Consider the following 72,089-nt stretch of genomic DNA (forward strand, 5'->3'; position numbering starts at 1 on the left):
TATACATCCATCCCAGCAGCATGTTTCAGAAGGTCATCGTTCTGTTCCTTCCGCGTGGGAGAAGACAGCCTCCTCCCACCACAGTCAACCTCAAAGATGCCTCTACAGAAAATTTTGAAAAAAGTACTTACTTGAAAGTTGGCTACTCTATCCGCCACAGTTTCTCCTAAAGCTGTTGGATTTTTGAAGAAAATTAACCCCAAAACTGCATTTCATGTCATTCCTCATATTGAAGGCTATCCAAAATCTTTCAGGATGCAAATCCTTAACACATCGCTTTGTATTTTGATCCAGCCAAAGTTGATAGGTAACTTTAAACTACTTGTGTTATTGTCTAAGATTTTGTGGTAATTACTCCAACCATTCCTGTTTCATCTCTTTTTACGCCTAACAGGATATATGTTGAAATGTTAGGAACTATGTAAAAACTGGTTTAATGATGCGGTCTCGTATTGATTAAATCACTTTCTACCATGTTTATTAATATTTCAGAATATATTCCTTTTGGCTTAAAAATAGAAGTAGTTGGAGCAATACACCGGAAGTCATGTACAAGTTTAAAGTTACCTATCAATTTTGACGGATGAACATACAGTGCGATGTTGGCACTGTTAAGGAATGCATACTGAAAGATATCTGGATGACATTCTGTATGTTGAAGTCACTTGAGATGCAGTTTTTGAGTTCATCTTCAAATATGCAACAGCTTTTCGAGAAACTTTGGCGGATAGATGAGCTGACATTTCTCCGGCAACCTTATCCCCAGAGAGTCAGCCTCAACGACGCCACTGCAGAAAATAAAAAGCGCACTTATCATTAATGCTTGCTTACTCAAGGTTAGTCCGCAAACAAGCTTATGCATAAGCTAAAAATGCAAATAACTTTAGCTTTACCCTCAATTCGAAGCCCCTACGGTGATCAGTACACTCAGTGACATGTTTATATGTTTATTACAATGCACTTAAAGCATCTCTAACGAACTCTTCAAGCATACTCTTAACTAAAACTCTAAATTTAAGAGACGGCGTGGAAAATCAGAGTTCCAATGAGCTCTTCAAAAATTTAAAAGCTTCCTTTTTATTTACTTTTTTTTTAAAATCTTCTCTACAACTTTTCTCTCAAATAATAATAAAAGAGTAGGATTGGAGTTGTCACAATGTTCAATATATTTTTTTGGTGAGAGTTATATACTATATATATTTTTTTAAATGATTTAAAAGTTCTATGGAGCTCTCTGAAGGTCATTTTTTCTTGTTATACTACTAAACTTCTTTAATCCTTTGATCCTATTGGTTGTTTTGCGGAATCCAGGGCAAAAATTGAAACTCGTTGACTCTTATTTGGCAGTACATGTTTTGTAAATCAGCTATCAGGAACTCTACTACGGGTGAGCATACATTTGTCATTAAATTCTCGCCTAACTTTAAACGTCAAATGTTTAATTAAATTTAATTCAAGAGGATCCACGTTCTATCTCTATTTCAAAATAATTGTCCCTTTTTAAGAAAAAGGATTTGTTTCAAAATATGTCCACTTAGTTGTAAGTACTTCTATTTTGTATTTACAAGATTTAGAGGGGTGTATTGGATTCGGATTTTAAAGTATTTTTTTCATTCTTAAAATCCGACGGTATTCGGCTGAGATCGCTTGAAATTCATTAAAATCTAGAGGTATTCGGGATTTTAAACTATGATACAAATTCTGGTGGTATTCAATTAGGATTTTAAATTATGCTTTAAAATCCGATGGTATTCAATTCGAATTGTTTAAAATCTATTAAAATCCGATACTATTCAAATGTAATTGGATTTTTTTGGTGTTCATAAAATGATGAATTTTGTGGCATTCTTTAGTGTATTTTAACTTTTTTGTAATCTGATCAAAATCGATGAGATTTTGAAGTATTGTGTTTAAATCCTAAAGAATCCATATCAACTTTACGACATTTTATAAAGAATCCGTACAAAATGAAAATCACATACAATCCATTAAAATCCATATACTAAAAACAATCCATTAAAATCCCAATCAAATACAACTCCTTAGCTTAAACTGTTAGCCATTCTTTGTGAAACAAGTAATTAAATAAAATTGTGTTCGTGGTAATAACAAAACAAATTAGAGGAAACAGAAAACAAACGAAATGAACAAATCCGGATCCAATACAAAACTCTTTAAAGGGTATTCATCCCTCACTGTATATGTAGAATGAATGTTTACCGAGACAAAAACGGATTAAGATGTTGTTGTAGAATAAAGACACCATCAGCGACATAGGACCTGATCAAGATAATTATCACCAAAGAAGAGAGTTTAGAGAAAAGATGTGACGGTCAGGTCAAAGAAGAGAGAATAGAGAAAAGATGTGACGGTCAGGTATTTGCGAGATGACTAATCCTAACTACCTATATGAATATATATAGGTGGAGAGACATTTGTGCGCTTCTCTTTTTCATAATTAAATATCATTAATTATGAAATCGGTGTAAAATTTGCAAGCTACTCTATTCTATAAATAATCTGAAACATAATCAAATTAAAACTTGCAAGCTACTCTATTCCATATATAATCTGAAACGGAATTAGATTAACTTATATCAAGATATACACCATACCAATTAATCTGAAATAAAATTAAATTAATTTATACCATAATATTTGAGCCACACCACAGTCGAAAATAAACTAGTAGGGGATTATCTTTGAATCACACACATCTATTAGTCATAATGCTCAAAATATGACTTTCCAATATGAAACTTATACCCACATTTTTCAAGAATCCGGGTGAAATTGATGATCTTAGTAGCGCACACTAGACAAACACGATGTTTGACTTGATGATAATTTATTCGATTGGGTGTGGCATTTGATGGGTAGAGAATACTCGTTGAACCCTCGCTCGATGAAGTGTATCGACTTTAGTAGTAGACAGTAGACATGCTTGTCCTTGAACTGTTCGATCATCTGTGTAAACGATGACATACTTATCCTATATCACTTTTGACTCATTTTAGCTCTCATGATTATATTCATTTTGACCATCAGACGTTGTCCTGTGCCTCGCAATTATCCTTTGAAACGGCCCCGCTTCTCTCCAATATATGTGATCTTTATCTTAGAGAGTAACCCGCGTTTACTCAATCAAATTTCATGCATTCAAAATTTTGAACTTCACATATTCGTCAAAGATCATTAAAACCGTGAGCTTATCCTCGTGCCGTAACGAGTCTCACTGTTTTCACGTTATAGGAAAAAGCGTGGGGTTAACCCACAATGATTTGGTCATCATGATTTAGTTTGCCTATTTTAACCAAGATCTTGGGATCTGTAATTAGTAAGGTTAGATGTCCACCATGACGCCAAAGCTATAGGCTAAGGTTTATCCCTCTTGATGATTTATCAATCAGTTCTCTTGATAACCCTTTAGTTAGTGGATCCGCAATATTATTTTTTGACATTATATAGTCAACAATGATAATTGGTTGATATTAATTGTCTAATGGAACTATGTCATCGTCGTATATGACGAGATTGACCATTATACATCATGCTCTGTGCTGCTCTGCCAATAGCTGACTAACTATCACAGTGTATGCCTATTGGAATTAAATTAATTTATGACATAATATTTAAACCCAATTTCAGTGAAAAATAATATTTACACTATTAAGGGAGTCTGTTTGAATCATCTTATCGCATACATTCCATAATCATATAATACTCAAAATATGACTTACCACGTGTGGGACTTATATCTACATTTTCAAATATAAACTACAAATAATTATTTAGTCTTTGGTTTGTATTTCAATACTAAATCCACACCGCAAACAATTATTGGATCAACGTGTTTGATACAATATATATGAAAGCACATTCACATTTTTTTTTAAAAAGCGGACATGTATTATGAAACAAATCGTTTTTAGAATATTTTGACCATCCGCATTGGCGTGATTTCCATGGATATGTGAACAAATCTGTCTGCATAAGTTTTGATCAGTGAAGACATACCTCTAAAGAGATTTTACTCCAGATATCATTTATTGTTCACACGAAATTAAACCAATATGAAACTAACAAATCCGCTAGCTATCACGATTGAATAACAAAACTATATTCAATAGTAGAAAGATGTTTTTACAAACATACCAGGACTGAGACGTAGTCGGTAGCTGCACGAAAACTGTAAAACTTTGATGCAACAAATATATATTAGACAACACACTCCGTGTTGTGAGAAATATGGAGTGTCAACCGAGGGAACTTGGAAGATTTGAATAAATTCAAATTTTATTATGACAAAATTTGAGGAAAAAAATAGGCTTGCACGGCCAACTTAGTTCACTTGTTCGATATCTAGCGATTTTTCTTGTTGAGGCGATTACTCCTAAAATTTTGACGTAATACAAACAGAATAGTGTCATCTATAAAAAATTGACCCATTCTAAGATTTTCCTAGTTAGACGGTTTTTTGCCGGACGTGCACCCAGTAAAGATATATCACATGTACTCTAATTGGCTGTAAACTTTGCCGAATAGGTCTTCAATGATTCAAATAAATGAAAATGGCTGTAACAGCAATATATATAAATAACAAACAGAATCCGTACAATATAAATGGGAGGAAACTGCAATCTAATAACAGGAAGAATAGCCACTTCTTTTGCTAGGAAATGTGAGGCTAACTGAAATTGTTCGTTTCAGTCGTCCTCTCTTCACTATTTTCTGGATTTAGTGCCACATTATAGTAGAGGTTCATTTCTAGGCTTTTTGCTTGACACGACATCTGAAAAGGAATCGAGCAACTGTCCTGCCAAGCTACTTGGATCATCAATAAGAGTTTGAATAAAGGTATTGACCACTCTGCGTTCCTGCTCAGTGGATCTTAAACTGTACCATGTCAGAAGTTTTAATCTGAACTCCTGTTTAATATAACCCTCACATTCCAGCCAACGTATTATCTTGACACTGTCCTCAAAGTTCTCGCCCAGAGACCCAGAATTATCATGGATTCCAGATGGTGATCTATTAATCAGAGTGCTATCACAATCATGTGACTCATCATCTTTAGTAGCAGCCCTCTTCCGGTACATTTTTCCTTCTAAGTGCACAGCTGACAAGTCAGCACTGGATTTATGGTTCAAGTTCTGCGAGTCTCCACTACCATGTGACTTCTCTACAACATTCTTCTGGTTATCATGCGAGACCTCTTCATCGTCTGCCCCAACCTTCCCCGTGCATAGATTATTGTCATCCCTGGAGGAGTCAACTGGAGGAATTAACTCTTCATTTAAATCAGGAACTGATGCAACATTTAGATCGATCTCACGTGGAACAGGTTTCAGCTGACCTTGCACAATTTGAGGGCCACACTCTTCATTAACTCCGCTGCAATTTTCTGTTCTAGCACCAGAAATCTCATTGAGGCACCCCTCCTCTTCAGACGATGCAATCCGCAGGATCTTTCCAAGACAACGGACCTGGAAGCCAGAGTCAGATTCCACTTCAGCTGCAGTCTTGTACTCTGTGACAGCATATGTGTCTGCTACAACTTGAACATTCCCTTTTCTATTATTAACTGCCACTGGGCTAGAATTCTTTCGGATAATCTCCACACTCTTGGTGAAACACTTCGCCTCAGAATGTCCCATTTCACCAGCATCCGTGTAGGATACTATTCGAAAAGAATATTCTGTGCAAGGCAGCAGATTTGATATCAAAATCCTTCTCTCAGATCTTGGAAAGACAGAAACGGGTTCTTCTGAATGTGTCTCTTCTCTGGTCTTACAGTACCAAAGTTTGTAACCCTTGATGTCTTTTAAAGGCGAAGTAGCCGCCTCTATCAACAAAATAACAACCGAAGAAACTGATATATCTTCAAACAGGACTTTGCAAGCTGGCTGGTAGTGAACCCTCTGATGAAAGAAAGAAGGGAAAAAGTATATAAAGGGTGGGGTGAGGAGCTCTTGTAATCAGTCACGGGTTGTTAACACAAAAATAATATTTTTATGAATAAATTAAAGGAAAACCTGATGCGCCTACCTCTACAATTAGGATCTGCACTGGAAGTTGCAGCCAACCAATCATCTGCTTTCTCAATCGCAGTAGAGCAAAGGGTCTGCACATCACCAGCAACGGAGAGTCTGCTGACTATGCCTCTTGCCATCTTATTTGAAACGTCAGTTAGTGGACCTAATTCAGCATCGAGTTTCAGCTTAATGTCAGTTACAATGTCATGCAGTTCTTTAAACCTGGAAGTCCCATCTAGGAGCCTGTAGCTCATGTTTATCCTGGAATACAGGACATCAACTCGTCGAGCATCCTTAGCTATGAGAAGCTGCTTTCTCCAACAACTGCCAGAGTAAGAGTTGATTAAAAACTGACTCGCATAACTACTGTAATATTTAACTAAATAAACCAATTAAACCATACAGTCAAAGTTGTTACCATACAAAGAAGTTACACATGAAATATAAAATATTGCTTAGGAGTTCTTTTTTATCCCTTTCTAGACTGATCTTTAATACAGATTAAAAGATAAGCACAAACACACATATCTTTTTGTTTGGTTGTTGTTTGGGGGGGGGGGGGGGGGGGGGGGCGTCAGTATCTGGGAGAAGAACAGTCAATCAATTATTACAATTGCATGTCATATAAGGAAAATCTTTTCTTAGAAACAGCAGAAATGAAGAAGTTTACCTTATTATTCCTGTAACTTTACCACAGGAAGCACAGCAATAGCTACCATCTAGCTGCATCAATTGCCCGAGATCAACAACCCCCACCTTCCGACGTTGGAGGGCACACTCAATGTGGCAAGATAAGCCACACGAGTCTCCAACTCCAGATTCAGACATGCATTCCAGCCACAGGCTTGGATCTTTATTGTCATCAAATGAATGACAGATACAGCACGAGCATCTCTTGCAGAACACATCATCTATAGACAAAGTAGCTCTGCATGCAGAATTTTGACAAATCAACAAATTCAAACATTCTAAACCGGCACACTGCTCTGTAACAACTGGAAATCGAGAGGGATTTCCTGCTTTTCTGGATTGCTTTTTAGAAGGCAGACCATTGGGAGCAAGTAATGGTTTCTTAAGTTCTTGATTCTTTGAAGTTTTTTTAGTTGCCTTACAGACCTGTTCAGGCAATTTGCACACTGACATAGCCAATTGCTTTGTTTCTTTTCCCAAACAAGTTTGAATAAGGTCTTTCTCCGGACCTATATTTAAAGACTCTTTCAGCAATTCTGGTCCTTTTGAAGCTTCATCTAAGAGTCGCTTATCTGGAGTTTTCTGCACACCAGAATAAAGACTTTCAGGACTGGAAACTAGATAATGAAGTCAAAACATATGCAAATGTGCCAATTATATGCTGAAGATATCAAGATTCAACCAATTTGGAAATATTTTTAAGACGAAAATTCAACATGCTAGGATGAAGACAAAAAAGTAAAAACGTCTAGCGAAAATACATATAAAATATAAAATAAATATATTAATAAAATCTACCTAAATTTGTTACATTTTAATTAAACAAGGCAGAGTCTAAGTGTCTTCTTCATGTCTAGACTATCTCTACTGCCTATAAGTGCACTCTATTCATATTATAACAAGAATAGTAGCTCCATTTCCTATGTTAGTTTCTGGTCGGTTCCAAGGGCACATACAGAAAGCTCATATTTTAGCCTAAGAACTTTTCGTACCATAATTAAAAAACAATTGCCCTATTAAATCTATATTCACGAGCACATTTTCCTGCTTCAGCTTGCAGCCAACTTGACAACCCGGAAAGAGTTTTGCCATATCAAAATCTTCTTTAAAAAAAAAAGGAGCTCACTTTAACATCCTACTTTAAAGGACAACAAAAGTTTAAATTTTTGAAGGAAAAGTTCAAATAGCATGTGCATACATATAAACTTGGAAACAGTATACAAGTAATGGCAGTGAGTTAAAGAAGCAACAACACAACAACATAGTTAACAGTGCTAACTAACTCCAGACTTGACAAGGCACCATTCAAGCAATCACATGATCACAGCAAAAAAAAATGACATTATCAAGCTGATACGTAATTTCTAGCAGTCGAGTGGCTTATACTTCTGGTGTCAAATGGCTAAGATCCCAACCTGCTAACTGAATTTGGCTCATTTTATTCGAAACAATGTTTGATTACTTTGGAAACATTTCCATGAGAAACTGCAGATAGGTCATTCAGAAACTAAAATTTTGGCGTCAGGACTTGGCAAACAACATATAACTGTGAGATCATGAGCTCCCATCCATCCATTAACCTAAGTTTCGTCTTTCTACAATTTCCTCACTAACATCTACATTTTGTTTTTTTCCACAAAATCAAAAGTGATATAAATGAACCATTACATATGAAGACAGAACATAGGTAAACACATCCTCATCCATTGCTCTGGGTCAAAGGTAACAACTATTCTTTAGTTTCCAATATTTATCAGCATCGAATATTTTAAACCAAGGTAAATACATTACATTGATAAGCTAGTTGCACAAGGTGCCAAGGAAAGAAGAAATAACTATCAAAATAAAAAATGAAAAAGAAAAAGCAAAAGTGAAGATGCAGTAACATATATAAGGTAGGGTATTATATGTTTCCAAGCTTCTACCCGAGGGAGTGTCCGATGAAGTCCATATCTATGTTATAGATTATGGCACTTTAAAACAAGGAGGGCAATCAACACTAACATATATGATTCACAGATTAAACCTTGTCAAGGTTTTGCTAATATCCAAAATTGAAGAAAAGAGAGTTATTAAAAACCAAAAAAGCCAAATTACAATTATAAAAAAACATTTTAATATAGGACCAAAATGAAAGAGTACAAATTCTATCAGCAATCAACAAGATCAGATTATTGTTTCATAGAGAATAGACAAACATGAAAATTGAAACGCAGAAAGATCTGATTCTCAACCACTAAGATCTGATGAAGAAATACTAACAGTAATTAAAAAAAATCAAAAAAACACAGACACTAAAAGCAGATTTTCTTTTATCGTTGACAAGCCAAAGGGATCAATTCTCCCTGATGATTAATAAAAAATTAAAGGGAAGCATACCGATAAAACCATCGTTATAGAAGAAAGTACAGACGAGATTGGGATTGCAACAAGAGTAACCGCCGCCGAGTGGAGAAATTCCTATAGAACTTGACCTTTGTTGGCCAAATATATATGTAGTGCAAGTTGCGAACTACTAACACATATTTAGAAATTTAGACTAGAATCACATCACATAAATTCATGGATTGCGTAAACTATATCCAAATTTGGGCTAATACTCGCGACCGAAAATTCTAGAGTTAGGGCCTAGAGATAATGAACCCACGTGCAAAAGCCTTGTATTCGGACGCGCAAAATAATCGACACCTATGTAATATAATTACACGAGTGACCAATTGAAAATGGTTAATTTTCAAATGTAGAATAAAATATTAGAAAAATCCGAAACTGAAACCTCTATTTCCTTGCCCGTAAAAGGTACTACACAATTGTGTTTGTAGAACTATTATACTTTCACTGAAGTACATTAGTAACCATGAAACCACAGTTACCTACTGCAGAGTGGCCTTTATCAATGATGATCAAAACATAAATTAGTAGTAAGTTGCATCGTATGTGCAGAATGTTATATAACTCTTACGTAGATTTTTCCAGGTATCTGTAAAATCATATGCAGCATAAGTTCATCAATTCGCACTGGATGACTGTAACTTGTTATCAGTCCTAAAGATTCATGCTTCTCTCTAAACCCATTACATGTCCTATGTAATTATTCTGGAAGGAGAAGAATTTATACAATGCATACTTATGTAAAACATATATCCAAGAATTACAAAAGGAATGCTAAAAATTAAAGCAAAACTAGATAAACCTAATCTTCAGATGAGGTTCCCTACATTTGATTAAAGCATACCTAATTTAAGACCATTATAAGGGTGTAATCTCCACCACTAGAATATAGCATATACATTTCTACAAACCTGAACTTTGAACAAAATAAACCTACACAAGAAACTCTCTTTTTAGTTTCCATGCATACAGTGTATATACCTTTTTTTACAGATTGTTGTGCTTAATCACAATTAATGTACGATTCAAACAATATATCACTAGATTTGTTAACACCAACCTGTTTCTTTACATATACACAGTAAATTCGCTGAAGAAAGTAAAACTATGCATGACTGCACACAGAGAGGTTTAGAAATCTTGAATTCCCCACAACTTTATAATACATTAAGGCTAAAAGACAACAGATGGCTATGTGATAAAGTGGCTAACATCAACAAGTAAACAGAAAATGCATTTAAAGTTAATATAAGCTGGATATATTAGAAGCATTCCTTGTGGATGGGTAGTTCCGATAATAACACTTTTTATGTGATTTCTTAAGGAAAAATGAGGCCAATAAAAGAAGCAGATTTTATTCTGGAACTAGAAACTTCAGATAAAGACGGATGTTCATTAAACAAAATAATATTCAAATTTATGTATCTGAGTGTATAAGATATGGTTCAAAATAATTAATCAAGTTAACTAATAGCTTCAGAAAAACCTACTGATATATTAGTTTACATAAGCATTGACCAGACATATTTAAGAAGCAACCATACAACAAATCCCCAAATAAGATGCCAGAGTGTAACCATTAGCTACACATTATAACGACTCTTCAATGCTCCAACCTTAACAAAAATAAGAGTCAAAAATAAAGAAACAGTTTTGTCTCACGCAGAACAATTAAAGTGAATCAAGCACATGCATCCATAGCCTTCAAATGTGCTGAACAATCCATAGCATTGTTGCATGGTGGATATCCCTCTTCGCTTAGTGAAAATATGTCGAGGGTTTAAGCCTCTGGGAAGGCGTGAGTGTGTAAGTATTTAACTTTTCTTTAGTTGACCTTTACAAAAAAAGTGCTGAACATCACAAAGATGGCCCCAACATTGTCCCACTCACGAAAACTAGGGTAACAGCCTAAAAGGATATCTCACATTGTCTACAGCCCATTAAATAATATGTTCATTTAAAGAATTTCTGACAGTAAAAATGGTGGTAGGGTACTATAAAATTCTTTCGTTCTTAATTTCCTTTAACACCAAGCAAAGGAATTATTTGCCAGAAAATGTTGGAGCAACCAACAAGATACCAAACAAGACTAGAAACGGGCTAAACAGCTTGAATGCAACACAGTAGAATCTTAGTAGTAAATGCCTCTCAAGTCTGAGAATGTTATGCACTTATGCCTGATATAGAAGTATATTATATGACGTATGTTGATGGTTGAGTAAAAGTGGTAGTTAGCAACTCTTCTAATTTCAAAAAGCAACTATTTCACACAAGATGAAGCAGGTTAAGCTGCCTCTGCACATTTTCTCATTCAAGAAGAAGAAACATTAAATAGGGAGTTCATGAGTTGTCTAATTTAGAAATCTTTGTGACAAAGCCAAGTCCGTTAACTCATTGTAATGCTACTACTGTAGAACAAATTTCAGCAACTAGAAGGCATCACAGAGAGAGCTCTCATTTCGTGCCAAAAAAGTATATGTTTCACGGCAACACGAAGCTACATCAAACATACAGCGAAACTATAACAAAGTTAAGTGCAGCATGAACAAGCACATTGCACATATAACACTCATATAGAGTAACACATCATCATATTTTTACAACATTCCCAAAGAATATTGTGTCCGTGAAGTCAACTCAAAAGTCCGATACACATTAAGTGGCTATATGCAGTGGCGGATCCAGAAATCCACCAAGAGGGGGCTTCTTTTAAATAAATCTTTTTTTTTATAATTAGTAATTTTCGTGTAACGTCATTTTAAATTTAGCTGAATTGTAGTGTAAATAAAAAAAATCTATAAGCACCCCTTGTAGATCTGCAACTGGGTTTATAAATATACAGATTTGCTATTAGAATTTAACCGTCTATTGTTCTAGCCCCGACTATTTCAAAATCGATGGCACCAATTCTTGCCAACAGAAACACGCGTAATTAAACTAGTAAACAAAATGTATGTAACTAATAAGCTAATAAGGCAGAAACACAGCGCAACAGATTCGCAATCCAAAAGAATTCCACAAAAGGAAGTAACATTAATTACAAAATTGCTATAAACGTGATCAAAACGCGTGAGCTAATACATTGCAGCAAATACAAATTGAAAAGCAAAAGCATATGAAATGAGAGATGGAATAAGATAGTACCTGGTAGAATGAGTTGAATTAAGGCTAGGGTTTGTGAAAATAGTAAAATAGATTGAGTTAGGGGGTGGCGAATTTCCCACGCTAAGTGGAGGTGGGAAAGTCGATAATGCGGAGCGTCCACACGCTCTGATTTGAATGTCTTTCCTCAGACACCTTCGCTCACGGTGTCTCCGTTGACCGGAAGCTCTCGGATTCGATTATTAAAATATTCCTTCCGTTAGATTTTATTTTTCAAGAAATCATATTATCAAATATTACAAATTCTTTATTTATTATTTTTAAATTTTGAAAGTTGTATATGAAAATAGATATAAATTTTATATATCCTTTGTAATCATATAATATATGTAAATTTCAGTTAAAATATAATCGATTTGACCGGTCAAGAGTTAAAATTAACATGTAAAACAGCAAGGAGGGAATATATATTCTAGTTAGAACTAGTTGAGAAGTCGCGCAACGCGGCGGCCTATAGAAATTATATTAATGATACAATATTAATATTTGTAGAATAAAATAATTTTGTGGCTGTATATAAAAAATATATTAATATTTCAAAATTAATATTTGTAGGATAAAATAAATTTATATTATAAAAATCTTGATGTAATACCAATACTAACATATAAATTGCAAATTTGGACTATAATTCATGGTGAAAAATGAAAAAAAATTTATACACGTAATTAGTAATTCAAAGCATGACGAATCTTAATTTGATTTGTTTTTTTAAAAAGTAATCATGTTCTTACATTGTCACCCTCCTCCAATTTTTTTGGATTGATTGTGTACAAAAACATCTAACTTAAAATTTTGAGATAGCGGTCTATAATCGAGCAAGAGAATTATCGAGAGGTAGGGTTGCGGTATTGAGAGAGTGGAGGTTGTGTTTAGATGATAGTTTCAAATTCGGATTTGATTTTGATATTTTGAAAAAGGTAGTTTTGAAACTTTCTTCCAATATATCTGAAACTAAAAAAAGTAAATTTTAATTTTGATATTTTTTTTCATCCAGAAAATTAGAAAATCTCAAAAAACTTTTTGGTTTTTGATATACACCTTTTCCAAAAATATGATGATAGTTTCAAATTCTGATTTGATTTTGATATTTTGAAAAGGTAGTTCTGAAACTTTCTTCCAATATATTCGAAACTAAAAAAGGTAATTTTTAATTTTGATATTTTCTTCATCCAAAAATTCCAGAAAATTAGAAAAATAGAACAGAGCTCTCTGAGAGGCGCCATCGCCACCTAAACGCCCCATGCTTCTCCTTTATATAAGTATATTGAATATTGATTTTACTGTATAGAGGGTCTATAATGCATGAATAATATTTTCCTGCATACAAAGTAAATCATATAAAAATTAACAACAACAAATATGTTTGATGAAAACAAATATTATAATAGAATAACCAACAAACATACATCACTAATAGTTAATTTATTGATATCATCCATCAATATCATGTCAAGACTATATTCTATTCTCCCGTGTTTGGATTTGTCGACTCCCACAAAGTGGTTTATAACTACCTTTGCTTGCCACAACCTTTCTTCTTTTAATACCGTATAAACAGCCTTTCGTTACAGAAAAACGGCACCACTGAGTTAGAAATCGAGCAAGAGATCACTATCACCAGAGAGAGGTAGGGTTGTGGCATTGAGAGACGGGAGATTGTGTTTAGATGAACCAAAACCTTACAACCTATAGGGGTATTTATAGGTGTAGAGAGACTTGTGTGCTACTCTTTCCCATAATTAAATAATATGAAATAAAATCAGATTAAAACTTTCAAGATACTATATTCCATAAATAATCTAAAAAAATCAGATTCTAAAATTTACTTTTAATATATCCGAAACTAAAAAAGGTAGTTCTAATTTTTGATATTTTTTATCCAAAAATTCCAGAAAATTAGAAAAATAGAACGGGGTGATGTGAGAGGCGCCAACTAAACGTCCCTCGTTTCTCCTTTATATAAGTATATTGATTTTTTGGATTTTGGATGAATTTTGGATCATGTAAAATTAATTTGAAAATATAAGTTCACTAATTTTGAGTTATTTAAAACTATAGAAGTTATCTAATTTTTTTATTTATTATTCAAATTATATACTTATATATAATAAGCGTGAGGGAGATAATTTGGTCGCATGGTCCTATGGTCCAAAAGCTTATCATCCGTCGGATCGTATATTGAACAAATAAGCACCGTTAGATTAGAACAAAATTAGAATCTGTTCTATAAGGAAACTGACATCTACTTGTATGTTTATAATTCCTTTTCTAAATCCAAAACAAATTCTGTCTTTCATGTGTTTTTGGTTTTTTTTAATCCAAAATAAATATTTCTTACAAATTTTAATTGTAGAATCGTATAAATCGCACCGTCACAAAATTATTATTATCCATCGGATCGTATATTGAACAAATAAGCACCGTTAGATTTAAACAAAATTAACTTCCGTTCCATAAGACAACTGATATCTACTTGCATGTTTATAATTCCTTTTCTGAATCCAAAACAAATTCTGTATTTCACGTGTTTATGATTTTTTTAATTGAAAATAAATATTTTCTACCAATTTTATTTGTAGAATCATATAAATCGCGGCGTCACAAAATTATTTTTATCTAATATATTTTAAAATTAATAAGCCCGATTTATGTGAGGAACGAATACAAAAACTTTTTCTTAATCCAAAACAAATTCTACCATCTTATTGCATGTTTATGATTCATCTTCTTAATTCAAAACAAATTGTGTTTATCAATTTTAATCTCGAACCATAAAAATTTTTAGAAAAATATTTTAATCACATTATAATAATTCTAATGTAAAATACATTTATAAATATAATCTAATAGGAGTTGGCATCACATATTTTACTTAAAATAATTTAAAATTTGATAAAAAAAATTTAATACTTTGGCTTGATACATACAATTTTAATATATTATTTATAAATTAAATTTTTTCACACTATTTAAAATATATTTAAAAAATTTATAAATAATTAAAAAGCTCCCGTGCCTTGCACGGGCTATAAGCTAGTTAATAAAATATTATGTATAACATTAAAATAGTATTTATTTATATACTTATAGTTATTAAATAAATGATTATTAATTGGAGTTAGTCACGAGTATGATAGAGTATGATTCGTTTTATAACAGAAAGTTTAATTTCGGTTCAAAAACACTGACAGGTTTTTGAACCGAAAGAAACATATGTTTGAAACTTAGAACTTGTAATGTGATCATTAAGCAACTTTGTTTTCTCAGTTGAGTGTTATGATGTGGTAAAAAGTCACCACTACATGTACTGAATAGAATAAGAATAGCCTAAATATTAATACAATGGTTTCGGTTTTAATTCGATTCTTTGCTCAGTCCTAAAATCCTAATCTTTGGTAGATCGGATCGGGTTTGGGTTGAGTTATTCTTAGTAAAACGATAAATATTCCCCAGACACAAGATGCCACAAGGAGTTTTACCAGCAATCAAGACCTGCTGCTGTACCAGATAGAACCTACCAGATAAATATCTGCTCAGTGTAGAGAACATTTTCAAGGATACCAAGAAGTTGCATCAGATATCAAGTCCACTGCATGTTTCTATACAATATAAACTGACAGACAGAATTTGGGTAGTGCAATACTTTTCACTTATAAATTACTACAAGGGAAGAACGACATTGTATTGTTTTCGTCAGAAACTACAATCTTTTCAGCTTCAAGGTTGTTGTATGGTGATCGCGATCCCCTGTTCCCCCATGTACAAGAAGAAATGCTGGAGGCATTTGGAGTTCTTAAGAAAATATCTCAAATCCTTCATGCTGACGCTTGCCCCTGTCTGTGTTTCCATATAATCGGAGCTACAAGCATCCAAACTGTAAAATATGACACTCATATTATTATCTTCATAGAACCGAGACATTTTATATTCACTTTTATCCTTTTAGCAGTAAATTCAGCTATATAATCTGGATTCAGCAGAATAGAATTGAAGTTCTTCTTTTAGTTTAACTTACTGTAAACGCAGACCGCTAGCCATTCATTCACTATTCTAACCCAAGTGCTAGTCCAACCGACATCAATAGTCCACCTGCAAAGCCATTAAATTCTATTATGTGAATATTGTGAGATGTCCAATATAAAGTCACAAGTCGTGGAATTACCTGGCAGCGACATGATGAGTGTTCCAACTAATTAGTAGCATTGCAAAGTACATGGCACCCGTGGCAAACACGAGATGAAAGAAACCATAGCCATATGGAACCTCGTCTTCATCCTCCGTCTCTTCTTTCTTGAACTGCACATACAGTCATGGATTAAAATCCTAGACTCAAGTCTTTATATATTAAGTTGAAGAGTGTTGAGTAAGGGTACCTGAAAACATTTTGAATCGATGCCTGTTGAAAATGTTGCAATAACCATAGCAACTACTGCAACAACAAAGGTCTGCAAGAGATAAAATTATAGTCCCACTTGTCATTCTATTAATGCAGAAAACTTTTCTAGTATTACACATGAATATATGTACCAGGCTTTATTAAACAACTTTTCGGCCAAAGTCTTAGATCTGGACTTGCCATATTTTAATTAAAAGTGCCAATTTCTACAGTAATGTTTCAAGGAGAGGAGGGGGGAATGATTATTGAGTGTGAGTTTGTGCTTACAATGATGGATAGCCAGTCTCCGTTAGTTGCAGCTTCAGATTTCTTTATGCATTTCGTCTCTGGTGGTTCACTGAATATAAACAAGACTACAATTTAATTCAAGGTGGAAACAGATTACAAACAACACTATACATAAAAGAAGAGCGCGTCATTGGCTACAGAGAGTACGTGCCTTCTAACTGCAGACCAGCAGAGGAACACCAGATATAGCCCCATAAATCCAGGAGTCAAAAAACCAGCATTAACCTGTCGTCTCCAGAGAAACCATAACGCTTAATAAGAAAAATAAACATAAGAACTAAGCGGTGATCTTAAAAATAACAGACTAAGAGAATGCACGATGAAAGGATTAAAGCCTACTTTTGGGTGGAGAGATACACTCGTCATGAGTTGGAGGAGTACCAGCGTCCAGGTGATGAAGAAAATGTTAAGGAGACAAGACGGTTGTGGTGCATACCATATGAACATTAATATGACCCCGAGTATGCAAACAACATAAGCACTAGTAGCAAGTAACATCCCGTAAATGTGGCTGCATTCAAAACTTCCATTTGGTCAGAATGCCCCAATTAGGTAATCAACACAAGAACTTGAATTTTGCAAAAAAAGTCTCACCATCTGTTTTCATTTTGGTCCGAGTGCACACAATCATTTAGCCAAGTGATGAAACTGACAATGCTCACCAACTGTATTAGGAGAAACACCCTGAAAAGAAAAAAAAAAAACAAAATTCATCAACAAAACACTTGGGTACTTCTGCTAAAGCTTATATGTAAGGGAAATAGTTGTTACCCTGCACCAAAATGCGCTATATCTCCTGTCATCAATGTAATCCATTAGAGGCATATCAATACACTTAAACGGAGATCATGTGGCTAAAGATCAATTTAATTAGAAGAGTTCATAAGAGGCAAGTGAATTAAAGATTCCAACCATAAATCCGGACAGCAGCTGAAGGAACAAAAAATGGAAGCACCATAAAAGAAATCATCATTAAAATCTTAGCTGACCACCACCCAGAATGCCATGATTCCCTAGCTTCATGCAACTTTGAGGTGCCAGCAGTTGAAAGAAACATTGTGAAATAGAATATCTTAACGTACAAAGTTAAAGCTAACCTCTGACATCAGTTACATAGGTGTATATGTAATATTACAATAAAAAAGGACATTGAATTGAGCAAGCAGTTTTCTGTTCCAGCACAAATGTATTTATACCTAAAAACCAGAACTGTTTTCGTGCAAAGAAAGGATACGAAGCATCCCAAGGACACTCTAAGAACTCCCTCCGCGCCTAAACAGTCTTTGCCACCTTCGCATCCTTTTATTCCTACATGTTACCATTTAGAATTACCATGTGCCCATATCAAGTGTAACAACTTCACATCTTATAAATTAAATGTGTAGAACTCATAAAATTGTGCTAACTCTTCATTTCTGTCAAGGCGCTTCTTCCATAATCACGAACAGCCCAAGCAAGTAAATTAGAAGCAAGAAACATGAAGCTGTAGACATATCTAGCCATCCAAGGGTTGGAACCCTGTCGAAACTGAGACCACCAAGATCCCTCCATGAGCTTAGCATAGCTTTCATGTATGCTATGTCTTGTGTCTTCCATTTCAGGTTACCATTAAAAGAGAAAAAAGATTTAGAGGTTTCGTAATTCACTAGCTCCTGTTCACCTACAAGACAGACACAAGTTTTAACATTATTAAGTTGGTCCTGCTCTGAGTGCTCTCTTTCTGTTATATGATGGTTAATACATTTATACAGCACCACACCGCACATTTTGACACAATTTGCTATACGATCTAACGAGAAATTATTATATACTGACCATAATTTTCAACTAAACTAATCAAAATTTGTTCTAGTAATGCATCAACTAAAGATTTCCCAGAATATGGTCATACCATTCTAAGACAATTTTCCTTGTTATGTACTCAAAGAATCCGAAAAAGCCCACTTAGCCAGCCAGCACACACAAAGCATAACAGATATCCACATTTTAAACATACTTCTTAACATTTGGTATATGCAAGAATGCAACTGACCATGAACATTGATATCCTACAAATCAATGATTTACATAAGTCTATTGCATATAAAAGGCCTGGACATGATCATTTAGGATTCATCAAAACATACAAAAACAAGAATGCAGAACTGTAAATGAAGTAACTAGAACAGAGTTAAAGTACCTGAAAAATGTAGGAAGCTAGATGATGAGTAGAAGAAAAGTGGTAGTTTGAGTTGTTAAGATTACAAATGAAGGCAGCTGGGGTGGTGTGTCTTTGTGCTGATGACCAACATAGTCCTTGCTTTATGTATTCTTTTCTGACTGTCTTAAGACAAGTACTCAACTAAAGACAACACTTTCCTCTATTTTAGTTCTTTTCACCTTTTACTCCTTTCTCATTCACACCCACCTAATAATTTTTTCTTGCCAAGCTAGTTCACAAAAATAGAGTAATATATTGTTCGGTTTTTTTTATTATATTCATCATTATAATAAACAATGGTTTATTTGATATAAATCATAAAAACTAATAAGAACATTAATGCACATCAATGATGACTCATTTGTAAAAATTATATATAAATAGCAAAAGTGGAGACAATACTATAAATATTTCACCCAAATTTTCTTTACACAAATTTTTTCAAATGACAGCCTTGCATATCTATTTACAAAATAGTTTTGTACTTCAGTTTTTGAAAAAATTGGTATGCACGTATTTAAGGACTTGAAATAAAAAAAAATTCAAAATCAATGTACTCTTTTTTCTTTACTAAGATATTTTCTCCAATAAATTTTTTTTAAGAAAGGTTTTATATCGAGGTACGATTTTTGAAAAGTAGACATATGAGGGGAGTGCTAGAAATATATGGATGCTTTTAGATCTTCTTAATGCATGTTTTTTGATTTTTCAAGTTCTTTTAATTTAACAAAACTTTGACATTTCGGATCCTTTTAACCTTCATATATTGTTTGTATAAATAAGCATAAAAGTTGAATTTGTAGACTATTCTGATATAAATCTCTTTTTTCTCATCTCTAACATTTCTTTCTTCACTCATATGTAATATTTCTAAGTTATCATATATTTTATCTAATAATTGCAATGTTTTTTAATTTATTTAATCCATTACATGCTTGCATAAATGATATTCACTTATATGATAAGTTGATTTTTTTATTTTTAATCTTATAATTCAAGCATCATTTTTTAACATGACAAGTGAGTGTGACTGACAAAACAATATTTAATGAATTTTCGTAGAAATTATACCCTATCCGATGGACGTATGGAAGATTTATGTCATGTATTTGAAGTTTTTATTTAAATGATTCTTGCAAGTTGGATAGCTCTTTCAGTGATAAAAATATATTTTAAACGGGCATTGATTCTCAATATTACAATTTAAAATTATAATATCTCAAAATAAAATCCAAAAAATATGTCCCAAATTTCATTTTACTACCTAAAATGTTTATAATTTCTTTTTAAAACTCTACCTCATCATCATGTAGGGTTATCTTTATTTTAGCCAAAGCCCATCAGGAAGATACAGTAAAACCTTAAAAAATGTGATATATAAACGTTTCGAGCTCAAAATCATGTAAAGTTATTAGGTTACTTACGTGTTCTACAGTTCTAGCCTAGAAGTAACAATTTGTTTGGGACACAAATCATGGCGAAGAAAAGGTCTTCTCGAATCGTAAAAACGAATGAGCGAGTGGGGATAAATAAAATGCCTGAAGATATGATCGTCGAAATACTTTCACGATTATCTGTGAAAACTCTTGTTACTCTGAGATCTGTATGCGAGTTATGGAAATCCTACATCTCGCACCCTCACTTTGCAAACTTGCAGATAGCGCGTAACATGACCAACCCTGAATACTATGATTTTTTCATCGCTCACTGTTACGACCAAGGCCGCAGGTGGCCATATAAACCAAGCCAACACAAGCTTTATGTCATTAACAAGAATAACATTCACAAGCCTATGGCATTGGATCTCCCTTTACCTAGCTGTTCTGAACCTAACAGATTCAGTGTTGTTGGTTCATGCAACGGCTTGCTTTGCCTCGCGTACCTTGGCAGCCTAAAGAGAAAACGACAACACAGGATATACCTCTGGAACCCTGTTACAAGACAGCACAAGGATGTCTGCATGAGGAAACAGAATCTTCAACATCGGGTTTCATTAGGGTTCGGGTTTGATGATGCCAGTCGTGACTACAAGACTGTTAGCGTTTTAACGGACAGGTTTGATTTTGTGAGTCGAGTTTCGGTGTATTCACTAGGTCAGGATTGTTGGAATAGAATTGATCATGCAGAGATGAAGGCTCGAGTGCTCCAGCAGTGTGCAGTGATTGCAAAGGGATTGTTTTATTGGTTGATGGAAGAGAAATCTGATCCACGGCGATTTGGTTTGGTTTGGTTTAATGTGCAGACCGAGGAACTTGGCACTACTTCATTGCCTGATGGTATCAGTTGTCCTAGCGTGTTTGAGCTTAAGGGGTCTGTTGCCATTAGTACTGGATATATCATTAATCATGAAATCGGAATCTGGAAACAAGATGATGACCATGGTTGGATCAAGATTCATGCTATCAAGAATAGTGGCATTACAGGATTCTACGGTTGTCTTAATACAGGTGAATTTGTTGGAGGTACATACTATGCAATAGCATTATGTGACCCTGCAAACAAAGTGATCAAGTATAGTAATAACTTACCAAGGGGGATACTCAGAGCTTACAATTACAGCGCGAGTCTGGTGAAATTGAATTGACAGAGGCAGGACATGCCTAATGAAACAGGTACCGGGTAGTAGTTAGTTTTTTCTTCTTTAGCTTACTACTAAAAAGATTGATCTCATAATTATCATACTTCTAAAATCACGAACACTTGTTTTTGTCATGATTTCTAGTCATTGGGTATTCACAATTGTAGATTAGTGTTCTTTATTGATTAAATCTTACCGGAACATTTCATCTCATGCCAAAGGCAGAACAAAGTGTCAAAGGCATCGTTATCCTCTAAAGTGCTCACTTTGGTTGCTGAGACTGCTAAAAGGGTCTTTAACCATTCTTCATGCAATGTAGAAAACTCTGACCTACATTCGCTTGACTTGAAGCTTTCTCCAACCATTCTCTTCATAACTTGTCCAGCCTTTGACGCAGCTTCAACCACCAGTTGGGGGACCCCAGCATTTAGAGCCACTTGCATTCCGTAGCTTTCTGGACATGCTCCATTGGTTAGTCTATAGAGAAACACCAGCTCCTTCTCACCCTTAGCTGAAATTTCGGACTTCGACTTGAATGTAAAGGCCATGTGTTGCAATATAACACGCGGATGGGAAGCAAATTCCTTGGTAAGTGGATGATAGTGGGTTGCAAACAGTAATCGACAATTCACCTTCTCAATAAGATGGCGGAATACCTGAAAGGGACCATCCATGAGTAACATTAACCAGTATCAACACAAGTACATAATACTTTTCTCAAATTTATAACAGTAAACAGAATTACCCATATTTTATCAATTTAAAGATTAAGAATGTAAAAACAAAAATGGGATTTAGACAGGGTAAGCTAGAAAAGGACTTGCAGGAAGCAAGGACATAAACATAAGAAAATACATATAAACAAAGTAAATCTTACTGCATATGCTATAGCATATCCATCGAAAGTGCTTGTTCCTCTACCCAACTCATCCAGGAGAACCAAAGAATTTTGAGTAGCATTCTGCAAAACAGATGCTGTTTCTGTGCATTCAATGAGGAAAGTACCTACAAGAGATATGAAACTCAGTATTACTACCTGTTAATTAAGTATATGCATGCCGGCTAAGAAGGCATTCACCTTCGGTCGACAGAAACTGTATTTACCATATCTGCAAACAACTAGATACAGTAACTAGCAAAAATTTGGGGGGGAAACGCCTGGTATAAGCAACCCACTGTTACATTCTATATATCAAGTTCTACAAACAAAGTTTTCCAAGTATTATGTACAAGTACATGAAACGAATTGCCATATTAGATATAACTAAATGGAAAAGAAACCACAGATAGACATTCTTAGACCCAACGTTCCCAATAATATCAAGCAAAAATCAGCACATACCTAATCATCCAATATCCTAAAACCATCTCTTGTGTATGCTTACCATCAGGCAGATCACAGTTCACAAAACATCGCATGAGTTTGTCACTAATATCTCTAGTAGTCGAACCTCACCAAGGAGGCATATGTTGTCCAAATTAAGAAGTATAAAAGATTTAATTTAAGATATAGTAGGGTTCACATGATATTTATATAGATTCAGAGGACTTACTCTCGCCTGTCATGATTCTGTCAGAAGCACCTAGCCGCGTAAAAATGATATCCACGAGTGAAAGAACACAACTCTCACAAGGTACATAACAGCCTAGCTGCGAGCCATAAAAAAAGTATTGATGGAAACATTAAGACTTAGAATTAAGTACTCCAATTAAACCATGGAGGCTAAGTTATATATAAACATTTAAATAACAATGTTTGAGCTTTATTGAGGAAGCACCTGGGCCAGAATAACGGCAAGACAAGTAGCACGTAACAGTGTTGATTTTCCACCCATATTAGGTCCGGTTAACAGTAAGGTACATGGATGATAGCCATGTGTATCTTCTCCGAGATGTATGTTGTTAGGAACTGGCAATCCTCCATGTGTACCAAGGGCAAATGGATGCCATAACCCTTTTAATTCAAGAGTTGGTCCCCTAGACTCTCTGGATACACTAATTGGTTTTGAAAGAGGCAATATAATAGGTCTACACATAACCCCGGGTGAAAATTTTGATATAACAGCAAATGATCGGAGTACATCAATACAGCTTATAGCATGGATAACTTCAGACCATTCAGTACACTTCTCACTAAATAACTCCATCAAAATGGAGAGCATTTCAGGATTTGAGTCATTTGGATTATGATCCTGAGAGCATAACAGTAGTGTCAGTTGCATGGAGTTAAAGATAAGAATAATATTTTAGCAATGTATATTATAACAAATAAAAAATATTTCCCAAGATTCACATCAGTTTAAAGGAAATTGGATAAATTAAGGACTTTAGGGTTCATTGTTTTTCTTGTGAACAAGAAATAATAGTTGCCTAAAGTGTAAAAAATCCAAAAGGTTATTAAATTTCTAATTTTTAAAATACATAATTACTACAATTATCATGTATAAGAACAGAATTCAGAGTTTATAATTTGAAAAATTGAAAACATAGAAAGGCTCTTAATGCCATCTTGAAGCCAATGTCCTTAAAGATGGAAATGACACAAACTTGGCAAGGTTATGAAATAACAATTAATTAGGTCAACTGGGAATTATTGGGAGAGCTTCAGTAAAAAAATTATACCTAGACATATTTACAAATTTAATATTTTTCAGGTCACTTCAGTGTTACTTATTACATATTATATATTGCCTTTTTAATAAATCTTGTAGTAGTTTATATATAATTTAAAAATATTTATTTTTAATGAAAAAGATTAATAAGTATAGAGGTATTTATCGAAAGGGGTAACCAGTCTATTGCGGATTTTAGAATACTGCTTAGATATGAATGTAGATGCAGCAGAACATACAACTTCAACTTAGTATTAGAAATCAGTTGACTATATATCCGATATCCATTTAAACAAACTACAAACATTAAAGAGCACATGCTAATATAATAATACGACTTCAATTTAAAAATTTTGAAATTTTAAGACCTGGTAATCGGGAAAGTCACTATCTATAGCTGCTTCAATCTGACTAAGAAATCTATCAAGCCCATTATCACCACCCAGTTGTGGAAGCTTTACAAATTTGTTTAAGGATGATATTGCATGCTGTCCCGTATGCAATAGCTTCAATAACTCTATTCCAACTCGTAACCCCTTTGCAAGAGATCCAAACTCTTTCACCTGCAACAGCACTATATTTTAAAACTCGAGTGTACGAACGCTTATTACTGTATAAGGTTATTGAGTTATAAGTGTCAAACAAGTTTTAAGGTCACAAGGAAGAACAAATTTGTCAAGCCTGCAGAGAGAATACAAAAATCAAAAAGAAACTTTAAGCCTGGTAATCAGAATAGTGAGGCCACAAGGAGACAATGAGAAACTTAGAGCATGGTTGTCAGGGTAGTGACTGGAAGAATATGATCACATAGATATCTGGAAACAGGGTCAGAATGACTACGGGCTTCTTTCAAGACAGTTACAAGTATATTCAAAAGCTGCAAGTCTACTGCTGAATAGTGCAGATAGAAAATTTATTTCAGTAGAGACGACGTACTCTCTGTTTCAATATTTTGCTCCGAATCAAGGGCAACATGATCAAGGCAGAAGATTTCACGGTAGACTTAATGCGTCCAAGCAGCCGCTCCAAGTCAGGAAGCTTGCGAAGATACTGCACAAGCGTAGAAGCATCTGACTGTGCCATCATTTCCTCAACAACATTAAGCCTGCGGCTGATTTCCTGAATATCTTTTAAAGGATGACAGATCCAGTGCCTTAACAGTCTCTTACCTGATGGCGTTATACATTTATCTAGATAATTGTACAATGTTCCTAAAGATCATATTAACTGTGTAAGTATCACTGGTTAAGGAATAGGACTGTCACAAGATTAAGTTCTCTCCAATTAAACACTACAAATATACTCAATAAGATATGCACTTACCTGATGAACTACCATCAGCAGTATTGCTAAAAATCTCAAGATTAACAAGCGTTTGTCCATCCATTCTAAGGCAACCCCTGTAGAGCTGATAGGGTAAAATATCTCCATTCCGTAGAGCATCGTCTAACTGCTCAATGTCAGAAGGCACAGAATGATGATATAACTATAAAAATAAAACGTACATGTTAATTGCTTTTAAGATAATAGTCTCTGAATAATAAAATCTTACCATCAACCTCGATAGATGAGAAATAAGTCCACCAAGTGCACGAAAGGAAAGATCACAATGCATAACGCCATCAAAGGCATAATCCAGATTATTACAAAATCCTTTGAAGTATCCTTTTGACTGAATGAGATTCCTTACTTCAAACTGATCAGCAAGAGTGGTAGATGACTGTACAGGAGTTAAGTGACAGATACCAGATCCTGCAAAGATAATGTTTGCAATTGTAATAGAAACAATGGAGATAAAAAATTCTAATTCTGTATATTGGGGTTTACTAACAGTTAGACAAGCAATTTGCTTTTGACTTGACTACCTGGGCTCTTCAGCTTTACTATCATACCCATGACGCGCATGGGTGTAGGTATGGGTTTTAATTTGGATTTTTAATGTAAAACTTTACACTTCATTCTCTTGTAGTTATTAAGTCCAAAGTGTGATCTAAAGCTCTAGACACCTTGCTTTTTTATTGATATATTTCATAAATATATGTAGTTAAGACCATCTGATTTGTTTATTAACAGATATTTTTTCAAAAAATAAAAATAATAAGAATACAAAGAATTCACGTGCTACATTTACATTCTGAGTCATCCAATTTCAGATCTGTATCTATGAATCCTCAGACTTTCAAAACTAAGAATATGACACATGGATCAGCACAGATGTCCGACACACGTACCTGTGTTCAGGTAAAAGCTTTATTTTGCGGTTACACCAAGCACAATGACAGAGTAACAGGAAAAAAGGCAACACAACTGCAATGATAGCATGAGTTTCATATAAATAATTAAAGAAAGAACCTCACCGGTCAATGAGTACTTCTTTAGCGCTTTTTGCGCTTCTCTTGACAGCCCTGTAACATAATTATAAAGTAAAAAAGAAAACAACTCCTCACAAATATTAACAAGAATAAATCACAAAAGAAAACCTACCATGACTTTCATATAGAATTTCTTTAGGTGATACCTGTCCAAAAAAAAAATTTGAGCACATCAGTATCTGCACTATATCTCATCTATTAGGATTTTTCTTTTACTTCAGAGCTTGCTATGTTTTAATAGTCTCAAAATATATAGAATCCAAAGGAACATACTTGCATGAGCAGAGTGCCCAGAGCAGCACATGAACTGTCATCATTAAAAGAACCAACCCAGAACTTTAAAGCAGCAGAATCAACAAAAGCAAACCCATATGAAGTCGAACCATTATCTATCCCACAGTTATCCTAAATGGAAATAAATCCATGCAAAAGTTAGCACTTAGCAATCCCAAAAACCTATATATGGTAGATCCATTTAACTAAAACCTACACATCATATTATTTCCTAAAAAATTCATGCATTCTAGAATATGTTACCTAAATAATGTGAAAAGAGCATAAATAATGGCCAACATATTACTACTACTATTAGGCAAAATCAAATTTTTATCTACAACATGAAAAGACACGACATATAAACAACTAAACATTGTCGAATAGTAATAAAAATGAAAGAGGCCCTTTCCTTTTGAATGACCTATGTGTTTGGAAGCAATTAACCGTATTTCGGATAATTTTCTTACACCACAGTTTTACAGCAAAAGGTGAGGACATGTTTCACTATCTTTGAACAAGGAAATGATTACTAGAGTTCATAAACCTAAAAGAAAGCAAGTCTCTAAGCATACTGAAGCTTCATCTTTCATTACACAAAGATGAGGGTTGGATTATAATCTCATTATGTTCAACTTGTCCGTTAAAACTTACGACATTGCTAGATTGCTTGTATGTGGTCTGCTACTATGAGTAATTTCTATCTATTAGAACAAAATGCTGAATGACAGCATTAGCATGGTCATCCCAAATTTGAAATAAAACTGGTATTTGTTTAGTAAATGCGTGGAGTATCAACTGGTGTTAAAGGAGTGATTTGTCTTCATACAAATTACTTGATAGTTTGTGAACACCTTCATCTTTGTATCTGATCACCTTCTATCAGTTGACAGTCAAGCTGATGACCCATCAAAATATATTAATAACAAGACATATTAAACTAATAGCAGCAATAACCAAAAAAAAACTTGAGCAGAAAATAGGCAAAAAGAGAAAAAGAATAAAATAAATAAAGTTGGAATTAATGGTAATAGAAAAATAACATATACCAAACTGGAACTCCTGGCAGACAACAAAAGTTAAGAAAGTACCTCTGTTATCGAAAGAAGATGTACAGCATCAGGGCCAATATTACCATCTACATTGGTAGATGGAGTCACAACTTGAACTAGTTTCCTTTGTATGATCTAAAACCAAACATTAAGTATTAGTAGAGGAAGCAGCAACATATATTGAAGCGTGAGTACTCTTTCAGCACATGCAAAAAAAAAAAATTCAACTCTGAACTTACAGAAGTGGCACCTCTTGCTTTTGCTTGTTCAGATGTTTCTACCTGCTCTATCATGCCAACCTTATACCTTCAGACACATAATTAATAAGTACTAGATGACAGGAGTACGAGGTATTGCATAAAATATAAGATTAAACTATCTGTCAACAGATTACAACAAGTCCTTGTCTCCTTTCCCGTCAGACATTAATTGGTCATATCTGTTTATGCCCAAAGATTTTCATAAATAGAGTAGAAGGGGGATTCTTAATTATACATTTACATAAAACTATTTCAAATAGGTCATGAGCTTTTGTTTACTCACCCGCGAGCAATTAATTTTTGCACAGCATCATCAATCCCACTCTCCGAGATACCAACCTGTGGAAATAGAACAAGGAATGTCAAAAAAAAAAAAATTTAAAAATGGTAGAGGGATAGTAGTGATCAAATTAAATATTATAACCTGCCGGCATTTGCCCACACCACTCATCGTAATTTTCCAATCGAGTTCTTTGTGACCAATTTCAGCATCTAATTCATATAATTCGTAGAACTTTCCCTGAGAAGTATTACATATTTGCAGCATTGTGTTAAAATACTACACAACTATCACATCCGGTAATACTTCATCCCAGGAAAGACCCTAAAACATCTATCACTGTAAACATGTGACTCTCATACTCAAAAGTTGAGCACTAACAATTTTTTTTATTTCAAATTCATGTATTTTATGTAAACTAAAAAAGCCACTTAAATACCACAAGTTAAAATTAAATCATTTAAAACATAGAGCATTTCATATTTGTATATCAAATTTAAAATCACTGATTATCTTGTGTGAGGATGGACACTTTATGATCACCAATTATCATCCTTGGAAAGATAAGCAACCAGCTGTTATTATACTTCAGAACATAATATAATCAATGTTGTAGTCTCTACGAACACACATTATTACATGTATCATTAGGTAGATGACATTAATATATAACTGATCCTATGTGAGGCCAGACACTTTATGGTCACCAAATCCATCCACGAAAAAAAGACAAATCTTATACTATCATTACATAATATAATCAATTTAGTCCCTAAAAGCACAAACTATTATGTCTCAGTAAGCAGACATTAAATTACAATTAAATATGTTACCAAGTAATGTAATGTATAATCTACATAACATGTTGTGCAATTGTAACATGTGACTTTTAAATCCCTTATGTAATATTTATTAATGTGGGCACTATGTACATTTAACTATGCACAGAAAGAAATCCATCTAAATATTATCATGATTTTATTTCTGTTATAACTAATCAATGCTACTTACAAAAGAATAGGAAAATCCAGACAAAAAAGGTTACCAGTTTTAACTCACCACTTTGAAGAACATCAAGACATCCATATATTGACTTTTTAAACTCCAATACTGCTTTTGAGATGCTGACATATTTCTCAAAACATCCGGGGGAACATAAAGTGTCCTCTTGTCGTAAAGGGGATTGTTAGGCCTTCTTCCATTAGCGTCCTTTATCTTAGATGGATTAAGCCATTCAAATTTACTAGTCACTTCACGCAGCTCTTCACGGTTCTTATCATTAGTCACAGTTTCATCAAGGAGCTTCACCCTTTTAGTACTACTCCGCAGGGAACAGTCACTTTTAACTGTAGAGTTACTCGCAGTATCCTCCTGTATTCTCTTCAAGCGTGGAACAAGTGGCCTCATACCTGGTGTTTCTGGCCCGAGATTATCAGTGTCACTTTCTACAGACAACTGAGGGCCTTTAGCCTCTCGATCAACTGTTTCAGTTTCGGCATTTAGAAAATTATCCTTCCTAATACAGCCAGAAGCTGCAATTCGAGTCGACAGCCTTTCTGGACACTTTGATTCCTTAGGCGCAGAGTAAACAGCCTCGGAACAATCCTTTTCGATGTTCCTGACAATAACCACAACAACATCATCGTCAATTCGTCATATCCAAGCACTATCATCGACACCTAGCCCTAGTTAGAAATTTCTAAATTCATAACTACTCCCTCTGTTTTCAAATAATCGATATTTGACTTTTTAACACACATTTAAAGAGCATCGACAGCATAAATCGAAAAATATTGCACAAATCAGTATAATGAAAATACATCACAAACTAAAATTACAAAACGAAAAATAACAAAAAGATAATAATATACCTAGTAGAGGAAATTGGCTTAGATTCAACTCTGACGAACTTATGCATGATATTTTCAAAGATAGAGGGACCTTTAGATATATCGGAGCGATTTGTCGAGAGAATCTGACGAGGCGCCTTCTCCGGCGGCGTATCGGTGCCTCGAACTTCATCGGAGGAGTCGACGGCGTCGTTTTGAGGAGGTCTTTTAAGGAAGGAGAGAATTGATTTCTGGCGATGCATAATGATGGTTTGTGTTTTTGGTTCACTGGTTTTTCTTTTCCAATTTATTATGTTGAGCTCTCTCGCAGTTTACGAGGGAAGGCGGTGGACATTTTGCCGCCAATTTATTTGGGGTGTCTTTTATTTTTCTATTTTGAATTTTTGACTTATTTACTCTTTTGGAATTTATCTCAAAATCTGCTTAAGTTTTGTACGATTTACCGGCAGTCAAGCTTTTTTTTTTTTTTGGGACTGAAAATAGAAACAATTTCATTAATTAAAATGTAATATAGTGGGGACAGAAGCTCAAGTCGAAAAACAAATAACATACTAAAAATAGTTAGGTGATTTATTTCGTTTGACACATAGAATTTAAAAATTCTTATAACCAAAAATGAAATCAAAGATTTTCTAAACAATCCAAATTGTACCAACATCATAGAAAGAAACAACATCACAATTGATCTTATCACATAAAACCATTGTAAAAACAATGCTCAGAAACCCTAATCTCATAAACTGAGGTTATAGGAGCGGCACCCCAGCTATCTAGCTGGATACATTTTAAGAATTAATTAAAATTTCCAAGACAAAAAAATTTGCGAACTGCTCGACTCGACTTGTTTGCGAAGAACTCGAACTCGCTTCGGTTCTTAACAAACTCGAGTTTGAACAACAAAATTTATTCGATAAGCTTAACAATCAAACTCGACTTGTGAAGCAAAAACTCGAACTCGATAAGCAAAAACTCGGCTCAACTCGGTTCGTTTACATCCCTGTTTACTTAGTTGTGATAACAACTTAACAAGTCCACAAAAATGTGTAGAATTTTATAAAAATTAATGTTACTCCCCGTGCACATATTTAAAAAAGTTAATTGCAAGTGACACCCCTTTGGTTTCAGGCTTTCAGCACATTACACATTGCAGCTAATAGTTTTGAAAAATACATTTTGCAGTCCCAGACTTTTAATCCGTAGACACTTTACACTCTTTCCGTTGATTTCTGCCGTTACCGTTAATTTTTGCAAAGACATTTTGGGAAATTTAATTATATTTAATTGAAATCATACTTTTATTTAAATTTTTTGATCATATAAACGATATTTTTCGGAAAAACTTAAAGAACGAAAGTTGTAGAGAATAAAAAGATCTTCTTAGAACCATAAGGTTCAAAATTTTCATAATTCTTTTTATAATTATTCTAAAAAAAATTCAAAAATTACCAATCTTGTAAAAATGAACAATCGTTTTTAAATAATTATTTAAATTTTGAACCTTCTTGTTCTAAAAAGATCTTTTTATTCTCTACAACTTTTGTTCTTTAAGTTTTTCCGAAAAATATCGTTCAGATGGTCAGAAAATTTAAATAAAGGTCTGATTTTAATTAAATATAATTAAATTTCCCAAAATGCCCCTGCAAAAGTTAACGGTAATAGTAGAAATTAACGGAAATGGTGCAAAGTGTCTACGAGTTAAAAGTCTGGGGCTGCAAAGTGTATTTTCCAAAACTATTAGGTGCAATGTGCTGAAATCAAAAGGGTGCCAATTGCAATTAACTCTATTTAAAATTACATGTTTGATTTTGTTATGTCTTTAAAATGATAATATCGGTGAATAAAATGATATTTTTTTGCTCAGTGACCCCTTTGATACTTAACCCATTCTGGACTCGCTATGTAGTTCTATTGAAGAACAAAATTCTGCAGCAAGTACATTATAAAATCCTCCAAGCCTTTACTAGTAAGCAAGTTCGTTGAGAAAGTACAAGGGAAAGAAATAGAGAATGGTATGAACTAGTTCTTAAAGTACGAGTTCTGCTTATCATTATACATGATCAAAGCTATATTAATCACCAGCAACGTAGTGCTTAATATCACAGCCAAGGTGTATTATATATGGGAGTGGCAACACTTTTGACATGGAGATATTTATCGAGTCCGTCCATTCCCATATCTCTTCCAAATCCACTCATTTTATACCCTCCATAAGGAGAATCTCTGTCGAAAGCAAAATAACAGTTTATCCAGATGGCTCCTGCTCGAATTGATCTTGACACGGTGTTGGCAATGTTCAGATTCTCAGTGATAACACCTGCTGCCAGGCCATATTTTGTAGCATTAGCTCTTCTAATCACCTCATCCATGGTCCTGCAAAATTTTCACCAAGATTTTTTTTTTTATAAACATGCAAACTGCAAAGGCCTGGCATGGATTACTGTTGGATGAATAACTTGCGGAAATGTGCAGATTCTCTGTTAGACCATATACAGTACAAGTAAGATGGGAAAAATCAGAACTTACTTGAACTTCAGAACTGACATGACAGGACCGAATATTTCCTCTTTTGCTATGATCATATCATCCTGTGGAAACAGAAAACCAAAATCCCAGCTTAAATAACCATGATACAACAATATGATTTCTTATCACCATCATATCTAAGTTAGAAGCGACAAACAAAAAAGTGTGTACCTTGACATCAGTAAATATAGTTGGCTCAATATAATATCCTTTTTCGCCAAAGCGCTTCCCACCAGCTAACAAAGTGGCACCTTCCCTCTTGCCATGCTCAATGTATGAAAGTATTTTCTCAAACTGTTTTTTCTCAACCTGCACCGGCAATATTACATACATATGGTTTTGTGACAAACTGTGCAAGTACTATTTTTAATTATAATTCATGTTAGGGAATGTATAAGGCATTTAAAATTCCAGTGCCATACTTGAGGTCCTTGCTGGGAATCTGCATCAAACGGATCCCCGACTACCCATGACCTGACTTTCTCTTCCAACTTCTTCACAAATTTATCATAAATGCCTTCCTGAACAAAGACACGGGAACCAGCCACACAAATTTCTCCCTGGTAGAACATGAAAATTTCTGCTCATTTATGTCCTTTCCTGTAACTTCAGTTAAAAAAGTGACATGGAAAAATTAACTGAAACTACTTGCCTTATTATATAGACTTCCTATTAAAGCAAGATCCACGGCTTTATCAAAATCTGCATCATCAAATATTATAATAGGAGACTTGCCCCCTAGTTCAAGCGAGACTTGTTTCAAGTTGCTCACTGCTGCATCCTTCATTATTAAACGCCCCACTTCTGTCGATCCTGTGAAACTTACCTGTTGAGTGTATCAAAGTTCGACCATTAAACTATCTGGTCTAAGGAAGCAGGCCAATATATTTGCAACAATCAAGAAACATTTATTTAAGTGGAGCTCGCAACAACCTTATCAATGTCCATATGAGAACTAATAGCAGCTCCAGCTATAGGCCCGTAACCTGTTACAACATTGACCACTCCATCTGGAATGCCGGCCTGTATTGAATTTAAATATCCTTAATAAACTTTCAGTAGGACTTGTGTTTACTTACAGGCATTAATCCCTCTGTTCCACATAAACAGATCTATTTTGTTTTCTTTAAAAAGAGCTGCTCATTATATTATGACATGACACAATATCCACAACCTTGATATGAGCTATTGTTTTCAATATTAATAACTTCAACATGGAGAAATCAATTTATTATCAAAAAGATATGTATCGTATCCTTGTGTGTATTTGGCAAGACACTTTGTTGGTAATGGAGTAGGAGGGAGTGGTACTTTATGCAAGATTGATGTCTTACCAGCTTCGTCAAATGAGCATAGTACAAAGCTGAGAGGGGTGTCTGCTCTGCGGGCTTGACAATCATGGTGCAGCCAGCAGCTAATGCTGGACCAACTTTCATTGCAAACATCATACTCGGGAAGTTCCAAGGAGTGATGTGCCCGACAACGCCAATGGGCTCACGCAATGTGTATGCTTGAAACTCCCTCGACATTTTCAATGTGTCTCCATGAATTTTATCTGCAGCACCTGCATAATAGCGGAAGGTTTCTGCTGCACTGGGAATGTCAATATTCTTGCCATCATGAAACAGTTTTCCTCCGTCAATTGCATCCAATGCAGCCAACTCTTCTGCATTTTCATCGATTAAGTCGGCTAGTTTCATCAAAATGCTTCTCCTTTGCTGATCATCAGAAGAAACTTACATTTTAACATTCCAAAACAAGAAGAAGTTCTAATTGAGCTTATGATACAAAGAAATTGGAGTATAACAAAAAGTAGTGCCCATTGTGCATAGTTTTGCTAGCAAAGGACTTCGACAGGAAATATAGAAATATAGAACATACTTCACCATATGCTAATTCGGTTAAATCTGAAATGTTGCATACAAATATAGTGGCGGATCTAGCACACAAATGTTATGGAGGTACCAAGCAAATTTTCGGAAAACACCTCTATATTTTTAAATTTTATCACAGATACAGGATCGAGCGCTTACAGTTCCCGGCAGACGAGGCCATGGTCCATTGTCGAATGCATCACGGGCAGCCTCGACAGCCAAATCGACATCTTCTTTGATCCCTTGTGCAACCTCTGTAATCACATCCCCTGTTCTTGGGTCTATAGTCTCAAAAGTTTTACCTGCACATTATTTTTGATCACCAAGTAAAACAGGTTTTTTTTTTTTTTTTTTTTTTTTTTGAAAGGAACCAAGTAAAACAGGTTAAACATGCAGATTTCTATAGGGATTGTTCTCTGTAAATTTGTTGCAGAATTTATGACAAATTTGACTAACAACAGGTCGTTACTTGTCACATCGAGTACATTGATGTCTGCCCTTATCGTCGTTATAAATTGTGCCGTGTCAAAGACTTTATCCAACACTAAATGACTTGTATTGTAGTAGTATAACAAATTATTGCTCCCTCCCACCGTCCTATTTTAATATAGGAGCACGAGTCTTTCAATTTTTAATATTTTATACTCGTGTATGGCGAAGTAGTAGTCTACTTTGATTTTTTGCATATACCAAAAATATAGCTTCATTTTTAAAAAAAAATTTGAATAAAAATATAAATGGTGAAGCTTTTTTATAGAAAAGCTAAAAAAATAATTTACGTAACTATCTTTTTATACCATTTATGATAAGTACAAAAATATTAATGATTATTAAATTAAGATGATGAAGTATAAATTTTATTATATTCACCATTTTATTTTGTATAAGAGTTCCATATTCAAATTTTATTACTCCCTCCGTCCCCGTCCAATAGTATACATAAGTGAATTAGGACGGGCATGGATTTAATATATATATAAAATATAGTACTGCAACTTTATTTTTAATATTTTTTTTTGTATAAAAATATACTGTAATATTTATGTTTTGTATAGAAACTTTTTTAAAAAATAAGTTATAGAACTATATTTTATAAAAGTCTTAAAACGCGTATCGAATAGTAAAACAGAAATGTATATAATTGAATGAGACGGATGAGTATAAAACAAAATTTATATTTTTTTAATAAAAGTAGCTTTATGGAATATATTGAATTACGTGGGTAAAAGGACACCACAAATCGAGAAAGAAATTGGTTCGGCGACACTCGACAGCAGCATTATTGATAACATTATTGATAATTTCATACCGGCGATGAGTATTATGTTGTGTTTGGTCGGGGAGAATGGAATGGAATGAGTAAAAATAATTAAAACTAATAGAGATAATCTTAAATTTTGTTTTTAAATGATTTTTCAAGACCCGAAGGATATATGTTTAATTTTAATCATATAATTTATATGTATATAGACTATTATTATTATTATTATTATTATTATTATTATTATTATTATTATTATTATTATAATTATTGTAAGTGAAATTAATTATACACTATCCACTAGATTCGGGAGAAAACTTAAAAACATTTTTTAAACCATATTTAGCATCAAACATGAAACGTGCGTACAATGGTTTGGATTATATAATAGTTAATTTCGCTTGGAAAGTCTTTAGACTAAAATAATAAGTAATACAGACTTTCTACCTTTATGCTTCATTTTCTCCCCACGTTTTCTATCTACCAAAATCTAGCAAACAATTATTTCAGCAGTAAATTTCATGAATAGAAACTGCGACCTTTTTTTACTCACCAAAAGCCTTACACTAATCTTCTCCGAATCTCCCTGCTCGACTCCTAAATTCGAAATTTTAGTAAGAAAGGTAGTCTTATATACTTAAGTTTCGATATAAACTGGTGCCCGAACTCCATCCGTTTTAACAACAAATTATCAAAATTGGCTCATCATTAAAAAAGTGGTGGCCGGACTTTGCTCCTCCATGCCACCAATTACAAATTCGAGAATTTAGCCATAAAAATGCTGCACCACGTAAAACTCCGCTACCACTTTGTAATTTACTCGCACTAGCAGCGGAGTTACTAAACAAGTAAGGAAAAGGACATATAAAAAGAGACGAGTAGAAACCTGAGATGGAATCAACGAACTGTCCATTGATGAAGAGCTTAGTGAACTTAATTTCAGGAACAAACTTCATCTTCTTGTGTGTAAGCTTTCCATTGCTTTCAATACTCATGTTTTATCTCTCTGCAATTCGTTAGTTGAACCAGGGAGAGAGATAAATTTGTGATGCTTAGTTTTCGCTGGAATGAAATAAAAACACACTCCTACACACATTTATATACACTACAAAAGCGGACCAGCTGACCATGCTCTTTAAACCGTGGTTAGGCTGGCAGAATCCGTGGGGCCACAGCTTAAATAAAACGGTTACGATAATAAAGAGATCATTTAGGAGGATTTTATTTGCTAATTTTTATATCTCTTTTTGTTTAACTTGCCCCTAATACAGTTTTTACAATATTAAGGGGTGCATTCAAGGCGAATCATAAGGTATTTTTTTTTATTCATAAAATATGGAGGTATTCAACTCAAACTTTAAAAATGTATCAGAATTTATGATATTCAAGTGGGATTCAAATTATGTTACAAAATCCAGTGATATTCAGTTATGATTTTAAACTATATTTTAAAAATTCGATGATATTCATTTGAGATTATTTAGAATGTATTAAACTCTGATAATATTTAAATATTGATGGATTCTTTTGAACGTAATAAACTGATGGATTTTTTGGAATTGTTTTGTGTATTTTAAGTTTTTTGAAATCACATCAAAATTCATGAGATTTTCAAGCATTGTGCTTAAATCCTAAAAACTCTACATCAACTCTATGACATTTTATTTTAGAATCCGTATAAAATCAAAATCAAATAAAATCCATTAAAATCCACATATTATATATAATTCATTAAAATCTTAATTGAATACACCCCCATAAATGTCAGCCAATGCTGTTGCATATCCCAAAAATTGTTTCCTTTGTTTTTTCTCAAATCCTAGCTAGTTGGTAATGTTTAATTGGTTTCACTCACATTAATAATAATAAAACTTCTTCTATAGTCTATATACATAAACTGCCCGTTTAAAATCAGTCATTTGGAGGTCAATTTTGAGACAAAATTGCGGGTACTTAATATTACTTTTTAATATCAATCTTCGCAAGGCTAGTAGCGCATTGTTAGGATGATTACTTAACATGTTAATAATATCAAACTCGTTCATTTGGCCAGCTCTAGTAGTAAGTAGTTGGTAATTGTCTTGAGGTATGATGTAAGTGGCTGTGACTATCAGTGATGGGAGTCGGTGATGCCAACTAAAATAGGCGGCAATCATCACAAACCCCGCTTAACCCTGATTACCAGCGGAAAAGAAAGTAATACGAGTGAGCCAGATGCCCAGTACGAATATAACTTTAAAACAAAACTAAGTTTAAAATAACTGAAAGAATTGTGTCTTACCAACACAGAGTTTTAAATCGAGACTGAAAATAAAATGAAACAATGCCGAAAAGAATTGCACGATAATAAGTGCACTCAATCGAAACAGAACATATATAAGGCCGAATCAAGTAAGGTATGTATCATAAGGGTCTCTTATACAAATATGTACTCGCACAAAACATAGTACAAAACAGAGAATTCTTCCCCAGTAATCCAAAAGAAGAAAACACAAGAAATGCACAAAGCATTTCTACAATACAGAAAATTCTTTTTCGGTAATCCCGAAAAAGAAAACACAAAATAGCGATCATGATCAATACACAATCTCATACCCCAGAGACGTGCTCGTATACTCACAGCACCGATACGAGTAAGTGCCGAGTTCACCAAACACTCCAAACTCCATGAACTCATCTGTGATTTAACCACACAGATAGGTCTAAGAGCCCACAATTAAGTTTCAAAATATTGCCAGACTCATTGAACTGAACTGAACAAAATATAACAATGTCGCAATATAGTTGCGAAATGAAACGAAACAATATTAATGAGCTGGCAATAATAATTTCGAAAATAGGATGTGTGAAACAAACATATAAGTGTGTACAAAACTACACACAGAGTACAAGGGTCACAAATTTATTAAATTAAATCCGCAATAAGTATTACGAGTAAAAGATAAATTTATTAAAGGATAAATGGAATAAAGAATCCATGTAAAAAGATACGGAGCGTACAAAAGGGTGTCAATTTATAAAATTGACGCAACAATATATTTAAATAATATTAAATATTTAATATTGAGAGAGAAAAGAATAAGAAATTTGCACTATAAGAAAAGAGAAAGAGTTAAGAAATTCGTACCAGTAATTAATTTTATATATAAAGGAAGAGAAAGAGTCAAGGAATTCGTACCTCGAAAATAGAAAACTCGAAGACTAACGAACTTCGCAATGGACCATCTAAACTACTGAACCTCAACCTTATCTTAAACTCCAATTATCTCCATGATTCCAATCTGTCCAGACCAATACCCGACTGTTTTGACCCCCTAAACGATATTTCCTGAAAAACCTCAAAACACGAAAGTCGTAGAGAACGAAAAGACCTCTCCGAAAAGGTAAGGCTCATAAAAAACGGAGTTATAAAGAATCGGGAATTAAATAAAACGTCCGCTGATTCAGAATTCAAAGAGAAAACAGGATCTGATATTCTGATTAAGTTTTGTACTTTTGAGAGCAGTTCGAAACATAATCTGAGAAAACATTGTGAATGAAAGTTGTAGAAAATTGAAAGAGCTTTCCGAAACATTAAGAATCATCGAATTCCGATAAGAATTGAATTTTTTACGAATTTTAGAAGACATCTGATTTGTGTTTGAATGCAACTTTTGTAATAAAACAAAGAGGAAGGTTGGACATCTCTCAATAAAAACAATAAACAAGAATGAGGGACACAATTAATATATAGAGTCTTGAAACCCTAATTATGAACCTATCCATCATCTGAATACAAGTCTGATCAATACTTTCCTAATTCAATTTTAAATGCTATTCATAATCCAGTTTTAATCCTTTTTTTAAATACTAATCTATTAATATTTATATAAAAATTAGGGGATCTTACATTATACCCTCCTTAAAAGAATTTGGTCCCCAAATTCTCCCAAATCTACTCTCCAAAACCCATTTAAAAACAAGACACATAACTAAAATTTTCCCCTTTTTTTATTATTATTAAAACTACGTATATTACATATATACCCCCTTAAAAAGGATTCCGTCCCTGTAATCTAATGAAACTAAAACTCGTACCTAAATCGAATAAGTGCGGACATCTCACATGAAATGATTCTTCCGTTTCCAAGTAAACTCTCGTTTCGGATGATCCTTTCATAAAACCAAGATAAAACGAAACAAGCAAATAAAATCAATTTGAACAGAATACCCATTCTAATGTGTGTGTCTACCCACTCTCACTGGTCAAATGCCTAAAGGCTAGTCTACAGAAACATTATTTCTGAAAAACAATAATAATTTGTAAAATATTTGCAAAATTAAATCCAACCCAAAGTTTATGTTCTAAAAACAATTTCAGAATTTGAACTGAACAGAGCAAAACAGAATAAAACCAAATGAAAACCTTATAAATATCACAGTCTTGCTCTACGGCAACACTTACCCAGTGACCGGGATCTTATTCTTATTCTTTCGCCACACTTATCTAGTGACTGAGATCTAAAGTTCAATAATCATGCGCCCTTAGCAGGTAGCTAAAGTTGCATACTTGTGCGCCTACTAAGGGTATCTAAGGGTAGTTCCGGAACTATAGCGTAAATTGCGAACGGGTTCAAAATGTAGAGACTGTGTTCTAAATTTCGCAAATACTTATATCTTATAAATTCGAAATCAAAACTCTTCCATCTTATACGAAATTAAAAGCAGAATCTAAATATCTTTTCAAAATTTAAAAGTGAATCAAAAGTATTTACCTCAAAGTCGACACTTAAAATCTGGGATTAATAACACGAACTAATCCTATATGTTTAATTAAAAACAAAATATAATTATTAAAAATCATTAAGTATACAGCATGCAAGGGTCAGTACTGAACCAGCGTCGGACAAGGATTTAAAACAAGATATACTGACGTCCAATTTATCAAGCAGTAGTTCTTAAATAATCAAGAGCAAGGCACATCATCAAGTCTTAACAAGATTAACAGCTTTATAATTAAGCGATTCCATGTGCATGCATGAAAGCTTATCAGTGTCACCAGGCTATTCTGTTCTACTAACTAACTTAGATAAACCAATATTATATCACATAACAAACTGCCAAAATGAAAATTTTTATAATAATTTCATAAATCACCGAACAAAATCTTAAATGCGAAACTAAATCACATAACATATAAATCATGCCTTGCCTTTCATAAAATTAAAATCAAAATTATACTGATTAATTCTAACAAGTCTGGAAAGAAAATAATATAAATTATTAAATTAATATCTCCACTACTGTAATTGTGTTGGTGTATACATGCATGTTTTCGTCATTCGAAACAAAATATAATAATACTTAACAGTGTATCGGAAATTGTATATGGTGAGCTAGTGCAAGAAAATCTCATGATGAAAGTTTATTTATCAATCTAATTTATACATCTTAATAGTCGAAATAATAAAGAAATCACACAATAATACTATACATAATTTACACGTGATAAATAACCCAAAATATGCAATAACTAAAATAATAAATTTTAAAACAAAATATTTTATATGCCAAGTCATAAAAGATGCTGGTAATGATGGCAGATTATTGCAGTACGGATGATAATGATGATCATATATGTTGCATGTGTGTGTATATATATACACACACATATAAATAAGTGTGTGTGTGTACACACACATATACATTCGTAAGATATGTTATATATAAGATAGTTGTTTGTGATGTACACACTATTGAATTTCGTTGTTAAAAATAGTGATTAAAAATTTGCTAAAGACTGATTTTTAGTTTGTAGACTAATTTGGTTTATATAGACACACACACATGTGGTGATATTTAAATTAGAACCTATGTTAGAATTAGAATTTAAGATCGTAGGCATCCTTCAAATTCAATATAAATTTATATTTATGATCTAAAAGACATTTATATGAAATCATTTGATCTCTTATCTCATTAAACCATACATTACACTTTATATTATATTTGGCAATAGATTATGTATCAAATTACACTTTTCCAAGAAATATATCACACATGATCTTTCATAATTAATTCATTAAATGTTTGATTTTGTCTTACATCATATTTTAGAATTGAAATCATTATTTTATCTATCACTTAAATATATTGCATTTGTATACTATAATTGTGCTATTTTTGTATTAGCGGTAAAAGTATACCTTATGGTATACTCCAAAAATATTTACTAATTTTAATGGATATATAACATAAAAAGTATATTTTCTATATATTTTTAAGTATATAGAAAAGATTCTATATAATAAATGAGTATATTATAATTTTTAATTTTTGAATTAATATAATCTATGATTACTATAGCAGTTTTCTTTGAAAAATATAAGATCTAAAATATTTAACTATTTTAATATTTTATTAAATAAAATACACTACAACAATATATAAATTAAATTTTAGTATTTGACATCACATAGGCATATGTTTTTTGGATGAGGGCAAAGATGTGAGAATTATGAAGTAAAAACTTGATTAAAAAAAAATAAGAACATATATTGCTTAAATGGTGAAATAACAATTATGAAGACATAAAAAATAAGAATATGAAAATTGGCAGAGGTTAAGAAAAATTCAAGTTGATGGAAATTAGAGAAATATGTCCTAGATTCCGTGATAAGTTAAGAATAGTAATTTGAGAATGTATTTTTTTTAATAATTGAATTAAATCTTATTTTAATAGTAATATTAGCTAGGAAAACAATTCATATAAAATTGTTGAGCAAGACAAAAATAATAAAAGACAATTATTATATAAATTGAATTTTAAATATCCATGTTATTTCAAGAGTGTCATTCTGATTATGTATAATTATCTTAGTTATGGTTATTTGATTTTATTTTGTATGTGAACTTAAAAGATGAAAGAACGGGAGTTTTTATGGGCTTGGGAATGTACCTCGACATGGGTCTTAGTGAGACAGGGTTGGGATCTAGTGGGACAGAGATGAGATCTAGTGTAGGCTTTTGATCGTTTAGAACTAGAGCTTGTCTATAGCATGTCCGAAGTCTTCATAAGACTTTAGTTGTCCCAACATGAATTAAGTGAGACTGAAGATGCCCCCAGTGGGTGATATCATATAAGAAATAGGTAAGTTTATATAGATACAATCATAAATCATGTGATATCAATTCAAAATAAATTTAAGCATATAGATTTTTTGTCGATTATTGAATTTTTTTAAATTATCATGAAATAGATTATGTAATATCACTAACATTACAAATGTCTACGATTTTAGTTATTTCGTGAAACTAATCACACAATCACTAAAGAAAAGGCTTTATTGTGGACAAGTATGCTAATGTGGAATGGTAACATGATATATACATGTGTGATGTGTGTGTTTGCGTGACTAAAAATAATAACGAGTATTCCAAATGACTCAAGTAAATGGATAAAAGGTGTCATCTTCTTTTATGAATTCTCAAGCTAATAATATCAACATAATTGTGTGCTGTAATTATGAAGCTCAAACACCAATTTGAAATTTAAGCAAATTGAAGAAAAGGCTTAAATTTCTGTAAATGCCATTATGACTTTTTCTATGGTGGAATTGAAGATATTCAAATTGAATGAAAAAAATTAATTAAAGAGCTTGAGATCGATAAAGATGTATTGGAGGCAAAAATACAAATGCTACAGGATAAACTAAATTATTCAAGTACGAAAATCATTTGTTTAAAATCATTGTTAAAATCTAAAATGAGATATCAATCATAAAATTTATTATCATTGTATTGTGGATTAATATTATTTGTGTAACATATAATATGTTCATAGACATTATTTCTTGATTGTGCGATATTTGTTTTTAAATTATTAAGGGATCTTATGGTGGATAATACTTTTGTTTGTTAGACAATGTTATATTTTCTATAAGAAAAATGCAGAATAGGAGAAATATCACATTTCAAAATGACAAAAAGAATGACTTGAATTCAGTTCAAATTGTTAATAATTAAATCCATATCAAAGATTTATAAGCATCTACTGTAATGGTACATAATAACATTACTAAATTATTATGTTAAGGTTCATAAGATTTGATTTCATATTAAAACTGAATAAAAACTAATAAAAGCATTTTCTGGCTAATAGAATTTAATTCTTGTCACGTTCGCTAATTGACACCACTTTTAATCATTCTTTATCTACGGAGACATAGTTGTTGATTTCACAGCGTTGTTAGTTGTAAGTCTATATGCTTATGTTGCGACATCATGAATTGAAATATTTGACTGTGTACTATTAATTCTCAGTGTGAATGTTGAAGATGAAATCTATTTGTGTCTATAATCTCTCACATGCACACCAACACCAAAATATTTGTTAAAAGTTTTAACCATGGGAGCTACCTTTGATGACATTTTTTTAATATTATATTTGTGGTTATGTATTAGTGTTTGGTGATTGTGCATATATACTAGTGTTTGTGATTTTAAGAAATATAACATATCAATGTCATAATGCGCGCACACACACACACACACACACACACACACACACACACATATATATAGACACACACACACACACACACACATATATATATGAACTGAACCCATATCTACTACATCTGAATACGATAAGTTGAGCTTTTCCCCTCAGAATCAGTTTATTTCTCAAAATATGTGCTTTTGCAACTTCACTTTGTGCTTTTTTAACTTCATCCACATTCCTATTATTTTTACTCTCCTGATATTTCTCTACTATAATTTTCACTCTTACGATTTATAATTAGATATATTTTGACTAATCAAAAAACACTTACTCATCATCTTTTTCATTTTCTTCATATTCATTGTCCTCATAATTGGAATCATGTAATTCAACGTAATTATCCTCATCCAAAATATTAAATTAATTTTCACCCTTTTTTGTTCAATGATCTTGGGTGACTTTCACTATAATCTTATACAATCACTATATCTAATCCCATTTTGAACTTTGAATTTTTTTTTTTTACAGGTAATGATCTAATTTTTGACATCATAAATACTTTTTTGCTTGTATCTCACATATAGTAATAAATGTATTCACTTATTTTGAACTAACCATCTCGATGAATTCTTCCTCTGTTTCAGTATATGAAACCAAAAAATATGTCATGAGATGTTAATGTGGATATATTGTAAGTTTGAAAAAAACCCTCAAAATTGAATAATATTATAAATTAAGTATTGTCCACCTTACAATTCTCACGATTAAAATGATCCTAAAAAAATTCTGATTATCTTTTTGTATGACTTTAAGAAATAGAAAATATAATCTGGAGTTTGTGTCTTTTTGTGTGTTGCTTGCTCTTTTTTTATAAATTTAATTGACACGTTATTATGGAAAATTATCTTGTTTCATAGATAATTCTAAATTAAATAATTTCATGATGATTTTTTTTTTCTCATTTATCAAACGTTTTTCACAAATGAAAGTATTCGCATATCTTTGATATTTTAAAACGGAAACTAGTATCTATTTTTAAAAAATTATATTTACATTACGCCCTTCTAATTTGCATAATTACTTTACTTTAGCACTTTCACACAAAACTCATTATATTGTGTACTTGTCACGTGACACTATATAAACAAAATGTTACGGTAGCATCAATGCTACGTGGACCAGGATTAGATATCACAACGCCATATTAGCAGCGATCCACTGCTACCTCAATGCCACATCAACATGGTCCTAGCTATCACGTGAGCGGATCCATTACAAGTGATGCCACATCAGCAAGAGATTCATTCAGGTAAAAATCCCAAATAACTCACAAATATAATAAATTAAAGATTGAATAAATTAAAAATATTATTAATTTTTATTTTTTGGATTAAAAAAGTTTCCAATAAAATAATGAATTTTTTAATAACGCAAGAAAGCTCTCTCAGAATTCGAGAGAAAAATATGAAAAGGGATGGGTACAAGAAGCCAACTTTTTTTAATTATTTTTGTCAAACGAATGACAAGATGTTTATGCATGATGCTCGGCAAAATAGAAAGACGATCGCTCGGGAGTCGGGACCTATAAGTTGCAAGTTTGTGTGGTGGGCTTTACTTAACTGGGGGTTGACTCATGGTTGGGTGCAATTCCTGGTGGATTTTGCCAAACTAGCTGCTGTTTCTAGTTTACTACCAAAAAAATTCTGTCTTTAAGCAGGTGCACTTTCCACTTTTTCTACTTCTCACGTAAATTAAACGTTACACCTAGAAAAAATAATTTATCATATAAATTAATGTGAAAATATTGCCACACGGTAAGGACATATCTTCAATCAACTTAATATGTACTCACCGTGTCCCGACCATTTCTTTACCATTCTTATTTTGGATTGTCTCATCCAATTTTTTATATTACAAAAACAGTTAATGAGTCTCATTATTCTTTATATACATTAAAAATCAATAAGTCACACTCAGATCCGGCTCAAGCAAAATAGGGCCCTGTACTAAAAAAAATTAAATAATAATTTATTTATGTGTTAAAACTTAAAAATCTTTCTCCTTATTTTCTCTCAAAAAAATACTTGAAAAAAAATAAAAAATATTCCTTTATCAACCGACATCCACTTCGGAGATCCCCGAAACATTTTTCAAATACAAATAGAAATAAAAGTATTAATAATCAAATATAGTCGACATAGTAAACAACGACACTAATACTCAAATAAATATTAGAAGTCATATATTTAAAAATTATTTTTGAATTCAAGTATTATTTATAAATTCCGAAAATTTAAATTTTAATAAATTTCTAATCTAAAATCATTTGCATTTTTTTCAAAAAGAACCTGAAATCTGAAGAAAAAAAAAACATTCTTGACTGAAAAAAAATAAAACATTTATTTGAGACTTAAATAGTTAAGTGTATTAACCTGATAAAAATATTAAATAATTTTTATTAGCAATAGAAAAATAAGAGACTCAGGAATAATGTAGTTGGAACAAAATGAGTTTTATGAAGAGATCTTGTATGTTGGAATTTTTTAAAATTAGCCGCCCTCAAAATTTTGAGGCCATGTGCTCCTCGGCTGCTTGCACACCCCAATAGCTGGCTCTGGTCCCACCACTTCACCCACATTTTTTTTCTTTTCAACTATGTTATACATATTTTTCAAAATCGGTGCCCAAACGAGACGGAGGGAGTATGAATTTACTCGTTATTTTCTAAAAGCGTCATTTATATGAATATTATATTTTGAAGTAGTGATATCTAATGATAATATTAATCTGAATTAGGAACAATAAAAGTACTAAAACTTATTTTATTAATGTAATTAAAACTTGATTGAAGAAACATAATAGCACATATATATACCTTTTTAAAGAATTAAACTAAGGCCTTGGAGACCCACTGAGCAAGTCCAATAGGTTACCTATCTCATTACTTATTAATAATATAAAATAATGAATCCTAGTGAGTCTTAGTGATTTAGATAATCTACTTATAGTGTCAACTCCAATAGCAATCCCTATATTTGTTCTCCTAAGATTATTTTAATAATAAATTTGGGAGAGAGAATGAGAAAGGGAGGGAAAAGATAAAGAAAGAAGGAGAGAGATGATTTTTTTATTCATAAATAATATATAGGTAATGGCTAGTGGTTACTTAAAAATAGGTAATGGCTAGCATATTGGAGCATATGTTAGTGATTTAGGAGCTCACTAGGAGAGTGTTGGAGTGGGTTTTTTTGGTTCATTACCTAAATGTGAGTTTAGGAGCTCATATAAGTAACCTATTGAACTTGCTCTTAGTGGCGCAGAACAGAAGAAAAGAAGAAACACTTGATGCGGAAAACAACGAAGAAGGAAGGAAAACAAACCGTAATCAAGGAAGAAAGAGGACGCGGGTGACATCCTAATTTTTAAAATTTTTTAAATATTGTCTTCATCCTAAATTTTAGAATCTAAAAATATTGTCCTAAATATTGTCTACATCTTAATTTTTAGAATTTTCTTTTGCACAGACAAAATAAAGATAAGTTGGACCTTGCATATTTGAATACTTCGAACCCTGTTTGAACGTGCTTTTATGTGTTAAATGCCAAGTAATTATGAATAAAATAAGTAAATGACTAAAAGTAAAATACAAGAGATTGGTTACGCGAAAAACCTCTACGATGTGAAAAATCACGGGAGAGTATGTTATCCTGCTCGAAAAGGTTTTACTGAAATTGATATGCTTGAGTACAACTATAGTAGTGTGCTCTGAGTCTACTTTTAGCACAATTCTCTAATTTAAATACTCTTCCCACGTTCATTATCTGTATTCTATGTTTATCCTTTGTAACTAATCATGTTGTAACTAGTTTCCTCTTTATCTTCACGCCTTGACCCTTTCTTTTCTCCAGCCCGTTTGCTAGTTTTTCACGTGTCATCTTGTTATCACATCTCTATTGTCAACTCATGAGGTCACGTTCGTCGTCACGAGCAAATGTTCACGTCGGGTCATATATTTCATATCAAGTACCCATAACAATAGCCCTTTGATTTTGTCTTGGTTTCATCGCTAAATCCTACCAAAATAGTTGTCTTTTTGATCATATCACTTTCTGCGAGCCCTATCTCTTGTAATGTGCTCTTCGTCATGATTTTTGCAGCACTGCCATTGTCAATCATTACTCTTTTGATGAGACAATTTCCTACTGGAAGGGATATCACTAGACTGTCATGTCGAGGTTCATTTACCTGTTCCCTATCCGTTTCATCAAACACCAGTGTTGTCATGTCATCATCTTGTTTGTCCACAATTGAGATTTGTTTGTCCTTGCGTCTTGCTATGCGCTTTGCCTGAGAATCTGTTGCTCCACAGATTTCTGATCCCTCGGCTAGAAAGTTGATAATTTTCTGATACGGTGGCGGTGGTGGCAGCTTTGGCGAGGTCTTCTCATTTTTGTCGTGTGATGTCCTCTTATTCGTCATGAATTCCGTCAAGTGCCCCTTCTTGACAAGATATTGAATTTCTCTCCTCAATGCCACACAGTTAGAGGCTTTGTGGCCATAATCACTGTGAACATCACACCATAGCTTGGAGTTTAGATTTGCCTTTGGTTTGTTGCTCTTCACTGGCCACTTCACTATGTCACCCATTCTTGTAAATTTCCTCATCATTTCGGATGGCGTGATCGTGAAACCATATACGTTGGGGGTAGATTTGGATATTTCTTTCAGTCGACATACTCTTGTGTGGAGTTGACACGTGTTTCCTCCTTTGAATCCCCTAAATTCCTCGTGTAAGGTCTGTAGTCCCTGTACCTTGTCGTCAAGATTTTTTTGTTTGGTCGATAATACTTGTCATCTCGTTCCCTCTTATCCTCATCCAAGCGTACCTATGCCATTGCCTTTGCTTGGACTTCATCCAAGGTTTTGCAAGGATACTTCTCAAGTTCATCGTATAATGGTGAGTCTTTTCCAAGGCCTCTCTTGAAGGCCTCTATTTCCGTAGGTGTGTCAAAATTGTGATTTTAACCTTCTCATGATTGAACCTGGTCAAGTACTCCTTTAGTGGCTCTCTATATCCTTGTACAATCTTGTATAGGTCATTCGTGGTTATTTTAAACACCCGGATGCTTACGAATTGAAGGTTGAAGGCGTCAACCAAGTCAGCAAACGTTTAATACTCCTGTTAGGTAGGCCCACAAACCACTGTAATGCTGGTCTGATGAGTGTTGAACCAAAACCCTTGCACATACATGGTTCCCTTAACTCTCTCGTGATAGGTACAGTGAACATCCTCTGCTTGTACTGTGCCACGTGTTCTTGTGGATCGGTTGAGCCGTCATAGGCTTTCATGGGTGGAACCGTGAAACGTTTTGGAGTCTCGACCATGACAATGTTGCCTGAGAAGGGTGAGTTTGCATAGCTTAGGGGTGTAGCCTTCTCCAGGGGTTTGGGCACTCCCGGGATGCACTGTACTAACTCCTTCAGGTCCTGTAATTATTTCCACATTATTTTTGTCACTCGGTTGCGTGACTTGGAGGACTTATGCCTCTTGTCCTTCGTTGTGTCCCCCTGACTTGTTTTCATTCTCCCGTTTATTGTTCGTTTCTGGATTCTGCTGATCTGGATTTTTCACGTCGATCTCCTCGTCATACTCTTCCTCATCCGGATCATCCATGTTTAGGCGTCTCGCTACACTTTCCAGTGTCCCTTTCGTCATGGTCATGTCTTTGGATTTCTCCGTCGTGATTTCCCATGCGTAGGGCCAGATTCTCAGATTGTAACGTCTCCCTTTCTGACCTCCATGTTTCTTTTTCAGTCCTTAGGGCCTCCATGTTCGCTTGCATCTTTCTGATAGTCTCCGCCATTTGTTGTACCGTACCATTGTCTCCTCCCTGACTCGTTGGACCACTCTGTCCTTGATCACTCGTCATTACGTTGGTTTACGTAGGATCCTTGATAAGATTCCTACAGACGGTGCCAATTGTTTGAACGTGCTTTTATGGGTTAAATGCCAAGTAATTATTGAACAAAATAAGTAAATGACTAAAAGTAAAATACAAGAGATTGGTTACGCGAAAAACCTCTACGAGGTGAAAAACTGCGGGAGGGTATATTACCCAGCAAAACAGTTTTTACTAGAATTGATATGCTTGAGTACAAATGTAGCAATGTGTTCTGAGTCTAAATTTAGCACATATGTTCCCATATTTATAGTACAACTCTTCACACGTTCACTGTCTGTTTTCCATGTTTATCCTCTGTAATTGATCATGCTCTAATCGGTTTCCTATTTTATCTCCACGCCGTGACGCTTTCTTTTCTCCAGCCCGTTGCTAATTTTTCACGTGTCATCTTGTTGCCATATCTCTATCGTCATCTATGAGGTCACGACCTTCATCACGAGCAAATGTTCATGTCGTCGCGTCATGCCATATATTCCATCTTTTGTACCCATAACAAACCCTAATTAAAGGGGCTAGACATCTATATTTCACACACTTAGATTATTTTATTTAGAGTTATAAACGAAAATGGGGAAGCCAGATTTTCTGGCTTTTCTTTTCTTCCCCTGATTTTTGGAACTACTAATTCACTGAATAAGGCTTAATGCTTATATATGAACCCCAAGCTATAAAACATATTATAATATTATCATTTTAGACTTATATATTTGTGACTAAAATATTAACAACCAACTAAATAATAAATTATAAATAAAATTCTTTACACACATTAAAATTTATAAATCACATTATCCAAACATTTTAATATTGTAATGGTGACTCATTGATTACTTAAGCTGACTCATTTATTACATAAGTATAATCTACTTTGTTGCTTTAAGTAATAAATATATTTTTTAAGTTAAGTCGAACCATCTAGGCATCTGGTATGCATGTTCTTGCAGCTAGTGGTGGCCATACGGGTGTCCCGAGACGAGACGAGTCGGAGGCGAGACGAGTTGATGAAAGGTGAACTCGCGGACATCTCGTGTAAGGCTAGCGAGACGAGACGAGCCGAGACGAATCTCAAATATTAAACTCGCGTCCAACTCGCGAGTTTGGCGAGTTGGACGAGTTATGTATATTTTTTACTGTCCAGTTGGCGAGCTGGACGAGTTGGACTAGTTGGCGAGCTGGATGTTCAACTCGTGTCCAACTCTGTTTATTTACTCGTAGCAGACAGCAGTAGGCCAGTGGGCAGTGGCGTGGCTAACTAGCTAGCCTGTGTGTAGTTGTACTTGTATTGACTTGTTTTTTTTCTTTTCCAGTACGCCGTGCACTTCTACTTCACATAAAATATATATTATTTAATTTTTATTAATTTATTATGTAATAAAAAAAGAGGACGATACCTCTATTTATTTTATTAATTAAAAAAAATTACAACTGATTTGAGAGGACTCCTCTCTAAAAAAAACGGAACAAACCGCATTTACATTCAAAACAAAATAAAAAAAATTACATTTAAATTGAAATATAAATCTAAATCACAAAACTAATTCATTCTTCTTCTTCTTCTTCTTCTTCTTCTTCTTCTTCTTGTTCTTGAATAGCCGACGTGCCCGACTCCGATGAAGTGTCCATTGTCATCCAAACATCGTCTTCTCCTTCCGAGTCATCTTATTTCCTTCCTTGTTGTCTTTTTGCAGCTTGATCCCAATCTTTTTTACAAACTAATATTTTTACGACGTCCGGAGATAGACTTGATCTTTTATCGTCCAATACTCTTCTACCCGCACTATAAGCGGACTCCGATGCAATTGTAGAAGCGGGAACTACTAAAATGTCTCTCGCAATTTTAGCTAAAACCAGAAATTGATTCTCATGATTCTTCCACCACGTTAATATTGAAAAATCCTCATCTAACTCATAATTATAAGAAAAAAACTCACGAACCATGTTAGTTGAATAAGATTGTGTAGATGTGGTAGATGTAGTTGAAATTCTAACCTTTTGTTTTTTTGTTAATATACCACTAATAGTACTATTGAACCTACTAGTACCACTAGCCTTAGGTTGTACAACATTTGGAGTTCTGGGAGTATATATATCTATAAGACGATGTAATAAATTTAAACAATTCCTTATATAAAGAGTATAATCATATTGAACACCTAAAACTTCGTAATAATGTTCTAACATATTTTCCAGACCTTCCATTCTAACACCGGGATCAAGAAGACATGCAACACCATAAATATAAGGGAACTCCGTAAAATATTCAATCCACTTAACTTTCATATCAAAAATAATATCACTAAAATGACGATTTTGTTCATATTCGCGTAAAGTAGTAACAATACTAACACATTCAATAATAACATGATGTACATTTGGTTCATAAACATAAGAAAAAAGATTAGTAGCATGTGCATAACATTCAAGTATATCACGTACGCTAGTTGCTAGCTCCCATTGCGTTTCGGTAATTAATACATCATCATTTTGGTTTCTCGGGTCGGAATTATACAACTCGGTGATAACTACCTTATATTTAATTGTCTCTTTTAGTAATTTATAAGTCGACTCCCATCTCGTTGGACAATCAATAGCCCACTTCTTCGGCAGGTTAAATATCAATCAGGTGACTCATTGCAGCCCAATGACTCAAGTTGGTCACTGATTGAAAAAGTGACTCAAATGAGTTGCTCATTTAAAAATTTGTATCAAAAATATCACTCTATCGTTAGTCGAAATTCTGAAAGTATTATATATTGAATTTCGTACATTTTTTGTGAATGGTATTGCATCCAAATGAAAGGTACCGAGTTTTACTATTTTAGCAAATATTTTTAAAATTTTAAAATTTGATCAACTATTTATTTTTATTTAAATCAAATAAAAAAATCAAAAAATTAAAAATAAATAGTTGATAAATTTTTAAAAATCTAACAATATTAGCTAAAATAGTAGAACTCGGTACCTTTCATTTGGATGCAATACCATTCATAATAAAATGTGCGAAACTCAATATATAAAATTTTCAGAATTTCGACTAACGATAGAGTGATATTTTTGATACAAATTTTTAAATGAGTAACTCATTTGAGTCACTTTTTCAATCAGTGACCAACTTGAGTCATCGGGCCGCAATGTGTCACCTGATTGATATTTAACCCCTTCTTCGGCCTTAACCCGTTTTCTCTACACAATTTTTTATATTTAGATCTTGTGGAGTGTGCTAAACGTAAATACTTAACTATTTTTCTAATTTTCTAATGGGTTCCAACAATAAAGTTATTTGTGAGATTCCTTTTTGGGCTGATAAATTAATAATATGTGCACAACATCTGACATGCAAGAAAACACCATCTAATAGAGTGGGAATATCATTCCTAATATATTCCATAGCTTTATTGTTCGAAGATGCATTATCTAAGGATATCGTAAACACCTTGTGAAGCAAATTAAATTCATTTATTGTTTCTAAAATTCTTTGTTCAATGTTGTAACCGGTGTGCGACTCATCCATAACATCAAATGCAATTATTCGTTTTTGTAAATAATAGTCAGAATCAATCCAATGCACGGTAACACAAATATATGGCTCACCTTGGCTCGAACTCCAACAATCACTAGTTAAAGAAACCATACCATCAAAATCATGAAATATTCTATTCATTGTGCTCGTTGACGATAATATTGTTTTTGTGTGTGACGTTTAAGTGTGTTCCTAGGAACTCTTCTAAATGCGGGATTTATGCTAGTTTTTATCATGTGTTCTAAATTATCACTTTCTCCATGTGAAAAAGGTAACTCATCTAACGTAACATAAGTGGCAAATTGTTCAATCATTCTATCTCGATTATAAGCGAAAGGTATACCTCCCTCGGGAGACGATGTCATAAAACACAAATTTGGGTTTGTTGCGGTGGACCTCCACGTGCCGCTCCACTCTCGTGACTTTCCTTCGATATTCCATGTTTTTTCAAATGACGATCAAGTCCACCCGTACAGGCCCTTTTAGGATGCATTAAAGGTGATGGATTTTTGCCGTTTTGAATACAAAGTAAACAATAAAGTCTATATCGGGTCGGATCTTCGGGTATTTTTTCTCGGGAAAATTAATTCCATACATATGATGAGAGAGAACCTGAAGAGTTGCCTACAAAAATTAAACATAACTCAATTAATGTCGGATATAAAATTATTAAAACACTTAAAAAAGCAAAATTAAATAAAATTTAAAACTTACCAGGTTCCAAAGTATTGGTTCGCGGGGGTCGCGTCGAAGTAGTTTTGGTGGATCCCTGTGATGATTGCGTGCCTGTGCCGTCAGCCATTTTAAAACAAAATGTGTTGGATATTTAAATAAAGCTTGAGAAAATATTATAAACTCGCCGGAAAAATGTTTTAAGCTCGCCGGAAAGAGATGTGACTTGTGGGTGACAGAGAAATTCGAGAGTAAGAGAATGAGAGAGAGTAAGAGATAGAAGTTGAGAGCTGGTGTGAGATGGATGGAGATGCTCCGGGCTTATTTATTGGAAAAGGATTAGGAGCCGTTGGGAGTGCAACTGAACGCCTGGACTACTGGACTGTTGGAGCACACTGGACAGTAGCTTGCAGGGCTAATGGAGCAGGTAGCCGTTGGGAAAGAAAAGCTAGCAGTCGACCGTTGCAAAGCTGAAGAAGTGATGAAGTTGCAGGCCTGCAGGACGCACAGTCGCACAGAAGTGACAAAATAGCAGTGGACCGTTGGAACAGGACGAACGAGATGCTGCACGACTCGCCGAGACGAGACGGACTCGCGGCGGCTGCACGTGACGATACGTTAACGAGACGTGACGTAACGGGCGATACGAGACGAGAACGAGTCCGAGTTCAGTATTCATAACTCGTGATTGCCTCGTCTATTTCTATGAGCCGAGACGAGTCCTGAACGTCTTGTTACAGTACCGATTTTTTGCGAGTTTAAATGCGAGTCGAGACGAGCCGGAACGAGCCGACTCGTTCGTTTGGCCAGGTATACTTGCAGCCTTCCATGTATTCACTGAGATTGTTGGTTCACAGTACTGCAGGGAGCTGATCCCAATATATTGGGTGGTTAATAATTATTAAAAGAAAATTTTCAAACATAATATTAATAGTTCAAACATATATTGATCAATATATGTGGCATAATATAAATATAAGGCCATACATATCAAATATATTACTAAACACTACTAAGAAAAATTTAGAAGGTGCTTATATACGTAAAAATTTATATTTTTCCTGCTCACTAGCCGCTTGGAAATATAGCAAATGAGTCAGCTAAGGTCTCATACTGTACTTAAGATTTTACAGACTCGCTTAAAATATCGGCTGCAGCACAGGCAAGAAGACTGCCTACACAGTCAAGGAGGATGGGAGCAGACCCGTCTTAAACATTTTAGGGGCCCTGTGTTACAATAAAAGAATTAGGCCCATAATAGAGTATCAAAAGTTTAATTTTTTTATAATAATAATAAAATTTTCATACAAGAACAATCTGATGATAATAATCAAAATATAGAGATGATGTATTTTTCATAAAAAAGGTGTAAATTTTGAAGATGAAAATTTTGATATGATCCCTGCTCTTAATTCTTGCTCATATTATACATATGTATAAATGGGCCAGAAATATTTGAGGTCCTAAAAATTATGAAGTCCTTTTTAGTTGAGTTGTTTGCACTTATTAATAGCCGGTACTTGATGTAACTGAACACCCGGCGCTTAGTCAAAAGCAGTGCCAGATGAAATAATCAGAAACAAATGTTGACAAGTGAAATGCAGTTACAAGAAACACAATGCACAAGCCAAAGGGGAGACAAATCAGAGTCAGAAAGCAATCCCATATAGTAGGGATGGGCGTGGTTCGGTTTCGACCGAAAACCAAACCGTAACCATATTTATTCGGTTTCTAAAATCAAAAACCAAAACCAAACCAAAAACCGTTGGTGTGGTTTTGGTTTTTAATCATGGTTTCGGTTTGAAAATGGTTTGGTTTCGGTTTTAAACCAAACTACAAAATTTCTTGTTATCTTTTTAATATTAGATGGATGTTAGAATTTGAGTACAAGAAAGCAAGATGCAACCAACAAGTAAATGAATAAACTTTACCAGATTAATAAAGCTTTAACAGTTGACAAAATGGGGGAGAGTAAAGCAGACTTGAAAATATTAGCAAACATGAATTTTTGGTTTAGCATATGTAAGAACATTTGTACAGAATTTAAAAAATTAGCAGATGACATAAACCTTGAGTAAAGTTCCAGAAGCCCTCTCTCCACCATTAGCATGTCCAAAGACAGTGGATACTAACAATTAATAATGGGCTGGGTTACAAATAAACTTGGCCATGCTGTAAAAAAAATTATAATATAATTTATAAAATTAAATTAAGATATTATTATTGTATATTTAATTATATATATATATAATTAATTCTATTCGGTTCGGTTCGGTTTATATTCGGTTTTAAAAAATTTAAAACCAAACTGTAACCATATTAGTGGTTTGGTTTTTATTCGGTTTGGTTATTAAATGGTTCGGTTTTTAATGGTGCGGTTTTATTCGGTTTTTTATGATTTCGGTTTCGGTTTCGATTTTTGGTTCGGTTTTTGGTTCATCCCTACCATATACAATTAAAATGGTTTCCACAACAGAAACGTTACTAAGGATATGGACAACTCTGAGGGCTTTGTCTTTTACAAAATTGTTCTTTGCTGCACTTTTAGACCATGTACTTGTTAGAAATTGGTAAGGTTGACATTTCCGAAAATTTCTGAAAATTATAAGTTTTTGTTGCAATTTCCGAAAATTAACATTTAAAGGTTGTTTCTTGTCAAATTTTCATGTTTGAATTTTGGACATTGTCTCAGTGAAATTCACACACACACACACACACACACACACACACACACACACACACACATATATATATATAGAGTCTTACTCCAATAGAAACCTCCTTATCCTAGAAACTAAAAACCAAGCTGGAATATCACTAAATCCTAAAGCAAATACTACTAAACTTTTAAACAACCCCATCTCCACCTTCATCTTCACCAATTCCACCTCCATCTTCACCAACCCCACCTCCACATCCCCCACTGCCACCACCTCTGTAGTCGGCTCCTCCATAACCACCACCTCTATGCCGCCCGCCCCCTCCATAACCACCACCTCCATCTCCACCTCCACCCCCATTATTTCTCCAACAACACAATCTCCACCTCCATCTTCACCAGCTCCATCTTGGTCGCTGCTTCAACCTCCTTTAGCCCCGTTCATACTTCTTGCTCCACCTCGGTTCAACTTCACGTGGCGGCTCCGCTACTATTCCGGCAACGCTCCAACCCCCTACTTTAAGCCACCCAAATCTCCGCTAGAATCAGCCTTCTTCACCTCCGCCATTTCCACCACCGTCGCCGCCATCTGAATCGAAAACGTGAACAGATCTGGAGATTATGAGCAGTTCTGGAACATATCTGGATATTATGGGCAGAATCTGCAAGTTTTCACGAATTCCTACAACACATATCACTAAATCCTAAAGAGAATATCACTAAATTGTACTGAGAATATCACTAACTTGTTTTGGTTTCTAGTTTTTATTTTAAAAGTGGTTTCTATTTGATCATGAGCCTATATATATATATATATATATATATATATATATATATATCTTTGCAAGTGATCAAATAGAAACTAATATTATTCTAGAAACTGGAAACCACTCCTTCAATCACTGTTTATAACTACGGAAATCACTAGTTTTTATGTTGTTAATCATTATTTTATAAAGTAAATTCATGAGTTTTTAATTTTAATAATAGAGAAAATTTACTTATGATTGATATTGGTGGTCGATTATTGATGGTCGATTATAGTTGTAGGAGGTCCATGATGATAGCAAATGACGAGATGAGTTGTGTGGTGATGGTAGATAGTCATTAGTAATGAAAAGTTATGGTGACTAACGGTGATAGGCAAATCATGATTGTAAGTGACTGCGGTAGTAGTGAAAGGGGTTGATAATGATGCCAGGAGTTTCATCAATGTAGTGTGATTGAAGATGATGATGATATACGTTATATATATATGAATTTATATATCTATATTTGTCAGATTTTGTATATATAAAATAGTGATTTCTAATATACAAATAAGTGATTTTTGTAGTTAAGAACAGTGATGAAAAAATGGTCAGAGACTAGTTTCTAATTTCTAGGCTAATTTAGATTCTAGTGGAGCAAACCCCTATATATATTAATTAAAACAACATTGTTTGTTGCCGTGGATTATGCGCATATTGTCTCACGTTGATATTATAAAAGAAAGATATTAAATTTATATAACTTTAATCTACAAAAATATTAAAATAAAATTATTTTTTTGCCATGAAATATGTAGATATTGTCCTGCGTTGATATAAAATTAAGTTTAAATAATATTTTGTATAAGTGTTGTTTACAACTATTAGTACAAGTGTAATGCTTGTGTGGTGTTAGTGTTAGAACCCTTGTATCTTTTTATTATTCTCTCTATTTTTTTTTGTTGATTGCTTAAACTTTGGACACATACTTTTAAATGATAATTAAAAATATTTTTTTTCAATCTTTTTTGAAAAAAAAAATATATAATCAAAATTTTAATTCACAAAAAAAATGAATCAAATTATAATTTTTACTATCCGTTCAACCCAATTAAAATTATGTGGTAAAAGTCAAAACATCAAATATAAAAAACTAGGGAGGACTTGAGATCACACATCCACAGCGCTGACATGTTTGAGTTTCATAGATTTTTGGGAGGCACTGCGGCAAGGCGGCAACCTATCAGAGTGTAAGTGCTTCTCCAATTTTGTATATTGTTTACTGCGTTCGTGATTTGTTTTGTTGATTAGTTACCTGCCTCTTCTTGTGATTTATATAACTGCTCTATTATAGATGTTCAGTATATTTATACCCAATAGTACTTTGTCGAAGGCAATGCCGGATATAACATAATCAGAAACAATGGTCTGAGAACAAAACCTGCAGCTATAGTAGATGGCCTGTTGAACGCTTCAAGAAAATCTGTTGCGCTTGAATTAACTCCAACGGCGAACATCTGAAAGCCTAATGCTGGGGAATAGTACCTGCAAGCAGTCCAAATATTAACGGCGACATATTCGTCCTAATTGAATGAGATACTATAACATGAACCAGTTCAAGTATTAGCTTCATTGCGCTTGCCAAATCAGGTAGCAAGCCTATGATATGACGACAATGTATATACAAAATTCTAGACTTAATACCATTTCAATTCTTTTCTGATAGAGCTTGTACACAAACTTCTACAAAAAAATGACAGAGGATGACCGATCATAATCTTCTACTATTTTGTGAAGCACAATGTTCAGCTCTGTCCAGAGATTTCCAAACTGAATCCTCCGTTTATGGGCAAGAGAAATGGCCCCTGGAACCATTTTTCAGGAAAATATGAAGGACTCCTCTGGCTCATCGGCCTGATGCTTGATATACTTGGGCTGCTTGATGATGCTGACTCTGGTCTTATACTTGGGCTGCTTGATGATCCTGACTCTGGTCTTGAGAGGAAATGGAACAGGAACATGCTGAAGACTAACCAAGGAATGTTTTCCATTGTCTGTTTAAAAGTTCATGCTCGTACGGGATGGAATTTGCCTGTTGTGAATCCTACAAACTGGTTAGGGGGAGCAACTTTTATCGATTGTTCAAGATCATCCGGGGTTCGAATATAAGAATTTGTTGGTGCTTTAGGATTAAATTGACTAATACTAACAAAAGCGTAAATGACTAATTGGTGTGTGGTGCTGTAGTTTTTCAAAAAATGCAAAATGTTGGTTGGACTTTAAAAACTCCAAAACAGTGGCCGGAGTTTACATCCGTCTTTTAACCTCTACTAATTTTTAAACCTAGCAGGGCGCCTGAGCCTAAGTTAACCTCCCCTGATTCCGCCCCTAATGTTGAGGCCGGAGCAGAAAACTTCTAAAGATTCAGCGAAACATCAAGTGCAAGTTGTACAACATGACAAAACCACAAATATCAAGAATTCAATCGTGTTTATAAACAACAACAAGAATATGTCACAACAAATATCACAAGACATACATATGTACAGACAAACTAAGGCAACACTAGTTATTATTGCATCCGTCGAAACACGGTAGACGGATTAGCAAAGCGAACGGAGAAAGATCTGGAAAGAATATCCGGTTCCTCGGAATCTGCAATGAAACCTTGATCGAAATTCTGCAAATAATTGTACTCATCATAAGGGAGTTGGTGTTGGTTATTATGAACTGATGAACGCTGAAGCATCTTGTTTTTCTGCTTGATTAGCTTCATCCACATGACTTTCCACTTGCCCAAACTCTTGGAAGATGAAGCCTGCTCTGTATCATTCATGGATTTCATAGTCTTACTTGTGCTGCTGCTCCACTTAGTTGCTGCCATTATCCATTGCGTGTGTAGGATTGACTGTGTTTTATAAAACCGCAGCGCAACGGTCGTTTTTGGCGGCAGCTGTTTACTAGCTGGACGCTTTTGACTAACACTATCCGCATATATCATCCCACACAGTATAGTCGAATTTTAGTAGCATATATTTCGAGGGATGATATTGAAGCTTTTTAGTACCAGTATTATAAAAAGCGCAAATCAATTCTATCTTCTAGGTCATGGGAGTACTTTCCGGTGCTTAAGCGGCTAGCGAACGTTAAAGCGGAAGCAGATTAATATAATATATTTAAATATTTACTTAAGAACAAAGTTCCATGTAGTCCACATATTTACTGTAGTACCGTAGACCACGTATGTTCTGCAACTATAGAATAGCATAAAAACATTGCAAAATGTGTTATTTTGCAAATCATATTCTATAAACATCATTATTTCGTTAAAAATTTTGACAATCATAAACATTCTACAAGTTAAATAGTGAAAAACACATTATTCTGCAAAACATGTTAAGTTTGCAGAACATATTTACATATGACAGAACATATGTGTTCTACTTGTCGAACATAAATGATTTTCAATATTTTTCATTAAATAGTGATATTTATAGAATGTATTTCACAAAATAACAAGTTTCATACATTTTGCAATATTTTTATGTCATTCTATAGTTGCAAAACATACGTGGTCTACGGTAATACAGTAAATATGTGGATTACATGAAACTTAACTCTATAATATTAATGTATTTAAATAAAATTATTCTATCGTAAGAATTTATAATTATAATATGATAAATAAAATATTTTTTTATTTTTTTACTATTATTATAATTATATTAAAAATTAATATTTTAAAATTAGAAGAATAGCAAATCAAGATCATTTTGACCGCTTAATTTATTTCGTAGTCCGCTTGTTAAAAACGCTTAAGCACCCACTCATTACAAAATCAAAGCCCTTTGAATCCTGATTCTCCACAAACGACCACTTAACCGGCCGCTTTATATGCATTTTAGAACACATGCTCAGCATATGCATCAGAAATTTAGGATTAGCATTTCATCAAAAGAAAAACCGCCCATAAAATATCATAACGTTCATATGTCAGCACCCAACCATCTCATATAATACAACCCCTTTGGTTTTTATGGATAGATATAGATTTTAGGATAAATAAAAAGTTTAGCACGTGATACATGCTAATAACGTTATGCTAACCATTCATGTTTTAGTAGAAGTGGTCAAGACATTAATGCAGACTATGTTGCAACGATAACTTTGGTTGAGTTTGTTGCAAAGAATTTTTGGTTAACCAAAACATAGATTAATAATACGAAGTTACGAACCGAGCATTGTACTTGAATCAGACTAGGTGGTTGCTGGTGATGAGATTATAAAGAGGGAATTCACACGATGTTTAGATACGAACTGCAAGAACAAAGGGAGTACAAATTATAAAGACCGTCACATTTAATTCTGCGATAACCTGCAACAGGACATGTAAAATCTCATGCTCTGGCATTCAACTTCCTACCCAAACGTTTCCTTGTCAAAGATAATTTAGGCCTGGCGGTTACCTTTTTGTCATCATCACTGTCTTCACTGTCGAGAACAATTGCTGAATCAGGAATTGGCAAATCTTCACTGTGGTGTTTGACCTGTCCTGAAAAATTAGCATCATTCTCTTGCATCGGCTTCTGGATGTGATTATGCCTGCTTTCCTCTGTTGCACGCAACAGCTTAGAAGGATATCCGTTATGGTAGTCATCACAGGAGTTCAACTGGATGTTACCATCATTGCTCCAATTTGATTTATCAAGAGGCTCCAATGGTAGCTTTCGCCTGATACCTAGCTGCTTCTTAGGGTACACATTCGAATTAGAGTTAAATACTTTCTTATGCACCGACTCACCGCCCTCTGTATTTGAGAGAAGCGCACCAGAAACAGAAATCATATTCTCCTTGTTATCTCTCTCTTGACTTTGCAATGATGTTGCAAGTCCCAAAGACTGTTTCCTACCAGCTAAACCTAATCTCTTGTGTTTTATGCCGGAGAAGCCACTTCCAGTTTTATCTACAGAATCCTTTTGAGGTTGCTTGTCATAATGGGTAGTATTCAAGGGCATACGCAAGGGACTAAGCAATCTCTTGGAAGGAGGGTTTACTGATAATGGTTGAGGCAGTGTGTTATCCCCAATACTAACTCTACTCTGGCCCATACATATGTTCTCAGACCCTTTGTTTGGCGGACTAGCTAAATTTCCATCACCACTTGTATGCACTTGGTGAGACTGCTGTTCGTATTGGTTCACATCCTTCTCCACAAGCACAGGCTCTGTAGAACCCATAGCAGCCTCTCTGGGTTCCACTACGGGTGGACATTGATATGATAAAACATTCTCCTTGCACTGAAAACTTATTTTCTGCTTTCGGCTAGAAGATTCCAGTGATAGTTTCCTGCTAGTACTGTGCAATTTACCAATATCCTGAAATTTATTATACTTTTCTGCTCGCTGCAGGTTTGGAGATTTTCCCTCTATCTGATTCACCACCAGATCATCATTAATGGCTTCTTTCAGTATTATGTCATTGACCCTCCTCTGATTTGAGCTTGTTGACTCCAAAGAATATTTGTTTTCTATTGGTGACAGGTTTTTATGTTTTCCCGAAGACTTGTCAACCTCAAATGTAAACAACTCCCCTTCAATATCCATCTGCAGTTCAGCAATAAATATTATCGAAAAGTGTCAATATTAGTAATGCAATACTACATGTATCATGCTGTTAAGTTTTACCAAGGTTGGGTTCAGATGACTTTCCGTGTTTTGACTGCAACTTCCATTCTCAATTGATTCATCTCTGGCATACTTCTCTGTCATAGATCGTGCTTTCTGATCAAAAGCTTGTCGATTATATTTGTATTCTTTACTCTACACGGAAAGTTAAGAATGTCAAATATGAAAACCAACAACCATGCAATTCTTAATTCTTATATTGGTCAAAAAACAAATTACTTACTGCTTCGCACATGAGGCCATCATCAGGATTAGGTTCAGTTAGTAACAACAAAATACTTGTTAACACCGTTGAAATGTTTAGAGAAGGCTGCCATGCACCCTGCTTGAATAGAAACCCGGTCTCTTGTTAAAAATTTAAACTATCATAAATGAGAACCAGACTATGCAATATGCAGTGCAGTTATATACATAAGCCTTACAGAAAATAGTTCTGAATGTGATCTGAAAAAATAAGTATACTAAAGTACGCTGACTTTTACCAAATTTCTGAGGACTCAAACCATTATGGCAACTGGTTAGAATTAAACTTGAGGAATCCACACACATGTTTTGCAGGGAAAATAGAAAAGGTTTAAGAATCTAAGATGAGAGTAATTAGTATAATCAACGGACTAAAACAAGTGACCAGATAGACAACAGAACAAGTATGCTTCTTGTCACAGATAAAAGCTGCTTTGATATAGTTTCATAAGACAAAATGTAGCTGAAAAGAAGCATGACTATGCTCAGCATAAGGGGTTTTTAATATTTGTCTACATATTAGACCTAAAGAAAAGAATTATCAACCTTTGGCAGAGTTGAAACATATAAGTGCTAGTGAGGTCAAATTATTCTCTTTACCCCTAGTGATCAATTCCTTCAGGAGGGGGTTTATAATTTGACTGATAGCCTTGCAATTGTAGTTCATTTATTCCAAATAAATGTACATATAAAGACAAATGAAGAGCAAGTCTAACAGGTTCTAGATATGTACATCACCAAGTCTGTTATCACTATATTGTGCTCACTAAAACCGAAGAATAAGTTACAATAAAATTGATAATGTATATTCAACTAAATGTTAACGTCAACATAAATGTGCATCAAAGGTCAAAATGGAAGAATGAACCTTGGGCGGCAAATTGAGAATGTCTAAACAGATTCGACCTCCAGTATCGATATTGGGGTGATATATAGGTGTAGCAAATGTCACAATTGGTGGCTGAAACGGATACCTGGAATCCCCAATTATACATTAATTTCGAAACAGAAACACCAATTACATTTCATCAACAACCCAAGTATATAAACATAAAACAAATACAATATGCACATATGAAGATTGAAGATACCTTTCGGGTATCTGGATGTTGATCTTGAAAACCCCATTAGTGTAGACAGTATCTTCAGGACCTTTAATATCTGTTCAATAATCATATTGGGGTGTAAGGCAAAACAATAACAGAGAGAGAGAGGAAGGGGGAGAGAGAGAGAGAGAGAGAGAGAGAGAGAGATTACGGGCGAGAATGGAGGAGAGAGAGTCAGAAGAATGGTGGGAGAGAAGAGGGAAAGAAGCAGAGGGAGGAGGGTCAGTGAGTAGAAGCTTGAGTTCCTTTTGCATTCGAAGATTCAATCGTGCTGCTTGTGCTCCCATTTCTCTGTCTCTCCTGTGATTTCGATTTGGGAGTTTTGATCAATTAGGGTTTCATTACGACTGCTTCTCCCAGAATAAGGCGGGTTCTTTTTTTACAAAATTTCAAACTCTTCCATCTTCATTTCCCCCGTTTTATCACAGCTTCCCCTGGCCCATGGGAGCCCATTTAGTCATTGGCAGGGGTGTAAACGAGCCGAGCCGAACACTATCAGGCTCGGCTCGAGCTCAACTGAAAAGTTCGGGGCCCGAGCTCGAGCTCGAGTTCGAGTTCGACTGAGCCTTTAATTTCAAGTTCGAAGCTCGGCTCGTAAATAGTTCGATAGGCTCGAGTTCGGCTCGAAAGCTCGAATCGAGTCACCAAATATTGAGAAAAACTCGAAATATGATCGGTTCGACTCGAGTTCGATTCGATTAAATATATAAATTATAAATAAAATATTAAATATATTTGTAAAAATATATTTATAATAAAAAAAATTAAAAAATAATAGAGGCTCGATAAGGCTCGTGAACCTTACGAGCCGAGTAATTTGAAGCTCGAGCTCGGTTCGGTAAAACATTCGAATAGTTCGAGCTCGAGTTCGGCTCGATTATTACCGAATCAAATTCGAATATTTTCCGAGCCGAACTCGAGTAGCTCACGAATAGTTTGGTTTGTTTACGCCCCTAGTCATTGGGCATGTTTTACTAGCTGGGCAGCATATCCATAGTCGGCAAAGCCCAATTGAAACCTCCGATTTTATAGCCCATTCCATTTGGAGGACCTATCCGTATTATATTACAGCATGTATATAGTTTTAAAGTCGTTTGGTTCACGGAGTGGCATGGGGTTGGAATGAAGAATCGGGTTAAGGTGATATGGGGATGAGGTGTCATTCTTGATATCATGTGTTTGGTTGAGTGATGGAATTAATAATATATTGAATTTAAATATTTTTAAATTAATAATTTTATAATTTTATTTTATCCAATTTTGAGGAGTTTATTTAATTTTGTGTCAAGCATTTGATGTAATTGTATATAATATAAAAATATTTTTTGATTCCTCATACCCATGTTCCATACCCACCTCCCTCCTAAGGTATCAAAAACCCATATCTTGGGGGTTTGAGGTATGGGTTTGGACGAATAAATTTTCCAACCAAACATCGGGTATGGGTTTGGAATGAACCAAACCCATACCTGATACTTGAAAAGGCTGAACCAAACGACTCCTAAGAGATCTCCAATGGAGAGCTCTTAAACAAATTTAAAGAGCAAATCAAAAAATAGTGTTATAATGGCCTCCTACAAATTTTTTAAAAATTTTAGAGTCTATCATCTCTCCTCTCTTCTAAAGAGCATCTAGTAGCTTTTAATTTCTTATTCATGAATATTATATTAATTTTTCTCTCACTTCACATCCAACATTTCCCTCTCTATTCACTTTTCTCTCTCATTTATATGAATAAAATATGAATAAAGAGTAAATATAAATAAGAGCATTGGAGTTGTCATCTTCTTCAATGTCTTAACTCACTAAAAATCACATATTATATTTTATTTTAAAAATGATTTAAGAGCACCATTGGAGATGCTAAAGCCCCTCTCTCTAATCGCAGCCGTCTGCGACTTCCATCGATTTTCACCGGTAATAATCCCAAATCAGTTAATTACTTTGTTTTCTTCTTAGTTTTTGAATAACACTTCTTCTTTGGAAACTTAGATCGTAAACTATCGGAGATTTCAGTTTCAGTACGACTTCTTTTATTTTTATGGTTCTGCTCCATATCTATTCTCGGAAAAATTCTTAGATCTGAAATCATCGGAAATTTCGCTGTCTTTCTTCTCTTTTTCAAACGGATGGATTTTCAGCCCGATGTCTTTTTTTTTTTGTGGTTTCTCTCCAAATCTAAGGTTATTCATCTTTATTTATTATTCGATTTGGTGTAGTCTCTCCTTAGTAAGAGTTAGTTTGTTTCTCTCCTTGGTGAGAGTTTTGGTTATTTCTCTCCTTTGTGAGAGTATGATTTTTGATTTAGTGATAAAAGCTGCTAAGGAATTGCAATTATGGTCAATATCTCAAACATGATTAACTCCAACCGGATGTGAAAAAGAGGGTAGTGGTAATATCTCATCTTCAACAAATTACGTGATTCCATGAAGAACGGATTAATTAGCGATTATTCTTATTTTATGTTTGTTCCTACTTAGGTTATTTTTTTTATAATAAACTAATGAATTCAAAATCCGATGTGTTAATATAAAATTTTAGAAAAAAATATAGATATAAGGATAGTGACAAAAACATCGAATTTGATGTCAAGAAATATATTCAAATAACGTAAAGTTGATGATATATGAATTAGAAATATTATAACTTGTGATATAAAGGTGACTTTTGGAGAATTCTATATTGTTAATCAAAAGCAAACTAGATAATAGCAAAATATGTTTCTTAGACCTAATAAAAGAATTGATTTATAAATTTTACTTGATTAAAATATAAAAAAAGAAATAAGTTATTTATATTAAAATCTTGAAATTTTAATTTTTAATATGCCAACAATCAATATATAACCTACTAAGTTAAATATAATGAATCAAATTACAATTAAATTGATTAATGATTTATACAATAAACTAAAAAATGTAATTAATTCAAATTCGGATAATCCGACGCAATTTGGTTAAAGCTAATACTCGATTAAATGAAACTAGAACCATAATAATTTTTTCATAATCCAGAATATCGAATATCGATATGATCTCTAACAATTGAACCTGATAGCTCACTCCTAACAAATATGAGTATCAAAATAATTAGAAATGTGAGTTTGCACAAACAAGTAACTACACAATTAATGGAGCTGAATATTTCATGTATGTATATATTTCATGGGGCCTAACTCATATCTATTCTCTTTTTGCTATTTCAAATACCAGAAAATCATTTGTTAGAAATCTGTTATATAACAATTACATGAAAAATCAAATCTTAATCATCAAGCTCAGAAAACTAAAGATAAGAAATTGAAATTTTATAACGAGTCGATATTATATTATATCGTATCAAAGTAATATTGATCCTCTAATATTTTTGATTAACAATCAAAAATCTAGGATATTGAATTGCTATATAGATGGTATAAAAATTAAAATAGTAACCACATCAAAGTGTCCAAAATTTTCTTTGATACAATCATAAAATTAGCAGTTCAATTGACACTTTTATAACATGATAAGATACGAGTCTTTTTACATACAACATATGTTCCAATTTCTATTTATAACATAATAAGATACGAGTCTTTTTACATACAACATAAGTTCCAATTTCTATTTATACAATGTGTATGTGTATTTATACAAAGTGTATGTGGGGTATGCTAAAAAAGATTGTGTTAATAATCGTGTGCCATCATGTATCACTTAACTATGACACCAAATGTACACCCTGTCATGTCGATTCGATTTTAAACACCAGAAAGTTGCATGTTAACCTAATATATTTAAATTGAGGTATAATATATTTAAAATTAAAAGTTTCGGTACTCATTCGAAATGTAATTTTGACTTATGTAGATAATATGATAATGATCTCTATAACCTAACGAATTCAAAAAGGTCAGTTCCAATGTGTTTTTTGATCCATGATTTTTTTAAAAAAGAACAGTATTTATTATTATTAATACTATTAGGTTGTAGATATTATATTTTCACACTCATATATTTTGTTAAAGAATAAAACACAATATTTATTCTCTAAACAATATGAACACACAAATATCAATTAAAATACAATATAAACTAGAGACACGTGCCTCGCGCGGGTTTAATACTAGTTATTCTAATACTCCATCCAAGTTTAACACTGACGAGGATGGTGCTATTATAGTATATGGGTAAGATCTCAAGGAAACTCAATAAAGATAACAGTTAACACTACTCTTTTTACAGGTAGAAGGGTATGAATTGGGACATTGGTGTTATGGGAAGAAGTTAACAACTTCTTAAAACTGAAATTTTTGTTTTTAGTTTAATAAGCTCTTAGGCGGGAAAATCTGTTTTCTGTTATTTCATTCCATTACTTGCAACTAGGGCTGATCATTCGGTCGGTTCGGATCTAAACCGAAATAACCGAAAACCGAAATACAAATTTTTTGCTAAACCGAACCGAACCGAACCGAATTATCTATTAAACCGAACCGAATTATTTCGGTTAATTCGGTTTCGGTTATAAAAAAACCGAATTTTTTATATTTTTATAAAAATAACATTATGAAAAATCAAAATAGTGATTATACATTAAAACACTCCAGCCTTGTACCAATTAGCAAAAAAAAATCAAGGATTTACTTGTAAACAAATCACAAATATTCTTGCAAGAACTCAAATAATGCACGAAAGAGGAGTCTTTATCAGATAGATGCTAACAGATGTTTGATCCATTAGTTAGAATAGTTATAAAATCAATCATACAGAAGACAAAATTGATGTATTTGTGAGCATTGTAAGTGCAAAGATTACATTTAAAGGGACAGAAAAGGAGTATATTGGTGATGATATAAGGGAGAAAGCTAGCTTCTGCAGTCAAGGTTCGTGGCACATCGTATACAGATCAGTACCTTTGAATCTTCGATTCTTACGGCTCTTGATTTTTGAAGTCGACGGCTCTTGATTTTTGAAGTCGACGGCTAGTGACCAGAGACTAATTAAGGAGAGGGGGAGAGCTCTTAGATTAGGGATTGTGTTTGTGTAGAGTATCAGTTTGTATCTGATTATTCTATATTTTATTTCTATGTAATGTAATATATATTATAATTTAAAAATAATATATATAATCCGGTTATTTCGGTTATAACCGTATTTATAATTCCAGTAACCGAACCGAATAACAATTCGGTTAATAACCGAAAACCAAATTAACCGAAATTTTCAGAAAAATAAAAACCGAACCTAACCAGAATTGCACGGTTCGGTTCGATTTTTCGGTTTCGGTTCGGTTTTGCTCAGCCTTACTTGCAATTTGCTGTATAAATGTAAACTCAAAGACTGTGAGGTAGGTTATGAATTGAATAGATTGAATTTTCATTTTCTCCTCCCTCTCTCTCTCTCTCTCTCTCTCTCTCTCTCTCTATATATATATATATATATATATATATATATATATATATATATATATATATATATATATATATCTTCATATCTTCCATTCTGTACTTGTGGTGCTAGAATTAAGAGGTGAATCTATCTTCGCTCCTAACATTGGGTGCGGTGACTCAAGGTTTAGACGGGTGGTCGATGGCAGCAAAAACGCAGTGCTTATACAGGGGTGGTGACACTAAAATATATAGAAGCTTTAGCAATTAAACAAGCATTAGCTTGGATTGAAAACAAGAATGGCGGGAGGTGATTCCAGAATTAGATTGCTTGGCAGTTGTGCTGCTTGTGCAAGTAATTTGAAGCAAAATGGAGATGAGATTGAGGGCCTGTTTGGGAAGAGAAAGCAGAAGCTGCTTCTGACTTCTGCTTTTCTTGACCTGTTTGTGTAAATAAGTAGAAACACTTTTAAAAGCTAAGAATACTAGCTTCTCTCTCACAGATTTTACTTATTTTCCAAAATTTTATTAACTTATTTAATTCTCACTTCTAGTCCACTTCTTTAATTTAAGTAAGAAGTCACTTCTTTTAAGTTAATCCAAACGGTTCCTGAGTTTCGATCGAAAACCTATCGTAATTGATAACTTTTATATATTAATATACATTTTGAGGATTAACACATGAACAAGAAAAGAACAGATGAACAAGAAAAGAAAAGAAGAAAAGGAATCTCTTTAATGACTACATTGTAACATAAATCTGCCGCTACAATGAAACAAGGTGCTATTTCTATTCCAGTACAACTGTACAATACTACAATGACTAAACTACTCTAATATTTTATTCCTCAATAGTAATGTCCCAAAGTCCCCACCCTCTAAGATAGATATGGTAAAGTTAATGAAGTATTTCTATTTGAATCAGGTCTCGTTTTTAAAATAGGTAAAATGTTTCATCCGAGTGTATATAATTTCAAATAATGGGAAAATACTTTGATCGATGTTTGATTCTTCTCTCCTAATCTTACAATCAACAAAAATACATAGAGCATTATTGATATACAGTTTATTTGAATAATATTGAAAAGATATTACCAATATACGATGTACCGAACACAAAAAGACATACTATGTCCTTTCTTGGGCAACACAATTTAAGACCTTGTTACTATATATAGTATTTGGTTATTTTGGCTGTGGGAATCAATCCAAGCATAAGGTTCAAGAGGAGGGTTTGTATTTTAATATGTCAACGATGAAACTGGATTATGTTCTCTTGATCAAACTAAACATATGCATTATGAGTTTTGATTAGCTGGTTAACCATTTATTTTTTTTTTGCCGGAGTTAACCATTTATTTTAATTTTACTAATAAAGTAATTTTTGTCTGATGTGAACATCGTGATCCTGATCCTGATACCTATAGGCGTTATCTCCCTTGTATGTCGGTAGGACAGTTCGACACCGTGTTCTAAAAATCAGTAATTGTACATTTGTTTTAAAAGTATGTGGTTAGTTGTGATTAATCATCAATTCAATTTT

General features: G+C 33.7%; 5 protein-coding genes, 1 long non-coding RNA gene and 1 pseudogene across 9 annotated transcripts; 2 read left to right on the forward strand and 5 right to left on the reverse strand.

Moving 5' to 3' along the window:
* Nucleotides 1–4,562: 4,562 nt before the first annotated feature.
* On the reverse strand, nt 4,563–12,475 carry LOC108215463 (VIN3-like protein 1; annotated as a pseudogene).
* A 3,321-nt stretch (nt 12,476–15,796) lies between these two features.
* On the reverse strand, nt 15,797–19,301 carry LOC108213209 (uncharacterized). Of its 2 annotated transcripts, none has more exons than XM_064088738.1 (13): nt 19,145–19,301; nt 18,372–18,625; nt 18,200–18,273; nt 17,878–18,037; nt 17,737–17,761; nt 17,560–17,649; nt 17,305–17,476; nt 17,117–17,190; nt 16,945–17,014; nt 16,655–16,726; nt 16,444–16,577; nt 16,297–16,370; nt 15,797–16,155 (listed from the first exon to the last, which is right to left on the reverse strand). In XM_064088738.1, the coding sequence occupies exons 2-13, from the start codon at nt 18,559–18,561 to the stop codon at nt 16,097–16,099; spliced, it is 1,194 nt and encodes a 397-aa protein (XP_063944808.1). In that variant the 5' UTR covers nt 18,562–18,625; nt 19,145–19,301; the 3' UTR covers nt 15,797–16,096. The 2 variants fall into 2 exon arrangements, with proteins under 2 accessions (XP_063944808.1, XP_063944809.1); XM_064088739.1 differs by lacking the exon at nt 19,145–19,301 and adding an exon at nt 18,857–19,013.
* Nucleotides 19,302–20,639: 1,338 nt separating this feature from the next.
* LOC108212430 (putative F-box protein At3g16210) lies at nt 20,640–21,682 on the forward strand. The gene is made up of 2 exons (XM_017384156.1): nt 20,640–21,627; nt 21,678–21,682. The coding sequence occupies exons 1-2, from the start codon at nt 20,640–20,642 to the stop codon at nt 21,680–21,682; spliced, it is 993 nt and encodes a 330-aa protein (XP_017239645.1).
* On the reverse strand, nt 21,580–30,773 carry LOC108211379 (DNA mismatch repair protein MSH7). The gene is made up of 18 exons (XM_017382962.2): nt 30,464–30,773; nt 29,652–30,210; nt 28,737–28,832; nt 28,596–28,651; nt 28,292–28,358; nt 28,092–28,187; nt 27,001–27,132; nt 26,840–26,873; nt 26,713–26,760; nt 25,908–26,107; nt 25,679–25,805; nt 25,292–25,566; nt 24,724–24,918; nt 23,522–23,935; nt 23,297–23,393; nt 22,621–22,748; nt 21,940–22,399; nt 21,580–21,765 (listed from the first exon to the last, which is right to left on the reverse strand). Exons 1-18 carry the CDS (start codon nt 30,682–30,684, stop codon nt 21,719–21,721), a joined length of 3,252 nt encoding a protein of 1,083 aa, XP_017238451.1. The 5' UTR covers nt 30,685–30,773; the 3' UTR covers nt 21,580–21,718.
* Nucleotides 30,774–32,375: 1,602 nt separating this feature from the next.
* Nucleotides 32,376–37,201, reverse strand: LOC108215217 (aldehyde dehydrogenase 1). 2 transcript variants are annotated; one of them, XM_017387614.2, is made up of 9 exons: nt 36,987–37,201; nt 34,999–35,141; nt 34,300–34,683; nt 33,899–33,988; nt 33,618–33,791; nt 33,388–33,525; nt 33,137–33,274; nt 32,966–33,027; nt 32,376–32,812 (listed from the first exon to the last, which is right to left on the reverse strand). In XM_017387614.2, the coding sequence occupies exons 1-9, from the start codon at nt 37,093–37,095 to the stop codon at nt 32,539–32,541; spliced, it is 1,512 nt and encodes a 503-aa protein (XP_017243103.1). In that variant the 5' UTR covers nt 37,096–37,201; the 3' UTR covers nt 32,376–32,538. The 2 variants fall into 2 exon arrangements, with proteins under 2 accessions (XP_017243103.1, XP_063944810.1); XM_064088740.1 differs by having other exon boundaries at nt 33,388–33,521; nt 33,614–33,791; nt 36,987–37,181.
* Nucleotides 37,202–59,329: 22,128 nt separating this feature from the next.
* Nucleotides 59,330–60,332, forward strand: LOC135151132 (uncharacterized). 2 transcript variants are annotated; one of them, XR_010289669.1, is made up of 2 exons: nt 59,330–59,395; nt 59,500–60,332. It is a non-coding gene; the product is annotated as an uncharacterized LOC135151132 (long non-coding RNA). The 2 variants fall into 2 exon arrangements; XR_010289670.1 differs by having other exon boundaries at nt 59,332–59,395; nt 59,508–60,332.
* A 2,043-nt stretch (nt 60,333–62,375) lies between these two features.
* Nucleotides 62,376–65,613, reverse strand: LOC108211934 (uncharacterized). The gene is made up of 6 exons (XM_017383653.2): nt 65,330–65,613; nt 65,164–65,233; nt 64,941–65,046; nt 64,053–64,151; nt 63,830–63,964; nt 62,376–63,748 (listed from the first exon to the last, which is right to left on the reverse strand). The coding sequence occupies exons 1-6, from the start codon at nt 65,463–65,465 to the stop codon at nt 62,543–62,545; spliced, it is 1,752 nt and encodes a 583-aa protein (XP_017239142.1). The 5' UTR covers nt 65,466–65,613; the 3' UTR covers nt 62,376–62,542.
* Nucleotides 65,614–72,089: the final 6,476 nt, after the last annotated feature.

Source organism: Daucus carota, chromosome 3, assembly GCF_001625215.2.
Source record: "Daucus carota subsp. sativus chromosome 3, DH1 v3.0, whole genome shotgun sequence".
NCBI lineage: Eukaryota > Viridiplantae > Streptophyta > Magnoliopsida > Apiales > Apiaceae > Daucus > Daucus carota.

Bases quoted from the DNA above. Each gene is read 5' to 3' on its own strand.
- LOC108213209 (XM_064088738.1), bottom strand. From the start codon at position 18,561: ATGGAAGACACAAGACATAGCATACATGAAAGCTATGCTAAGCTCATG. The intron at 17,650-17,736 runs GTAACAACTATT...TTTTCTTTTCAG, and splicing joins ATAGCGCATTTTGGTGCAGG to GGTGTTTCTCCTAATACAGT. The intron at 17,191-17,304 runs GTAGGCTTTAAT...TGGAGACGACAG, and splicing joins GTGTATCTCTCCACCCAAAA to GTTAATGCTGGTTTTTTGAC.
- LOC108212430 (XM_017384156.1), top strand. From the start codon at position 20,640: ATGGCGAAGAAAAGGTCTTCTCGAATCGTAAAAACGAATGAGCGAGTG.
- LOC108211379 (XM_017382962.2), bottom strand. From the start codon at position 30,684: ATGCATCGCCAGAAATCAATTCTCTCCTTCCTTAAAAGACCTCCTCAA. The intron at 28,359-28,595 runs GTGAGTAAACAA...ATGTGTCTGAAG, and splicing joins CAAAAATTAATTGCTCGCGG to GTATAAGGTTGGCATGATAG. The intron at 25,567-25,678 runs GTAAGTGCATAT...TATGATCTTTAG, and splicing joins TGCTGATGGTAGTTCATCAG to GAACATTGTACAATTATCTA.
- LOC108215217 (XM_017387614.2), bottom strand. From the start codon at position 37,095: ATGAGTATTGAAAGCAATGGAAAGCTTACACACAAGAAGATGAAGTTT. The intron at 33,989-34,299 runs GTAAGACATCAA...AATTCAATACAG, and splicing joins ATGCTCATTTGACGAAGCTG to GCCGGCATTCCAGATGGAGT. The intron at 33,526-33,617 runs GCAAGTAGTTTC...ATGTTCTACCAG, and splicing joins TAGGAAGTCTATATAATAAG to GGAGAAATTTGTGTGGCTGG.
- LOC108211934 (XM_017383653.2), bottom strand. From the start codon at position 65,465: ATGGGAGCACAAGCAGCACGATTGAATCTTCGAATGCAAAAGGAACTC. The intron at 64,152-64,940 runs GTTCATTCTTCC...CTATTCAAGCAG, and splicing joins TTCTCAATTTGCCGCCCAAG to GGTGCATGGCAGCCTTCTCT. The intron at 63,965-64,052 runs GTAAGTAATTTG...CTTTCCGTGTAG, and splicing joins ATGGCCTCATGTGCGAAGCA to AGTAAAGAATACAAATATAA.